This window comes from Apodemus sylvaticus, chromosome 15 (genome assembly GCF_947179515.1).
Source record: "Apodemus sylvaticus chromosome 15, mApoSyl1.1, whole genome shotgun sequence".
NCBI classification, from domain to species: Eukaryota; Metazoa; Chordata; class Mammalia; order Rodentia; family Muridae; genus Apodemus; species Apodemus sylvaticus.
In genome coordinates this window covers 9,439,668-9,511,756 of record NC_067486.1, presented here as the reverse complement: position 1 = coordinate 9,511,756, position 72,089 = coordinate 9,439,668, and the positions used below count along the sequence as shown (strand labels likewise).

The 72,089-nt window shown below is 38.4% G+C and overlaps 4 protein-coding genes across 6 annotated transcripts; 2 read left to right on the top strand and 2 right to left on the bottom strand.

Moving 5' to 3' along the window:
* Positions 1 to 34,342: 34,342 nt before the first annotated feature.
* On the bottom strand, positions 34,343 to 34,855 carry LOC127666200 (keratin-associated protein 13-2-like). The gene has a single exon (XM_052158967.1). The coding sequence runs from the start codon at positions 34,853 to 34,855 to the stop codon at positions 34,343 to 34,345; it is 513 nt and encodes a 170-aa protein (XP_052014927.1).
* A 6,721-nt stretch (positions 34,856 to 41,576) lies between these two features.
* LOC127666221 (keratin-associated protein 13-1-like) lies at positions 41,577 to 42,101 on the top strand. The gene has a single exon (XM_052159007.1). It carries the CDS (start codon positions 41,577 to 41,579, stop codon positions 42,099 to 42,101), a length of 525 nt encoding a protein of 174 aa, XP_052014967.1.
* A 10,168-nt stretch (positions 42,102 to 52,269) lies between these two features.
* Positions 52,270 to 52,842, bottom strand: LOC127666204 (keratin-associated protein 13-1-like). Of its 2 annotated transcripts, XM_052158985.1 has the most exons (2): positions 52,630 to 52,842; positions 52,270 to 52,581 (listed from the first exon to the last, which is right to left on the bottom strand). In XM_052158985.1, exons 1-2 carry the CDS (start codon positions 52,840 to 52,842, stop codon positions 52,270 to 52,272), a joined length of 525 nt encoding a protein of 174 aa, XP_052014945.1. The 2 variants fall into 2 exon arrangements, with proteins under 2 accessions (XP_052014945.1, XP_052014944.1); XM_052158984.1 differs by having other exon boundaries at positions 52,270 to 52,842.
* A 3,158-nt stretch (positions 52,843 to 56,000) lies between these two features.
* LOC127666191 (keratin-associated protein 13-1-like) lies at positions 56,001 to 56,645 on the top strand. Of its 2 annotated transcripts, XM_052158951.1 has the most exons (2): positions 56,001 to 56,213; positions 56,322 to 56,645. In XM_052158951.1, the coding sequence occupies exons 1-2, from the start codon at positions 56,001 to 56,003 to the stop codon at positions 56,643 to 56,645; spliced, it is 537 nt and encodes a 178-aa protein (XP_052014911.1). The 2 variants fall into 2 exon arrangements, with proteins under 2 accessions (XP_052014911.1, XP_052014910.1); XM_052158950.1 differs by having other exon boundaries at positions 56,001 to 56,645.
* Positions 56,646 to 72,089: the final 15,444 nt, after the last annotated feature.

The following is a 72,089-nucleotide window of genomic DNA, read 5'->3' as shown; positions in this document are numbered from 1 at the left end:
GCCACTCCTCCATTCTTTTTGAACATCATTTAATATGTGGATTATGTCTTGGGTATTCAAAGTTTCTAGGCTAATATCCACTTATCAGTGAGTGCATACCATGACTGATCTTTGGAGACTGGGTTACCTCACTTAGTATGATGCTCTCCAGCTCCATCCATTTGTCTAAGAATTTCATGACTTCATTGTTTCTAATGGCTGAATAGTACTCCATTGTGTAAATATACAACATTTTTTGTATCCATTCCTCCGTTGAAGGACACCTGGGTTCTTTCCAGCTTCTGGCTACTACAAATAGGGCTGCTATGAACATAGTGGAGCATGTGTCCTTATTGCATGCTGCAGAATCCTCTGGATATATGCCCAGGAGTGATATAACAGGGTCCTCAGGAAGTGTCATGCCAAGTTTTCTGAGGAACCGCCAGACTGATTTCCAAAGTGGTTGCACCATCTTGCAATCCCACCAGCAGTGGAGGAGTGTTCCTCTTTCTCCACATCTTAGCCAACACCTGCTGTCTCCTGAGTTTTTGACCTTAGCCATTCTGACTGGTGTGAGGTGAAATCTCAGGGTTGTTTTGATTTGCATTTCCCTAATGAATAATGATGTTGAACATTTCTTAAGGTGTTTCTCAGCTCTCCAAAGTTCTTCAGGTGAAAATTCTTTGTTTAGCTCCGTACCCCATTTTTAATGGGGTTATTTGGTTCTCTGGGTTCTACCTTCTTAAGTTCTTTGTATATGTTAGATATTAGCCCTCTGTCAGATTTAGGGTTGGTGAAGATCCTTTCCCAATCTGTTGGTTGCCGTTTTGTCCTTTTGACAGTGTCCTTTGCCTTACAAAAACTTTGTAGTTTTATGAGGTCCCATTTGTCAATTCTTGATCTTAGCGCATAAGCTATTGGTGTTCTATTCAGGAACTTTTCCCCTGTACCCATGTCCTCAAGGGTCTGCCTCAGTTTCTTTTCTGTTAGTTTCAGTGTGTCAGGTTTTATGTGGAGGTCCTTAATCCATTTGGAGTTGAGCTTAGTACAAGGAGATAAGAATGGATTGATTTGCATTCTTCTGCATGCTGACCTCCAATTGAACCAGCACCATTTATTGAAAATACTATCTTTTTTCCACTGGATGCTTTCAGCTCCTTTGTCAAAGATCAAGTGACCATAGGTGTGTGGGTTCATTTCTGGGTCTTCAATCCAATTCCATTGATCCGCTTGCCTGACATTGTACCAATACCATGCAGTTTTTATCACTATTGATCTGTCGTAAAGTTTAAAGTCTGGGATACTGAATCCCCCCTGAAGTTATTTTCCTGTTGAGAATAGTTTTAGCTATCCTGGTTTTTTTGTTATTCCAGATGAATATGAGAATTGCTCTTTCTAGTTCTATGAAGAACTGGGTTGGGATTTTTATGGGGATAGCATTGAATCTGTAGATTGCCGTTGGCAAGATGGCCATTTTAACTATATTAATCCTGCCAATCCATGATCATGGAAGATTTTTCAATTTTCTGGGATCTACTTCGATTTCCTTCTTCAGAGATCTGAAGTTCTTGTCATATAGATCTTTCACTTGTTTGGTTAGAGTCACCCCAAGATACTTTATGCTGTTTGTAGCTATTGTGAAGGGAGTCATTTCCTTAATTTCCTTCTGAGTCTGCTTATCCTTTGAATACATAAAGGCTACTGATTTGCTTGAGTTGATTTTGTAGCCGGACACTTTGCTGAATTTGTTTATCAGATGTAGGAGTTCTCTAGTAGAGTTTTTAGGGTCACTTAAGTATACGATCATATCATCTGCAAATAGTGATAGTTTGAATTCTTCCTTTCCAATTTGTATCCCTTTGACCTCCTTAAGTTGTCTAATTGCTCTAGCTAGGTCTTCAAGAACTATACTCAAAAGATATGGAGAGAGGGGTCAGCCTTGTCTAGTCCTTGATATTAATGGGATCACTTCAAGTTTCTCTCCATTTAGTTTGGTGTTGGCTACTGGTTTGCTGTATATTGCTTTTACTATGTTTAGATATGGACCTTGAATTCCTGTCTTTTCCAAGACTTTTAGCATGAAAAGATGCTGAATTTTGTCAAATGCTTTTTCAGCATCTAATGAAATAATCATACGTTTTTTTTCTTTGAGTTTGTTTATGTAGTGGATAGCATTTATGGATTTCCTTATATTGAACCATCCCTGCATCCCTGGGATGAAGCCTACTTGATCATGGTGGATGATCGTTTTGATGTGTTCTTGGATACAGTGGGCAAGAATTTTATTTAGTATTTTCGCATCGATATTCATAAGGGAAATTGGCCTGAAATCCTCTTTCTTAATTGGATCTTTGTGTGGTTTTGGTATCAGCGTAATAGTGGCTTCGAAGAAGGAGTTGGGTAGTGTTCCTTCTGTTTCTATTTGGTGGAAAAGTTTGAAGAGTATTGGTGTTAAGTCTTCTTTGAAGGTCTGATAGAATTCTGCACTGAAGTCATCTGGTCCTGTGCTTTTTTTGGTCGGAAGCCTATCTATGACCCCTTCTATTTCTTTAAGGGTTATGGGTCTGTTTAGATGGTCTATTTGATCCTGGTTTAATTTTGGTAATTGGTATCTGTCTAAGAAAATGTCCATTTCCTCCAGATTCTCCAGTTGTGTTGAGTACAGGTTTTTGTAGTTGGATCTGATGATTTTTTTTAATTTCCTTGGTTTCTGCTGTAATATCTCCGTTTTCATTTCTAATTTTGTTAATTTGGATACTTTCTCTGTGCCCTTTGGTTAATCTGGCTAAGGATTTTTCTATCTTGTTGATTTTTTCAAAGAACCAACTTTTGGTTTTGTTGATTCTTTGAATGGTTCTCTTTGTTTCTACTTGATTGATTTCAGCCCTGAGTTTGATGATTTCCTGTCTTCTTCTCCTCCTGGGTGAATTAGCTTCTTCTTGTTCCAGGGCTTTCAGTTTTTTCATTAATCTTCTAGTGTATGCTCTCTCGAATTTCCTTTTGGAGGCACTCAAAGCTATGAGTTTTCCTCTTAGCACTGCTTTCATTGTGTCCCATAGATTTGTATATGTTGTGCCTTCATTTTCATTAAATTCTAAGAAATCTTTGATTTCTTTATTTCTTCCTTGACCAAGGTATCATTGAATAGAGTATTGTTCAGTTTCCATGTATATATGGTCTTTCTGTTGTTTTTACTGTTACTAAAGACCACTTTTACTCCATAGTGATCTGATAGGAGGCATGGGATTATTTCAATCTTCTTATATTTGTTGAGGTCTGTCTTGTGACCAACTATATGATCTATTTTGGAGAAGTTACCATGAGGTGCTGAGAAAAAGGTATATTCTTTTGCTTTGGGATGAAAAGTTCTATATATATCTGTTAACTCCAATTGGTCCAAAGATTCAATTAGTTTCACTGTCTCCCTTTTTAGTTTCTGTTTTCCTGATCGGTCCATTGGTGAGAGTGGAGTGTTGAAGTCACCCATAATTATTGTGTTAGGTGCAATGTGTGCTTTGAGCTTTAGTAAAGTTTCTTTTATGAATGAGGGCGCCCTTGTATTTGGGGCATAGATGTTCAGGACTGAGAGTTCTTCTTGTTGGATTTTTGGTTGACCAGCAAGAAGTGACCTTCCATGTCTCTTTTGATGACATTAGGTTGAAAGTCAGTTTTATCTGATATTAGAATGGCAACTCCGGCTTGTTTCCTGGGACCATTTGCTTGTAGAATTGTCTTCCAGCCTTTTACTCTAAGGTAGTTTTTGTCTTTGACACTGAGGTGTGTTTCCTGTATGCAGCAAAATGTAGGGTTTTGTTTATGTAACCAGTCTGTTAGTCTATGTCTTTTTATTGGGGTATTGAGTCCATTGATGTTAAGAGATATTAAGGAGTAGTGGTTATTGCTTCCTATCATTTTTGATTTTAATTTTATACATGTGTGGTTATCTTCTTTGGGTTTGATGAAAGAAGCTTAATATCCTGCTTTTTCCAGGGTATAGTTTCCCTCGTTGTAATGGTGTTTTCCCAGTATTATCCTTTGTAGGGCAGGGTTTGTGGAAAGATATTGTGTAAATTTGGTTTTGTCACGGAATATCTTGGTTTCTCCATCTATAGTAATTGAGAGTTTCGCTGGGTTTAGTAGTCTTGGCTGGCATTTGTGTTCTCTTAGAGTCTGTATGAGCTCTGCTCAGGATCTTCTAGCTTTCATGGTCTCTAGTGAGAAATCTGGTGTAATTCTGATAGGTCTTCCTTTATAAGTTACTTGCCCTTTTTCTCTTACTGCCCTAAGTATTCTTTCTTTGTTTAGTACATTTGGAGTTTTGATTATTATGTGACAGGAGGTATTTCTGTTCTGGTCCAGTCTGTTTGGAGTTCTGTAGGCTTCTTGTATATTCATGGGCATCTCTCTCTTTAGGTTAGGGAAGTTTTCTTCCATAATTTTGTTGAAGATATTTGCTGGCCCTTTAAGTTGTAAATCTTTACTCTCATCAATGCCTATAATCCTTAGATTTGGCTTTCTCATTGTGTCCTGGATTTCCTGGATGTTTTGGGTTACAAGTTTTTTGCATTTTGCATTTTCTTTAACTGTTGAGTCCATGGTTTCTATGGTATCTTCGGCATCTGAGATTCTTTCTCCTATCTCTTGCATTCTGTTGTTGATATTTGCGTCTATGGTCCCTGATTTCTTCCCAAGGTTTTCTATCTCCAAAGTTGTTTCCCTTTGTGCTTTCTTAGTTGTTTCGACTTCTGTTTTTAGATCCTGGAAGTTTTTGCTCAGTTCTGTCATTTGCTTGTTTGTTTTCTTCTAATTCTTTAAGAGATTTTTGTGTTTCCTCTTTCATGACTTCTGCCTGTTGATCAAATTTCTCCTGTATTTCTTTAAGTGATTTTTGCGTTTCCTCCTTATTGGCTTTTGTATTCTCCTGAATTTCTTTCAATGATTTTTGTGTTTCCCTTGTAAGGGCTTCTAATTTTTGATCCATTTTTTTCCTGAATTTCTTTAAGTATGTCCTTCATGTGTTCCTGTACCAGCATCATTACCAGTGATTTTAAATCCAAATCCTGTTTTTCTGGTGTGTTGGGGTATCCAGGACTTGCTATTGTTGGAGAATTGGGTTCAAATTCTGCCATAATGCCTTGGTTTCTGTTAGTAACATTCCTACGTTTGCCTTTAGCCATCTAGTTCTCCCAGGTATTAGATGGTCTTATTGCCACTGGCTGGTGCTTCAACCTTCTGTGGATTTTTAAGGTTATTTCTGCAACACTGGATGACTGAGTTTCCTCTGGCACAGATTACTGATATGCTGCCTTCCTCTTTTGTGCCTTTGCAGCCATTCTCAGTCTTGCCTCAAGCAATGTTATACTTAGGTTGTCAAGGTCAATCAGGTGTTCTCTGTCTGCTCTATTATGGAGTGAAGATGGTGTGGTGAGGGTCACTCCCTCTGTTGATACTCACATAGGACACAGGTCCCCGAGACGGACTGTCTTGCAGATGAACTGCCTATGTGCTCAGTTCCTGAGTGCAGGCAGACCCTTTGAGATTTGCACCCCTGGAGATCTAAAGATCCGTGTGATCCAGAACCTAGTGACCCTTTTCTGTCCAGGCAGGGAGCAAATATAGCCACAGGAAATCTCTTCCTCTGCTGCTCTCTGGGCAGGACACAGGTCCCACTCCTGGTGGGCTGGCAGACAAACCGCCTATGTGCTCAGTTCCTTGGTACATGCAGACCCCTGGCAGTTTGCACCACCAGAAATCTAAAGCTCAGGGTGATATAGTACCTAGTGACCCTTTTCTGTCCTGGCAGGCAGCGAGTATGGCCGCGGGGCTTCTCTCCTTCTGCAGCTCTCTGGACACAGGCCCCACACCCAGCAGGGTGGCAGACAAACCGCCTATCATATTCAGGGTCTTAACAAGACCCATCAAGATACAAAGAACACATTCCTCAGTTGTATTCATCTTGAGCCTACTTTCTTGTCCTAACCCAATGTCAAATTCCTGCCAAATTCCTAGTGTTGTCCACAAAAGATCTCCACATCCAATACAGTATTGGGTTGTAGAGGCAGGGGGATATTGACTTAGAATAAATTTTGTTAACTAAATATTGAATTGTTTTCAAGAAAGAAAAAAGAAAAAAGAAAAGTCCAAAAATCTCAAAGGCCACACCTATGGCTAGTACCATAGATGAGTCCTGGTCCAGAAGATGCCATTAAACTCAGAATCTTAGTTATATCCAGTTCTGCTTACACCTGCTCTCAACATTACATATAACTGCTAATGTGGAGACTTTATCCCCTCCTTTAGATACTGCCTGACCTCTTCAGGCTCATCCATAGCATTTTCTATCCCAGCAGCCTGGTCTGCAACACTACCAGCTGCTCACAAATAACCAAGACAATGCCATTTTGTTCTGATTCTATTTTGTGTTTGTTTACACTGTTCTCAGCCTTTTATCTCCCTTCTCTTAACAGTCACATGAAGTGCAAACTTCTAATTTCTTTGGAAATTTAGTTATGCCCAAAAATGCTTTGCTGGAGCACACAGGTGAAAGGATGTCTTGCTAAAGCACAAGTGAAAGAATGTTTTCCTGAAGCAGACACAGGAAAAGATGTTTTGATACAGCAGACACGTGAAGAGATGCTTGATGAAGGAGTATATATAATAGGATCCCACAGACAGTGGGAGAAGAACACTGAGCATTGGTTTGATTCACTCCACCTAGCTCTTCTTCCCTAATGACATATATGTATTGATTCACCGTACACAGCATTGTTGAGTTTAACTTGTGATAACACCACCATTGAGAGAAACTCGCCAAAGAACTGCCTGTGAGGTTCCTATGGCAGCTTGCCACTTCCGTGGCCTCAGGACTGTTGGCAAGCCTTGTGGTTCTTTCAGGATTGAACTACAGCTGCTAGTCTGGGCCTGGTGGCTGCCTGCCTAGAGGACTGTTCTACAGCTGCTGCGTCGTATTTGGTGTTTGCTACAGGACTAAACGACTGCCAAAGAAGTTCAAGGTCATCCTCAAAGAGCTATTGCTGAGCAGGCCCACTTGCCTCATATCCTAATTACTTTTCTCTTCCACTACCTCTGCTGGGTGCTGGGCTAGAGAAGTGGAATTTTTATTAAAACCAAGTTGCAAAAAAAAAAAAAAAAGTATGTCTATAGTTACATCTGCCTTGGCAACATATGAGATTTGCATGGCCTAGACCATAGTCCAGATGTACTAACAAAAATAATTGGCAAGTTATATTTAAACTAACTACTAAGCTTTGGCAGGAGCAAACATTTCAAGGTTACTCTGGCCCTCATCTATCTTTGATGTACTTTTGTGGTTTCACCCCTGAAAACTCTGGATTCCTGAACATGGCTCCAGGAGACTTTTCAGAGAGTCAAGCCTGCTCTTGGTCTGGATATCAACAAGAAGGACTCAAACCTCTTAATTTGCTTAATAAGCATAGTTGTCCTTTGCCTTACAGAAAATTGGTAATTTTATGAGGTCCCATTAGTCAATTCTTGATTTTAGAGCATATGCTATTGGTGATCTGTTCGGAAACTTTCCCCCTCTACTGATGTCCTCAAGGGTCTTACCCAGTTTCTTTTCTATTAGCTCCAGAGTGTCTGGCTTTATGTGGAGGTCCTTGATCCATTTGGAGTTGAGCTTAGTACAAGGAGACAAGGATGGATCAATTCGCATTCTTCTGCATGCTGACCTCCAGTTGAACCAGTACCATTTGTTGAAAAGGCTGTCTTTTTTCCATTGGATGTTTTCAGCCCTTTTGTCGAGGATCAAGTGGCCATAGGTGTGTGGGATGATTTCTGGATCTTCAATCCTGTTCCATTGATCCACCTGCCTGTCACTGTACCAATACCATGCAGTTTTTAACACTATTGCTATGTAGTATTGCTTGAGGTCAAGGATACTGATACCCCCAGAATTTCTTTTATTGTTGAGAATAGTTTTAGCTCTCCTGGTTTTTCTGTTATTTCAGATGAATTGGAGGATTGCTCTTTCTAACTCTGTGAAGAATTGAGTGGGGATTTTGATGGGTATTGCATTGAATATGTATATTGCTTTTGGCAAAATGGCCATGTTAACTATATTAATCCTGCCGATCCATGAGCATTGGAGGTTTTTCCATTTTTTGAGGTCTTCTTCGATTTCCTTCTTCATAGTCTTGAAGTTCTTGTCAAAGGATTTTTCACATGTTTGATAAGAGTCACCCCAAAGTACTTTATACTGTTTGTGGCTATTGTGAAGGGGGTCATTTCCCTAATTTCTTTCTCAGCCTGCTTATCCTTTCAGTATAGGAAGGCTACTGATTTGCTTGAGTTGATTTTATAACCTGCCACTTTGCTGAAGTTGTTTATCAGCTTTAGGCGTTCTCTACTGGAGTTTTTTTTGGGTCACTTAGGTAGACTATCATATCATCTGCAAATAATGATAGTTTGACTTCTTCCTTTCCAATTTGTATCCCTTTGACCACCTTATGTTGTCGAATTGCCCGAGCTAGTACCTCAAGTACAATATTGAAAAGATAAGGAGAGAGGGGGCAGCCCTGTCTAGTCCCTGATTTTAGTGGGATTGCTTCAAGTTTCTCTCCATTTAGTTTGATGCTGGCTACCGGTTTGCTGTATATTCCTTTTACTATGTTTAGGTATGGGCCTTGAATTTCTGTTCTTTCCAAGACTTTAAGCATGAAAGGATGCTGAATTTTGTCAAATGCTTTTTCAGCATCCAATGAAATGACCATGTGGTTTTTTTCTTTGAGTTTGTTTATGTAGTGGATTGCATTGATGGATTTCCATCAATGGTATATTGAACCAACCCTGCATTCCCGGGATAAAGCCTACTTGATCATGGTGGATGATCGTTTTGATGTGTTCTTGGATTCGGTTGGCAAGAATTTTATTGAGTATTTTTGCATCGATGGAGGTGCTGGTGAGGATGTGGAGAAAAAGGAACACTCCTCCACTGCTGGTGGGGTTGAAAATTGGTACAACCACTCTGGAAATCAGTCTGGTGGTTCCTCCGAAAACTGGGCACCTCACTTCCAGAAGATCCTGCTATACCATTCCTGGGCATATACCCAGAAGATTCCCCAGCATGTAATAAGGATACATGCTCTACTATGTTCATAGCAGCCCTATTTATAATTGCCAGATGCTGGAAAGAACCCAGGTATCCCTCAACAGAAGAATGGATGCAAAAAATATCGTATATCTACAGAATGGAGTACTATTCAGCCATTAGAAACAATGAATTCATTAAATTCTTAGGCAAATTGATGGAGCTGGAAAATATCATACTAAGTGAGGTAACCCAGACTCAAAAGGTGACTCATGGCATTCACTCACTAATAAGTGGATATTAACCTAGAAAACTGGAATACCCCAAACATAATCCATACATCAAATGAGGTACAAGAAGAAAGGAAGAGTGGCCCCTTGTTCTGGAAAGACTCAGTGAATAAGTATAGGGAAAAACCAGAACGGGGAAGTGGGAAGGGGTGGGTGGGAGGACGGGGGAGAGAAGGGGGCTTATAGGACTTTCGGGGAGTGGGGGACTAGAAAAGGGGAAATCATTTGAAATGTAAATAAAAAATATATCGAATAAAAAAAATTAAAAAAAAAAAAAAAGAGTCTTCATGAGATCTGCCCAGGATCCTCTAGCTTTCATGGTCTCTGGTGAGAAGTCTGGTGTGATTCTGATAGATCTTCCTTTTTATGTTACTTGGCCTTTTTCTCTTACTGCCTTTAAGATTCTTTCTTTGTTTAGTGCATTTGTGGTTTTGATTTTTATGTGGCGAGAGGTATTTCTGCTCAGGCCCAGCCTTTTTGGAATTCTGTAGGCTTCTTGTATATTCATAGGCATCTCTCTCTTTAAGTTGGGAAAGTTTTCTTCCATAATTTTGTTGAAGATATTTGCTTGCCCTTTCAGTTGTAAATCTTCACTCTCATCTATAACTATATTCCTTAGGTTTGATCTTCTCATTGTATCCTGGATTTCCTGGATGTTCTGGGATACAAGATTTTTGCATTTTTCATTTTCTTTGACTTTTGAGTCAATGTTTTCTATGGTATCTTCGGCATCTGAAATTCTTTCTTCCATCTCTTGTATTCTGTTGTTTATATTTGCATCTATGGCCCCTGATTTCTTCTCAAGGTTTTCTATCTCCAAAGTTGTCTCCCTTTGTGATGTCTTAGTTGTTTCTACTTCTGTTTTTAGATCCAGGATGGTTTTGCTCAGTTCTATCATTTGTTTGTTTGTGTGTTCCTATAATTCTTTAAGAGATTTTTGTTTTTCCTCTTTCATGACTTCTGCCTGTAAGGCAAAGGACACTATCAAAAGGACAAATCGGCAACCAACAAATTGGGAAAAGATCTTCACCAACCCTACATCAGATAAAGGGCTAATATCCAATATATATAAAGAGCTCAAGAAGTTAGACTCCAGAAAACCAAATAACCCTATTAAAAAAATGGAGTACAGAGTTAAACAAAGAATTTTCACCTGAAGAACTTTGGATGGCAGAAAAGCATCTTAAAAAATGCTCAACTTCATTAGTCATTAGGGAAATGCAAATCAAAACAACTCTGAGATTTCACCTTACACCAGTCAGAATGGCTTAGATTAAAAATTCAGGAGACAGCAGGTGTTGGCGAGGATGTGAAGAAAGAGGAACACTCCTCCACTGCTGGTGGGGTTGCAAATTGGTACAACCACTCTGGAAATCAGTCTGGTGGTTCCTTCGAAAACTGGGCACCTCACTTCCAGAAGATCTTGCTATACCACTCCTGGGCATATACCCAGAAGATTCCCCAGCATGTAATAAGGATACATGTTCTACTATGTTCATAGCAGCCCTATTTATAATTGCCAGAAGCTGGAAAGAACCCAGGTATCCCTCAACAGAAGAGTGGATGCAAAAAAATGTGATATATCTACACAATGGAGTACTATTCAGCCATTAGAAACAATGAATTCATGAAATTCTTAGACAAATGGATGGAGCTGTAGAACATCATACTAAGTGAGGTAATCCAGACTCAAAAGATGAATCATGGTATGCACTCACTAATAAGTGGATATTAACCTATAAAACTGGAATACCAAAAACATAATCCACACATCAAATGAGGTACAATAAGAATGGAGGAGTGGCCCCTTGTTCTGGAAAGACTCAGTGAAGCAGTATAGGGCAAAACCAGAACAGGGAAGTGGGAAGGGTTGGGTGGGAAAACAGGGGGAGGGAAGGGGGCTGATGGGACTTTCAGGGAGTGGGGGCCTAGAAAAGGGGAAATCATTTGAAATGTAAATAAAAATATATCTAATAAAAAAGAATTAAAAAAATAAGCATAGTTGTCAATGATTATTGGATCATTACAACTTTCCCAGCATCTGCCAGCTGGAGTCCTCTCTATGCCATGGCTGTCAGGAGAGCTGAGGTGGCCCCACCAGCTTCCACAGGCCCTGTGTGGTGTCCAGCCCTTGCCAGACATTTTACTCTTACCCAAAAACCCTTATGCTCAGGCAATTGATTCATACCATATCTCAAGAGCATTGGATTTAGCAGCTGTAACTCCCTGGACAATACATCTGGAAGCAAGTACTCACCGGCCTGAGGTTTGGGTAGCTTCAGATTCATAAGTCATAGAGGACATATGTTCTTCTCTGGGATCCATACTCTACCCTCTTCTGTGCAGTGCTATATTCCTCTAGGAACAGTCAAGTTTTAAGAGAGCAATCCGTGGCTTCAGGCTCTATTAATTAACCTGTGAACAGGCAAGATCTTCTGTGTAACCTTTAAGGTCTAGAGGTCTAACTTCTAACCAACTGTTTATCCTCACTGTTTTGAGAAAAATACTCTTCTCTGGGCTTTCCCAATCAGTTTTTTTTAAATTTAGTCACAAACTAATGGCAAAATGAATAAACAAACAAGCAAACAAATAAAATGGAAAATGCATAGAGATTAATGCCGATCTGTTCCGTAAATTAATGGAATTAGTAAAATAAAATTAATTGTTGGATTATTCAGTGAAAATTATACTCTCACATTTAGAAATAACTTTAGAAGATTAATATAATTCATATTTATGCATCTTATTTACAAATAGCCAAAATTACAAATAAATATTAGCTAATAAAATCAAACATTCTGGCTTCAAAATGTGCTGTTAATATCTTAGTTTTATTTGGGAAAGGATTTTTTCCTTTATTTTTTCTTGTTCTGTGGAGCTATGTTTAATCTTGCCATACTTCTTAGAGAAATTCTCTAAAACTGACAGATTGGTATATTTATCTTAGGCTTCCAATGTTTTCCCTCTCTAAAACTTCAACTTTCTGTCTCTTGGTTACATTACAAAACAGACTTTATGTGAATCCTGTCAGGAAAAGTATGTAGTACATTCCTTTCAAATATGGAACATTTATGTTTTTTGAGAAAAACATGAAACCTGGTCAATACAAATGAGAAAAATGAGGTCCTGTGAACAGTTTGGTATAAGTAAAAAGCTTTCTTGGATTTAGAATTGAATGGCCAAAGGGGAGGGGGGGAATACTCATGAATGTAAACATCTTACCTATGATTATCTTTTATAAATGTGTAAGGAGCAAGTAAATTATCCTTTGTAAGAATGAATTAAGATCATTGAACATAATTTTTCACCTTCTTGTATCTAAAACTTACACGAAATATAGGTGGAAGGATAGGTGTTTTGAATCAAACTTTATATATCTGGCTTGCTATTTCAAATTCATTTGTAAATTCCATTTTAGGATTTTATGTTGTGATTCATTTAGTTCATATAGAAATAATGAAGGGTAAAATTGTTAGTGTATTAATTGGGTTTATAGTTAGTTGCAAAAAAAGTACCACCTTTGCACATAGATAAAAATAAAAAACTCAAATAATTTCTCTCTTCACTAATTTGTAGACCTCTACAGGAATTATGACAAAGACATTTTAAGAAGACTGCACTTACTTCACACAAAAGGTAAAGAAAACTCAAGGGCCATCAGTGATTCACAGCAGGTCCCAACCCTGGGCAGAAACTGCAATCAAAGTCTGGAGAGAAGGGGGATTTGCAGGAAACACCAATCTCTGTGGGACAAGAATGAATAAGAAGAGTTTAAAATTTTTGAAATAAAAGTTGACAAACTAGAAATATATAAAAATATTTGTGAGCAACAAATTAACAGAATTAAAGTGAAATGTTCCTAGCATAGACCTAAATATGAAGCGAGCCTGGAGCTGTAACTCGGGTACACAGCAGCTCTCAGAAGTTACCTGCTTGTATTCCTTTGTTTTATTTTTTTCTATTTGCCATTCTTAATTCACTTTTTAATTTTTGTAAATGTTCTCATATATCTTAAAAACTCCAAATGCCATGTAAGTTATATTTGGAATCATAGTTCTTTAATGTAAACATGCATGTTTATGTCAACTGTGTAGTTTGTTATAATGTAAAATATGTATGCACATAGGTAATAAAACTCTTGCAGCACACATGACAGATAAGTGCTAGAAAATATAGAATGTTTCTTTGTCCTTGTCCTCTTATTTTTTTTTTTGAGTCAAATTTTCTGTATGTAGTTCTGCCTGCCCTTGAACTCACTTTTGTAGATCAGGGTGCCCAGACTCAGAAATCTACTTGTCTCTGCCTCCCTAGTGCTAGGATTAAAGCCTTGTATCACCACTGCCCATCTCTTTCAACTAAACATGCTTTTCCCCAATGTATAGTTCTGCTTTGTTGAGATCAAATTTGGACAGATTTTAATATGTAGAATTAGTTACAAATAATCCTTTTTTCCCCAATAGACTAGTGGAACAGACCTTAAGATATTAAATACTTTATGGGTGTCAAATCTTCCACTTGTAATTTATGGCAAATCATATTCCATTAAAATGGAGATACAGAATGAAGTCCTGTGACCTGCAGAGGGAAATTTATATATCCTTGGAAAGGCAATCCCTGAGATACTAATGGGGCCAAATAAATAAATTAAACTTGAATAAGGGACACTATTTAGCTATACATATGTTTACAACTGTTTCTTATGATCAATTCGTTCAATCTAGTTGTCATAAATTCTCATGGTTACACAGTTGTTCATAAGAAAGGACCAAGGCAGAATAAGAAATCAGATTGTAAGAACAGAAGCCTAGACCCCCATGGCATTCCTTGCTTTAGATCATATAATGTAAGCAAACTTAAAAGTCTTGAATAACCAACTGAAAGAGACCATAAAACATCCCAGCTTGGTTTAAACATGATTTGTGCTTAATGTAGCTGTCTTTAAATTGCAAAGAGGAAAATGTGTTTTCTGTCATCAGTGCTTTATACTGAGCACCATGTTATAAACTTGAAATAACCAAAATTGAAATTCCAGTTGATGATACTTCTAGATTCCTGTAAAGTGGAAATTGATGTGATAAGCTCTTTCAGGAAATGGGAGAGAGACTATTAGAACATTTACGTGAGGAAATCAGGGGAAGAGACAGAGAGATAGCTACATTGGAGTGCATACAAAATGAAATCTTCATATTTCATCACAATGCCTACTGGAGTGCCTACTGTGGAAGAGGAAATCAAATATCAAGGATACAGAATGATCCTACAAGGTATTTATGTCAACTTGACACACATTAGAGCTATTGTCAAAGAAGTAACTTCAACTGAGAAAAATGGATCACAAGATTTTCCTGTGGACAAGCCTAGGTAGATCTTTTTTTCTTTTTTGATTGATGGTTGATGGGGGAGGGTACAGCTCACTGTTCATGGTGCCTCTAACTGGGAATGGTGGTTTTGGATGCTGTCAGAGAGCAGGTTAATCAAGCTATAGAGAGAATGCCAGTAAGCAGCATTCCTTCTTGATGTCTGCCTCAGTAACTGTCTTGGGATCCTGTACTGAACTCCCTGGATGATTGACACCTAGCTGTAAGATTATGTAAACCTTTGATTCAAGTTGCTTTTGGTCTTGACCTTTTATCACAGCAATAGGAGCTCTAATCAAGGCTGGTGATAGATTTGATTGTGGAGATACCATATCATTCTTTGTATGATGTTCTTGGGGTACAGAGGGTAGTTCAAGATGTCATACTAAACTAAGATAACTGGGCTCTGGGCTCTTAGGCAGTAACACTGCAGCATCATTGAATAATGGTGATCTATTTATTTATTTACCTATTTTATTAGAGATTTATTTATTATGTATACTGAGTTCTGCCTGTATATATACTTGCACACCAGGAGAGGGCATAGGATCCCCCCCTTTTTAAATAATTTTTTTCTATATTCTTTGTTTACATTACAAATGATTTCCCCTTTCCCGGATCCCCCCTGCCCATAAACCTTCTTCTCTCCATCCCCTTTCCAATCACCTCCATCCTTTTTCTCTATCCTTATATTCCCTTCCAATGCTAGATCGATCCTTTCCAGGATCAGGACCCTCTCCATACTTCTTCATGGGAGTCATTTGTTATGCAATTTGTGCCTTGGGTATTCAGGGCTTCTGGGCTAATTGATATCCATTTATCAGAGATTGCATTCCATGTGTATTCTTTTGTGATTGGGTTACCTCACTTAGGATGATATTTTCCAGATCAAACCATTTGCCTAAAAATATTGTGAATTCATTGTTTCTAATTGCTGAGTAGTATTCCATTGTGTAAATATACCACATTTTCTGAATCCATTCCTCCTTTGAGGGGCATCTGGGTTCTTTCCAGCTTCTGGCTATTATAAATAAGGCTGCTATAAACATAATGGAGCATGTGTCTTTATTGCATGCCGGGGAATCCTTTGGGTATATGCCCAGGAGAGGTATAGCAGGGTCCTCTGGAAGTCTCATGTCCAGTTTTCTGAGGAACCTCCAGACTGATTTCCACAGTGGTTGTACCATCTTACAGCCCCACCAGCAGTGGAGGAGTGTTCCTCTTTCTCCACATCCTTGCCAACTCCTGCTGTCTCCTGAGTTTTTGACCTTAGCCATTCTGACTGGTGTAAGGTAAAATCTCAGGGTTGTTTTGATCTGCATTTTCCTAATGACTAATGATGTTGAGCATTTCTTAAGGTGCCTCTCAGCCATCCGAATTTCTTCAGGTGAAAATTCTTTGTTTAGATCTGTACCCCATTTTTAATAGGGTTATTTGGTTCCCTGGGGTCTAACTTCTTGAGTTCTTTGTATATAAATGGATATTAGCCCTCTATCAGATGTGGGGTTGGTGAATATCCTTTTCCAATTTGATGGTTGCCGTTTTGTCCTTTTAACAATCCACACATCAAATGAGGTACAAGAAGAAAGGAGGAGTGGCTCCTTGTTCTGGAAAGACTCAGTGAAGCAGTATTCGGCAAAACCAGAACGGGGAAGTGGGAAGGGGTGGGTGGGAGGACAGGGGAAGAGAAGGGGGCTTATGGGACTTATGGGGAGTGTGGGGCTAGAAAAGAGGAAATCATTTGAAATGTAAATAAAAAATTATATCGAATAATAATAATAAAAAAAAAAACAGTGTCCTTTGCCTTACAGAAACTTTGTAATTTTATGAGGTCCCATTTGTCAATTTTTGATCTTAGAGCATAAGCTATTGGTGATCTGTTCAGGAACTTTTCCCCTGTGCCCATGTCCTCAAGGATCTTCCTCAGTTTCTTTTCTATTAGTTTCAGTGTGTCTGGTTTTACATGGAGGTCCTTGATCCACTTGGAGTGAAGTTTAGTACATGGAGATAAGAATGGATCAATGCACATTCTTCTGCATGCTGACCTCCAATTGATCCAGCACCATTTGTTGAAAAGGCTATCTTTTTTCCATGGGATGTTTTTGGCTCCTTTGTCGAAGATCAAGTGACCATAGGTGTGTGGATTCATTTCTGGATCTTCAGTTCTATTCCATTGGTCCACTTGTCTGTCACTGTGCCAATACCATGCAGTTTTTAACACTATTGCTCTGTAGTATTGCTTGAAGTCAGGGATACTGATTCCCCCAGAATTTCTTTTGTTGTTGAGAATAGTTTTAGCTATCCTGGGTTTTTTGTTATTCCAGATGAATTTGAGAATTGCTTTTTCTAACTCTGTGAAGAACTGAGTTGGGATTTTGATGGGGATTGCATTGAATCTGTAGATTGCTTTTGGCAAGATGGCCATTTTAACTATATTAATCCTGCCAATCCACGAGCATGGCAGAATTTTCCATTTTCTGAGGTCTTCTTCGATTTCCTTCTTCAGAGACCTGAAGTTCTTGTCATATAGATCTTTCACTTGTTTGGCTAGAGTCACACCAAGAAACTTTATATTGTTTGTGGCTATTTTGAAGGGTGTCATTTCCCTAACTTCTTTCTCAGCCTGCTTATCTTTTGAGTATAGGAAGGCAACTGATTTGCTTGAGTTGATTTTATAACCAGCCACTTTGCTGAAGTTGTTTATCAGCTGTAGGAGTTCTCTGGTGGAGGTTTTCGGGTCACTTAAGTAGACTATCATGTCATCTGCAAATAGTGATAATTTGACTTCTTCCTTTCCAATTTGTATCCCCTTGACCTCCTTATGTTGTCTAATTGTTCCAGCTAGAACTTCAAGTACTATATTGAAAAGATATGGAGAGAGAGGACAGCCTTGTCTAGTCCCTGATTTTAGTGGGATTGCTTCAAGTTTCTCTCCATTAAGTTTGATGTTGGCTACCGGTTTGCTGTATATTGCTTTTACTATGTTTAGATATGGGTCTTGAATTCCTGTTCTTTCCAATACTTTTAGCGTGAAAGGATGCTGGATTTTGTCAAATGCTTTTTCTGCATCTAATGAGATGATCATATGTTTTTTTCTTTGAGTTTGTTTATGTAATGGATAGCATTGATGGATTTCCTTATATTGAACCATCCCTTCATCCCTGGCCTACTTGATCATGGTGGATGATCGTTTTGATGTGTTCTTGGATTCGGTTGGCAAGAATTTTATTAAGTATTTTCTCTTTCTTTGTTGGATCTTTGTGTGGTTTTGGTATCAGCGTAATTGTGGCTTCATAGAACGAGTTGGGTAGAGTTCCTTCTGTTTCTATTTTGTGGAATAGTTTGAAGAGTATTGGTGTTAGGTCTTCTATGAAGGTCTGATAGAACTCTGCACTGAAGCCATCTGGTCCCATGCTTTTTTTGGTTGGGAGACTTTCTATGACCCTTTTTATTTCTTCAGGTGTTATGGGACTGTTTAGTTGATCTATTTGATCCTGATTTAGTTTTGGTGTTGTATATCTGTCTAGGAAACTGTCCATTTCCTCCAGAGTCTCCAGTTGTGTTGAGTATAGGCTTTTGTAGTAGGATCTAATGATTTTTTGAATTTCCTCAGTTTCTGTTGTTATATCTCCCTTTTCATTTCTAAGTTTGCTAATCTGGATACTGTCTCTGTGTCCTTTGGTTAGTCTGGCTAAGGGTTTATCTATCTTGTTGATTTTCTCAAAGAACCAGCTCCTGGTTTTGTTGATTCTTTGTTTGGTTCTCTTTGTTTCTACTTGATTGATTTCAGCCCTGAGTTTGATGATTTCCTGCCTTCTACGCCCCTTGGGTGAAATAGCTTCTTTTTGTTCCAGGGTTTTCAGGTGTGTCATTAAGCTGGTAGTGTATGCTCTCTCCATTTTCTTTTTGGAGGCACTCAGGGCTATGAGTTTTCCTCTTAGCACTGCTTTCATTGTGTCCCATATATTTGGGTATGTTGTGTCTTCATTTTCATTATGTTCTAAAAAGTCTTTAATTTCTTTCTTTATTTTTTCCTTGACCAAGGTATCATTGAGTAGAATATTGTTCAGTTTCCACGTCTATATGGGTTTTCTGTTGTTTTTGTTGCTATTGAAGACCACTTTTACTCCATAGTGATCAGATAGGAGGCATGGGATTAGTTCGATCTTCTTATATTTGTTGAGGTCTGTCTTGTGACCAATTATATGGTTGATTTTGGAGAAGGTACCATGAGGTGCTGAGAAAAAGGTATATTCTTTTGCTTTAGGATAGAATATTCTATATATATATATATATCTGTTAAATCTAATTGGTCCAAAGCTTCAATTAGTTTCATTGTGTCCCTGTTTAGTTTCTGTTTTCCTGATCGGTCCATTGAGGAAAGTGCAGTGTTGAAGTCACCCACAATTATTGTGTTAGGTGCAGTGTGTGCTTTGAGCTTTAATAAAGTTTCTTTTACAAAAGAGGGTGCCCTTGCATTTGGAGCATAGATGTTCAGGATTGAGAGTTCTTCATGGTGTATTTTTCCTTTGACCAGCAAGAAGTGTCCCTCAGAGTCTCTTTTGATGACTTTGGGTTGAAAGTCAATTTTATCTGATATTAAAATGGCTACTCCAGCTTGTTTCCTGAGAACATTTGCTTGTAAAATTGTCTACCAGCCTTTTACTCTAAGGTAGTTTTCTTTGACATTTAGGTGTGTTTCCTGTATGCAGCAAAATGTAGGGTCCTGTTTACGTATCCAGTCAGTTAGTCTATGTCTTTTTATTGGGGCATTAAGTCCATTGATGTTAAGAGATATTAAGGAATACTGATTGTTACTTCCTGTCATTTTTGACGTTATTTTTTAAATTTGATTGGTTAACTTCTTTTGGGTTTGATGAAAGGTTACTATCTTGCTTTTTCCAGGGTGAAGTTTCCCTCCTTGTATTGGTGTTTTCCTCCTATTATCCTTTGTAGGGATGGGTTTGTGGATAGATATTGGGTAAACTTGGTTTTGTCATGGAATATCTTAGTTTCTCCATCTATGGTGATTGAGAGTTTTGCTGGATATAGTAGTTTTGGCTGGCATTTGTGTTCTCTTAGAGTCTACATGAGATCTGCCCAGGATCTTCTAGCCTTCATAGTCTCAGGTGAAAAGTCTGCTGTGATTCTGATAGGTCTTCCTTTATATGTTACGTGGCCTTTTTCTCTTACTGCCTTTAATATTCTTTCTTTGTTTAGTACATTTGGTGTTTTGATTATTATGTAACGGGAAGTATTTCTGTTCTGGTCCAGTCTGTTTGGAGTTCTGTAGGCTTCTTGTATATTCATGGGCATCTCTCTCTTTAGTTTAGGGAAGTTTTCTTCCATAATTTTATTGAAGATATTTGTTGGCCCTTTAAGTTGTAAATCTTCACTCTCATCTATGCCTATAATCCTTAGGTTTGGTCTTCTCATTGTGTGCTGGATTTCCTGGATATTTTGGGTTACAATCTTTTTGCATTTTGCATTTTCTTTAACTGTTGAGTCCATGGTTTCTATAGTATCTTCAGCATCTGAGATTCTTTCTTCTATCTCTTGTATTCTGTTGTTGATATTTGCATCTATGTCCCCTGATTTCTTCCCAAGGCTTTCTATCTCCAAAGTTGTCTCCCTTTGAGTTTTCTTAGTTGTTTCTACTTCTGATTTTAGATCCTGGACGGTTTTGCTTAGCTCCTTCACTTGCTTGTTTGTGCTTTCCTGTAATTCTTTAAGAGATTTTTGTGTTTCCTCTTTCATGACCTCAGCCTGTTGACCAATGTTCTCCTGTATTTCTTTAAGTGTTTTTTTTGCGTTTCCTCCTTATTGCCTTTTGTATTCTCCTGGTTTTCTTTCAATGATTTTTGTGTTTCCCTTGCAAGGGCTTCTAACTTTTGATCCATTTTCTCCTGAATTTCTTTAAGTATGTCCTTCATGTGTTCCTGTACCAGCATCATGACCAGTGATTTTAAATCCAAATCTTGTTTTACTGGTGTGATGGGGTATCCAGGACATGCTGGTAAAGGAGAATTGGATTCAGATGTTGCCATATTGCCTTGATTTCTCTTAGTGATGTTCCTGTGTTTGTTTTTTGCCATCTAGTTCTCACTGGTGTTAGTTGGTCTTGTCAATGCTGGACTCACCAGTGCAAGCTGCCCCTTCCCAGGTGGCCTCTGGTGCACAACTTACCTCCTGCACTGCCTGGAGACAGGGTGCTGTTGCCCAGGCTGTTCTGATCCCGAAGCAGACACCTGAAGGCTCCCGCTGGGGCCTGCTGGATTCACCAGAGCACACTGACTCCTCCCAGCCGGCCTCCCGGAAGCCCCTCTTGCTTCTTGCAGGACCTGGAGATGTGGAGTTGCAGCCCAGGCTGACCTGGATCTGGAAGCGGAGAGATCTGAGGGCTCCCACCAGAGGCCTCAGGACTGGAACCTAAGCTCAGTGCCACCGGAGCAAGCTGTGCGCTCCCAGACTGCCTCTGGGTGCACCAGGATCCCCTTATAGATGGTTTTGAGCTTCTGTATGTTTGCTAGGAATTGAACTCAGGACTTCTGGAAGAGCAGCTATGGCTCTTAACCTCTGAGCCATCTCTCCAGCCCTCTTTATTCATTTTTGAGGATGGCAAATAGATGTGTTGCCTATAATTTTTTACATCTCTTAAGCAGAATTAAATATTTAAAGTATATCACATGTCTTCACAGTGGTCAATTCTAAACTCAATATCTAAAATATCCTGATACAAAAATTCCACTTGATGGGCAAAGCCAAGAGGAAGACAAAACATAATCATAGTTAGTAGAGCTAAAACAAATAAGCCAAGCTGAGAGTGTTGGCGTCTTTTATTGTTAACTGTGTTTTACAAAGATGCTATGAACTGTGAAATAGACAATGCCCTATCATTTTTCCTAAGACAGTATGGTGGTTATGTACCTACGAGGTGGTGGTTAGCATTAGGTGATCAATTCATAGACTTGTTCAACATGTGTTTATTTATGCTAAAATATCACACACAGAGACATACAGACACACAGAGACATCCACACACATCCACACACACACATGCGCATACATACAGAGAGAGTGAGAGACAGAGAGACACAGAGAGAGACCCAACACACACACACACACACACACACACACACACACACACACACTCACACACAGACATTTCTTTCTTTCTTTTTCTTCATAGCAGCCCTATTTGTAGTAGCCAGAAGCTGGAAAGAACCCAGGTGTCCCTCAACGGAGGAATGGATACAAAAAATGTTGTATATTTACACAATTCAGCCATTAGAAACAATGAATTCATGAAATTCTTAGACAAATGTATGGAGCAGGAGAGCATCATACTAAGTGAGGTAACACAGTCTCAAAAGATCAATCATAGTATGCACTTACTGATAAGTGGATATTAGCCTAGAAATTTTAAATACACACATTTCTTTATGATTCACATTAAACTACCAGTCAGCTACACTTCAGCTTATGCCAGAATTAAGTTACCAACAAACATTTTTTTCCTAACCCAGAATTTATTGATTTCTCATTTTAACAGAATTCATTGATTTTTCTCTAGACTTTTCAGATGAAAGGATATATGATGTGGAGACTTGTGGATGGACACTCAGATTTAAAGTGCTGTGGCTAGCATTCTTAAGACTTGGAAGAATAATACTGGAATTCTTTAGGAGATAAAACATATTTTCAAACACTAATTTTTAAAGTAGTTTAAAAATGATAAGCACAAAAACCAAACAAACAAACAAACAGAAAAACACCAGAAATTCTACTAAGAATTAGGTACTGGGGAAGAAAATCTATCCTATAAATTAAGTATAAGAGATGTAAGCGGACTTTCTCCACACTAGTAATGTTGCCACTTCAAATGAGATGGTCAGAAAATTCATGGTTACAGGAGATTATAGAGACAGAAAAGAAAGGTGCCACTATTCTTATCTGTAATTGTCAGTCACTAGATGTCAGGGATAACAGTCTCCCGTTCATGGTGACAATGGCAGTTCATATTTTATTCCTAATAGCATGATGCCACAGACGGAGTAGGAAATAATAAAAGGTTTATTTTAGTTTATCATGGTGGAGCACAGTCGAGGGTATAGACCCACTTCTTGAGATGATTTTCTCACTGGCGATGTCCAGAGCCTGTGTGGTCACCACAAGGTGAAACTCAGAAAACAAACTGTGAATTTTCATGACTTTTCTCTGCATCATGACATACACACTACAGCATAAATCCATTCATCCACCCACCCATATATGAAACATACGTTATATATTCATATGTTGCTATCCAAGGTCACACATTCATAATTTGGTTGTTGTGGCTTTACTTTATCATTTCTTTCTATAAGCATCTACTGGGTTTTATTAGGCTCCTTTTTCAGAATTTTCAGGGTTAGTAATATAATTTCCATTTTTCAAAATTTACAATTTTAATGTCATATAGTCATTGTTTGGCCTGTTCCAGAATATCTTACAATATCTCCTTTAACTTACCATCTCCTCAGTAGAGCAAAGTTATTTGGCCTCTCTCTCTCTCTCTCTCTCTCTCTCTCTCTCTGGTTTTTCGAGACAGGGCTTCTCTGTGTGGCCCTGGCTGCCCTGGAATTCACTCCGTAGACCAGGCTGGCCTCAAACTTAGCCACCATCTGCTGCCTCCCAAGTGCTGGGATTAAAGACTTGAGCTCAGATTGCTCTCTGTGAGGAAGCCCTGACCCATGACCCTCATCTGACATCATGCTTCTACACAGCAGCAGTACAGACACTGCTAAACTTCCTACACGATATAAGGGACCCTATGCATAGATTTTTAATATTTGGAAATGTTTACATGGAATGAGAATGAATGGGTTAATTTTACAAAGCCTTTAAAATTATTTTATTTATTTATTTATTTATTTATTTATTTATTTATTTATTTATTTATTATATGTGAGTGGATTTTTGTGCAGATATGTCTCTGTACTACATCCATGTCTGGTGCCAGAAAAGCATGGCAGATCCCTGAGACAGGAGTTATAGATAGCCTGAGCCACTATGTGGGTGCTGGGAATTGAACTTATGTCCTCTAAAACAGCAGCCACTCCTCTTAACTTCTGAGTCATCTCTTCAACTCCACAAACCCTTTTAAGCAATAAAAAAATTGTTCCTATAACATGAAAAAAGAACTCCATTTCAATATATTCTTAGAAGAAAGGCCTGACCTAGAAAGCAGGGGCCGGATAACCGTGACTGTGATAGCAGCAGAAAGAGGAGGGACATTTCTAGCCAGAGTGACTACTTGATTAATGCAAGTAGACATGATATTTCTCATACAGGATAGTTAATTGGTTTTGCATAATAATGAAAACATTATGCACCCATAAATACTATGTGTAATAAAAAGCTGAGATCACAAAAAAGTATCTGTAGATTTACTATTATGCAAATGTGAAAGTTAAAATAGAGGGATGACTACCTTGTAGATTTCAACACGTGGTCAAGGTTACATACAAACAAAAGTCATGGAGATATAAATGTCATAGTGAAACTCACAATTTTTCTCAGTTTATCTCAGAAATACTCACACCCTCTGTCAAGATGTCCCCAAACAACCGCTCTGAAATTATGTCCTTGCAGTCCTTTGGGGCTATCTGTAACACCTTCAACCTGGGACTCCTTGCCTGGGGGTTTTCCTTCTGCAGAAGCCTGATGTACAGGACTCACAGGGATATCTTGATATCTGCAAGCGGGGCTCCTGTCCCATAATGGCTAGAAGGAGATTTTTTTCATGCATCCACCTGCTACCAGACATCCTTTGTGCTATGTAGCCACGGCCAGGCATCCTTCTTATTACCACTAGGAATCTTGAGGCCTTGTAGTCTCTACTAGATACTTATAGAAGACTTCTGGTCTTTGGTGAATGTTGGTGTCATTGTCTGGCTTTAGACCTAGAAGCTGCTACTCACTGGCCTGGTAGATCCAGAGGCTTTCAAACTCAGACTGCAGAAAGAAGTAATCAAGTTAAACAAAAATTCTGTTTTTATTTCTCAAAGATTGGATAAAAATCCACGCCATGGTAGTGCATTTTTCAGAAAAAAATTATTATTCACCTTAAGCTTTATTTACTTAGTCAATTTTATGCTGGCTGACAAAGATAAATAAGTTCTCAAAGCCCATTAAGCAATTTATCTGTGAATTATTTTTTATAATATATGAGAAGGAAGCCAGTAAATGCTTTATATAAGAATTTTGGTTGAAAGTTAATGATAAGTTAATTCTAATCTCTCCAGTCACCAAAGAACATGCACAAATGCTTATTTCAACAAAAAAGTTGAAAACAAGAGTGAGCAAATGCAGACTGTGTTTCATCAGAATTGAAACAGACTTGAACTGCATCACCCTTGAGCATGTGACTGTGATTAACCTTACCCTGGTTTACTTAATCCCAAGTGTGCTCCTCTGTAGATATATATATATGTCTCATGTTTTCTTCAGTAATTGATCAAGAATCACCCATGCACCAAAAGGCAGGATAAGCCCAAACAACAGCAGTATGATATAAATAAGCCCTGAACATCAATTGGTCATCCTATACCAAACATTAATCCCTGAAAACATACATAGAAATAATTTATACAGACTGAGATTAAATTAAATGTATATATATCTATATGTGTTAAAGCAATTAGTGAAATAAGACATGAATTTGAAAAGGAGCAAGAAGGGGGTATATGGGAAAGTTTAGAGGGAGGAAATGATATGGAGAAGTAATGTAAGTATAATTTCGTAAATAAAAGAAAAAGGTACTAAAGAAAAATGATGTGCATATTTCAAAGGTGCAGGAATGGTTGCATTAGAAATGACAGACATGGGTGACTTACAGGTCACAAAGTTAACCTTGTAGCAGGTATGGGGCCTTCAGACTGAGGAGCTTCCATGTTTAGACACGAAGAAGGCTGCGAGCAGACCTTCTGCTTCCTAAGTTCCATTTTGACCTGGTTTTGGTTATGCCACTAGGCTCATCTCTTTCCCGAGATCTTTTCCTTACTCTCCTCACAATTAGCATCCCTCCATGCCCCCCAAAAAAGCCACAATAACAGTTTCTAGAGGTTTATTGAAAATGTAAAAACATTCTATTCAACTTTCATCAAGAGAAACTGAAGCAACAGCACCAAGTTCCTTCCTGTAACCTGAAATTTATTTTGTTCGTAGTTTGCATGGATTATAAAAAGGTCTAAGTTATCTCTGTGTGTGGATCTATAATCTGCAGTCAAAAATTAATGCAGAGATCCTGAAAACACTACATGAATGTTAAGGAATAGATTTTTATCTAAACTGGAGTCATCACTGCTAGTTAAAGTTACCACAAATATTAGAATGTTTCAAACTTCTGGAAAAATTCTAGCCAGAAAAGCAAAATTCTTTGGGAGAAGTAGATGCTCAAGTAATTATATAGGAACATAATGAATCCATCACACACAACTGGTAATTACAGTGCTGTAGATAATAAATATGTAATATCTCAATTGGCATTGCTGTTAAATAGCATACTATCTCATGCAAGTTGCAATTAAATCATCTTATCATTATATACAACATTCTATTTTCACACAAATAGCTCTTGAGCAACAGCTAACCCTAGCTTGTTCCAATTATTTAATATGTATTATGTTATATTTTTTTATCTCACATTTAGTGGTACTGAGAATGGGATCTGGGATCTTGCATATGACCAGAAACCTCTAGGCCACTGAGATGTATTCTTAGCTTTTAGCCCACAAGCTTTAACAAAATTTTCAGTTCACCAAGAGGAAGACATATTTGTCTTTATAAATCATCAGCCTAGGTGCTCAGATTTGGACAGATCCAATCCTGCTGTGGACGAATAACTATAACCCTGATAGGTCCCATATCTCCCAGACTTCTACTTTCTCAACCATAAACCATACTTAATTATTTCTGTGAATCCTCAAAACCAATGGTTTAGATCTTAATCTGCTACTACTCAGGCAACAGTATTTCTAGGAATGGCTAATCCTTTTGTTCCCTGCCAACCTGCAGTTATTTCTAGGGAACAATGCATGGATTGTGATTTCCTGGAAACTGCTCGAGTCATTTCTATTCAAGAGATTTCACAATTTCTATTTGTGGATTCGTGTCACGTCAGAGATTACAGATAACAGCTTTACTTCCCCTGAACTTCCATATTTTCCATTAGTCATGCTTCAGTAGCACATTGTCAAATTTCTTATCTGTGCCAGTCAGTATTCAAAACAACATTCATCTAATGATTCTGTAGAGAATGCATATGAGCAAATGTTTTATTATTTCCACGAGGATATGTTCTTTCATGTTAGTCTATAATGACAAAAATTAAAACATTTTAAAATGTGCCTGTTTTTTATTTTCTGAATATGCCACTTAGTAGAATTAATAGAAATTAGCTAAATAATTATTAAATTACAAGAATATCAAGCCTGTGGTGAACTATTCTCAGCATACAAAAAATAGTTTCAATTGGCCTTGGTAGTTCATGCCCATCATGGTGACAGAGAGAAGCTGAGTCAGGAAGCTGATGAGTTCCAGGCCATCTTCTACTGAATGAATTTAAAGCCAACATGGGCTGCAGGTGGACATTACCTCAAAATAGACAAAAATTTAACCTCATGAGTTACTGTTTATCTTCAAAGACAGTAAACAATAGATTCAATGAAGGTCAGAAAGTCTATCAAGGATGTGCAATTCTGTGTTTTGTATTTTGCTATGATCAGAATAAAGGGATGGATCTGTGATTCATGGCATACAGTTTCATGACTTCCATACTTTTTGACCCTTTATTCTCAGGTTCTGAATGAGCAACGTTTTATTGTAAACCAACCAAATTATGATTCTCTCTAAGCATAATATACTCTTTCTTCTTCATTCATTTTACTTTGCCCTCTCATATATATCTCTTGTTTAGTCAGATTTTCATGGTCAAACAGTCCCAACTTGAAAATTCAATTACCAAATAGAATTTCTTCCTCCAAGATAATCTGAAAAGTCTAGACTGCAAAACTGGAAGAGTCAGTCCCCATTGTAGGTTTATCAATCTGAAAATCTTCAGTCTATTCAGTGACCATTAAAGATGCTAGAAAAAACATATTATAAGTGTTGAAAGCAAGTAAAGACAATAATAAAATATACACAAATATAAATACTCAATAACATCAAGTAAAAGAAGTTGAAGACAAAAATGGTTTGCTTTTTATGAAGATCTAGAAGAATCAGAATAAACTGTGATAATTAAAATTCTTGTATTTGTAGCTAAAAAATGGCTTCCTGGGTAAGTTGCAAAGTTACTTGTTGCCTCACTGTGAGGACTAAGTTAGGTTCCCAGCACACAAACACATACACACAAACACACACACAAACACACACACACACACACACACACACACACAGAGAGAGAGAGAGAGAGAGAGAGAGAGAGAGAGAGAGAGAGAGAGAGAGAGAGAGAGAGAGAAGTGGAAATTGAGTATGGGTGCAGAGTTCTGGGAAGAGACAGGATTCCTGTGGCTCCCTGGCCAGTCTATCTAGTTGAAATAGTGATTTTCAAGTATAGTAAGTCTTTTTTTTTAAAAAAATAAGATGGAGAGAGATAAATGGAAGACATCCAGTATTGAACTCTCTCCTCCAGATCCACCTGTACATGCCTACAAACACACCACATAGACATCCCTTCAAGATGCCTCCCAGGAACAAAAATCAGTGTATACTAGTTGCCTGTGAGGGAAGATATCTCTGTGATAGGAACACAAAGGAATGAAGTTCTGAGAGGAGGTTCTATATCTTGTTAGACAAATGCATAGAATTTTCAACATTGCCAAACCCTACTCTTTAAAATGGGTTCACTTTTTGATAAACACATAAAAATTGAATGTTCTATTATGTGGAAAGCTATGAGACAAGGCAGTCTCATACTGTCCTAAGTCATTGAATACTTTCTTACTGCTTTAATGAGTAACACTACGATGATCAATTGCATCCCTGCAGACTTACAGAACATGCCACCAAAATACTCTAAAGCTGAAGTTAATCATGATTTTTCTTTACTCTCAATAATTCAGGAAGTGGCTTTAGCTTTGTAAGAGACATCTCAAGATGGGCTCTTCTCCTAGCCCAACTACACACCCTCTACTTATTTTTAAATCTACTCTAAATATTACTTCTATGGGATTATTTTTCTGAACAAGAACTTTTTAGGCAAGAATTTTTATGTGTCTCTTTTAGCACCAATAACTTTATACCTATGGATATTTGTTATAACTATTCATTCATTGTTTGGCTTTTCTAGTTGAGAGTCTGATTATGATATAGGTTACAAATTTTCCTAATACTATTCCTTTCACACAGACATGAATTAATACAGTAAAAATATATTTTAACAATATTTGTATAATGTTGAACCCATGATGATGTGAAAATGGTGGTATTTCTTGATTGTATCCTGTTGAACATTCTTGGAATTAGACACCTTTTAAACTTCAAAACATTCAGAGTTGGGAATATTCACACATGCAAAATAAGAAAACCTTGGAAAATCTCCAGTTTAAACTTGAAATTCAATTATGTTCCTCCTATATACCTTATATACACAGCCTGAAGATAACTTTTATAAAATATTTCTAAGTCATTTGTACATCGACTATGATTTCACATACAAGATGATGACACTGAAAATTTTCAGGAGTGAAATTATCAGATTAATGATGCTAACCTATATTATTATTATTAGTAGTAGTAGTAGTAACAATAACAAGAATAACAGCTTGAAGGCATACCTAAGAACAAGTACAGAGTGCTATAGGGTGAGGGTGGGGAAGGCTCGTCAGCTTCTGCAAACACTGGCGAGCAAAGCCTGGACAAGTAGAAGCAGTTGAAGCAATGCCCGGAAATGGACTCCCGAGAGGATTCCAGGAAACTGGTCACAGCGGTTCTTGGAAACCTGCGCAGAAAACCAGTTGGTTAACAGATGGTTATTAGCCTTGGGGATTGATTATAATTGTGAGCCGCAAATGCCTCATTTGTGAGCCTCTGTGTTCAAAATCTTTGGCTTTGTCTGTGTGTGTCTGAGTGTGCTTTAAGAGTTTGCTGGAAGAGTCGAGGCAACTAGCTGTAATCCTGAAAACTGCTGGCTGGCCTCCTGTTAATTACAGAAGGTGGAATTAACTTACAAATTAGCAGACCACAATTTGCTCTTGTGTATTTAATGGCTGGAATAGAAAGAGAATAGGATCTGTATGCTGAGAAGTTTAGCTCTACAGAATTGAAGGATAATTACATTGCTGGTGACACTTAGTTTGGTCTAATTTGTGGTGATGGTTATAAAACTCTAACAGTGTATTGTGTCCTGACTGGTGCAATTGTCTTATGTACTCAATGTAAACTCAACACAAACAAACAAACAAACAAACAAACTACCATCCCACAGGGCCTGACTACATTCATCATTCCCACCCCACCTAAATTGTGGCCCCCATAATAATGCAGCTAGCTCACTGCTGAAGCTCAGTGCTGCATAGCAGCCTGAAAGGAGTTTTGTACCATATACTACTTTTCCATGAGGAGAGCAAGATTTTCAATTCAATGTGCATGTTTAAGTATCTCATAATAAAATCTCTCATTTTGTACAATGAATATATTCTGATATCATTTTTAAAATTCAAAGTGGAATTTTTACTGAATACATACCCCTTTTATATCTTCCTAATAGAGTAATTATAATTCAAAGACTGTGTAGTATGGACCCCCATGTACTATCCTTTTGAAATGCAGAAAGCCACTCATCGGTCTGAAATCTGGGGACAGTAACAGATTAACCTCTGCCTGGTCAGGAAACTAAAAAGAGTTTTTCCAAACCTAGCTGCTGCCTGTGCTTTGACAGAGGAAACTTGGCAATTTCTCTTGGGTAATGATTATGAACATAAGGAGGACAGAGATCTTGAAAAACTAAAAATGTTGTGCAAAAGACTGAGTTCACAATTTTCCATAGCAACTTTTTTTTTTTTTTTTTTTATTTGATATAATTTATTTACATTTCAAATGATTTCCCCTTTTCTAGCCCCCCCCACTCCCCGAAAGTCCCGTAAGCCCCCTTCTCTTCCCCTGTCCTCCCTCCCACCCCTTCCCAATTCCCCGTTCTGGTTTTGCCAAATACTGTTTCACTGAGTCTTTCCAGAACCAGGGACCACTCCTGCTTTCTTCTTGTATCTCATTTGATGTGTGGATTATGTTTTGGGTATTCCAGTTTTCTAGGTTAATAACCACTTATTAGTGAGTGCATACCATGATTCACCTTTTGAGTCTGGGTTACCTCACTTAGTATGATGTTCTCTAGCTCCATCCATTTGCCTAAGAATTTCATGAATTCATTGTTTCTAATGGCTGAATAGTACTCCATTGTGTAGATATACCACATTTTTTGTATCCACTCTTCTGTTGAGGGATACCTGGGTTCTTTCCAGCATCTGGCAATTATAAATAGGGCTGCTATGAACATAGTAGAGCATGTATCCTTATTACATGGTGGGGAATCCTCTGGGTATATGCCCAGGAGTGGTATAGCAGGATCTTCTGGAAGTGAGGTGCCCAGTTTTCGGAGGAACCGCCAGACTGCTTTCCAGAGTGGTTGTACCAATTTGCAACCCCACCAGCAGTGGAGGAGTGTTCCTCTTTCTCCGCACCCTCTCCAACACCTGCTGTCTCCTGAATTTTTAATCTTAGCCATTCTGACTGGTGTAAGATGAAATCTTAGGGTTGTTTTGATTTGCATTTCCCTAATGACCAATGAAGTGGAGCATTTTTTAAGATGCTTCTCCGCCATCCGAAGTTCTTCAGGTGAGAATTCTTTGTTTAACTCTGTACCCCATTTTTTAATAGGGTTGTTCGGTTTTCTGGAGTCTAACTTCTTGAGTTCTTTATATATATTGGATATTAGCCCTCTATCTGATGTAGGATTGGTGAAGATCTTTTCCCAATTTGTTGGTTGCCGATCTGTCCTCTTGATGGTGTCCTTTGCCTTACAGAAACTCTGTAACCTTATGAGGTCCCATTTGTCAATTCTTGCTCTTAGAGCATACGCTATTGGTGTTCTGTTCAGAAACTTTCTCCCTGTACCGATGTCCTCAAGGGTCTTCCCCAGTTTCTTTTCTATTAGCTTCAGAGTGTCTGGCTTTATGTGGAGGTCCTTGATCCATTTGGATTTGAGCTTAGTACAAGGAGACAAGGATGGATCAATTCGCATTCTTCTGCATGCTGACCTCCAGTTGAACCAGCACCATTTGTTGAAAAGGCTATCTTTTTTCCATTGGATGTTTTCAGCCTCTTTGTCGAGGATCAAGTGGCCATAGGTGTGTGGGTTCATTTCTGGATCTTCAATCCTGTTCCATTGATCCTCCTGCCTGTCACTGTACCAATACCATGCAGTTTTTAACACTATTGCTCTGTAGTATTGCTTGAGGTCAGGGATACTGATTCCCCCAGATTTTCTTTTGTTGCTGAGCAACTTTTATGATATTGCTAGGTGATATTCACTCCAAATCTCACTTCATTATTACCTTTTCCCCCCAATAACTATTTAAGCATCATAATTATTTGCTAAAAATGGTGATGAAAGAAGGAAAAAATGTCAGCCCAGGAGTACTCTCTGGTGTACAGAGAAATACACAGAGTAACAGAGGGTCTGGTTGCAAACATAACACTACAATAACCAAGTTGTAACCTTTGAAAATCCACCCAACTCTTTTGTATCTGTTTCTACTTCCTCATAAGTGCATGGAACACAACGGACTCTGCCTGCCACTGCTTTCCTTAGTTGCTGCCCTTGGGGAGGGGGAAGCAAGTCTGGTGTCAGGAATGCGTATGCACATATGATCAGCATTTTGACAGGCGTCCGATACTCCGCACTCCACTCCTAATTTCAGAGAATCATTCACCATCCCATAAAACAATAGTAGGAAAAACATACTATTCTTATTTGATATGAACACTGGTTCCTTATATTATCGTTACTTATTTTACTCTATATTTGTTGTGATTTTAATAACTATTTCTTCCATTTATTATTTCTTTTAACTCCTTGATGAAGAAAGAAGATGATGTAACACCAGATTATTCATGTTCATTTAAAGAGGTCATTGAGCCACTTTTGATAATAATAAAAACTCTGATGTAATTCATCATATTTAATCCATATATTGGCAAAGAACCCAGGTGCAACTTCACACCTGCTGAATGTAGCTATTCTTAAGTTTGTTGTCTTCCTATTTATACAACACACTCGAAATATTAATTGAGCTACGGGGAATAAATAATTTTTAAAAAGTAACACTCCTGCAGGGTAACGTCATCAACCAAGAACTAACACACACACACACACACACACACACACACACACACACACACACAGAGAGAGAGAGAGAGAGAGAGAGAGAGAGAGAGAGAGAGAGAGAGAGAGAGAGATTACTCTTCTCTGTTAAAATCCCTCGTCTTACATTGACCCTATGATATAAGCTTATTTTTTTCTTATGAACTTCAAGTTTCTGACACATTCTACCCTTTGAAATGCATGATGTAGTCACAATTTTAACAAGAGTTATCTGTTCTCTGTGCCTTTAGTTAGCGGGAAGCTTCATGCACAAACTTGAAGTGTTCAGGAATATCACCAAGAAGAAAAGAATACCTAGAAACCAAGTAAAATTAGGGTGACACTCTTAGCCCTCTGAAGCTAATGCCACATAGTAGATCAATGTTAATTCAGCCATCGTATGCATTTTCTTATGCATAAACCAGATATCTGACAAAAAAGCAACACTATGGAGAGATTTATTTTGCCCCACCATTTGAGGATCAATTTCACCATAGTTCAGGAGGCACTGAGGCAGAAGCAGCTGTGTCACAGCAGCAGCCATGTAAGGATGATGCTCACATTTTTTTTTAAAGATTTCTTCATTTTATGTGTATGGGTACACTGCAGCTCTCTTCAGAAACACCAAAAGAAGCCATCAGATCCATCCCATTACAGATGGTTGTGAGCCACCATGTGGTTGCTGGGAATTAAACTCAGGACCTCTGGCAGAGCATTCAGTGCCCTTAATTGAGCTGTCTCTCCAGCCCTGATGCTCACATCTTGATGGTCCAGGCAAATACACAGAACCAGCAGGATGGGCAATAAACCCCAAAGTCTTGTCCCCCAAAATACTTCTTCCTGTTAGATTCCACCATGTAAAGGTTCCACAAACATCCTGTATTGTCCCCTCAGCTTGAGATCATATAAGGAACAGAGAAGGCCCTAGGGATTCTTCAAACTGCAATCCATGATTTGTAAATAATTACATTAAACACATAGTTTTGCAACAGAAACAAGTTTATTAAGATAAAATTATTTGACTTTGTTAACTTTGGGAGAAGTGAAAAATTATCAGTTTTATCAACAATGTGGTTGAATTTTTCATTAGTTGTGCAGTCTGACAGAATTTCAAATTTGAGGGTTAGAAAGGAAAAAAAATAGCAGATAATCAAGAAAATTTCAAGAGTTCTCAAGGATAACATGAAAAGACAATTTCACTACAGAATCTGTATTCAGTATTGGCATTGGATACTCAACAGATTAGTCAACAGAAGCGAGATGTATAGAATGGCTGGTAACAAGAATAGAAATCCCTAGAAGGGAATGAAAGTGGAGTACAGACAGCAGATCTGTAATATCTTGTGGGAAAGCCGTAGACTCCACAATTCAGAGACCTGAAGCCACTGTTTCCACAGCCCACTGGGTAGCAGCTTCTATAACCATAGCCCAGGGAGCAGGAGCTCCTAGATCCAAAGCCCAGAGAGCCAGCATATGTCCCCTGGCAGGGACTGCAGGGTGTGGAGCTCCTGGGGTAGTAGCAGGGCTTCTGGCAGGGGCTGGGCACCACACAGGAAGTCTGGCAGCTGGTGGGTTCAATGCAGGTCTCCTGGCAGCCACTGCTGAGAGAGGATCCCAGCTGGCAGGTGCTGGGAGAGCAGCTGGTAGTGGTGTAGACCAGGTTGCTGGGGTAGGAAGAGCCACAGGAGGAACCTGAGGAGGGCAGGCAGCGACCAAGGGAGCGGGAGGAGAAGTTTCCAGAGCAGCAGCTGTAGGCCATGTTGAGAGGAGATGAGATGAGAGCTGGATGCTAAGAGGAGATTGTGAGTTTGAATGCCACCCAGTGAAGAGCTGGGTTTATATACTCTCAGAGGCAGGTGTGGTACCCAACAGTCTCATACTTGATGCATTTGTGTGCTTCCTGGTTTACAAATGTGTAACTCAGTAATCTCTGTAATTGTAGCTGTATTTGAATAGTTTTCTACATAGTATATTTATGGGTGTTGTAACAACGTCCAAAGAGCTACTCCTATCTACAAAATGCTATGACTATTTTATATTAACGCCTGCTCCCTGGTAGCTCTGGAAGCCCTTTCCACTCCTCTAGTGTATACTACTTGTCTGTGCTTGATTGTACTCCTGCCTCTGCTGGTGAAGAATTGTATTCTAAAACATAAGAAAGAGATATTGTTAATTATCTGGTTGCTAGATCTGTTTCCATATGGATAGACCTATTCCTAAGAATTGTTCATCTTGTCAACCTCCATTGGCATTCTGCCAAATCCCCTTACTGTGATTTCACATGGTGGTAACAGAACACAGTTAAACCATGGGCTACACTTGCACGTTGAATATCATGTTGATAGAGACAGATTCAAAATTGATAAAAACTAAGAGACTAAGAGAGGCAGCGAAAGGCTGAATCTAGTTGTTGAAAAGGATCTCAACGGAAACAGTTCCATTTGAATGAAGGGAGAAAATAAGTATAAGAAGAGAAGTGAAGGAACAGTGTTTCCTTGTTGTTGGGTTTGTATTTTTTAAAACAAGATCTTGCAGTACTGTCCAGTCTGTGCTGGAATGAGTGATTGCTTTACCTGATCTTCCTCAATGTTCAGACTGAAGGTGTTAGCCTTTCCTACTCTTTTTTGTTTACAATGCTTATTGTCTTATTTCAATTCCTGAATAATCAATTTTAACAATGCTCAAATTTTTCTTATTATCTTTACAGCATCTGCATTTATAGTCTTTGACATTTACTAACAATTAGTGTATGCCTCTACCTTCTCACGCTGTTGGGTATCTAGTAACATTTTGTCAGTCAAATGTCCTGGTACCCAAATACACTTTCCTGCCTAATTATGATTTCTCATCCTTTCCTAGGATCTAATACTTTTTTTTATTATTAGATAGATAAATGTGTAAACCTCCTCCCCCTCCTTCTCCTCCTCCAGTTCCTGTTCCTACTCTTTCTGTTCCTCCTCCTCTCCCTCCTTCTCTCCTTTTCTCTCCCTCCATCCCTTATTTCCTACCTATACTTATCATTTTATTTCTTCTGACTTTAAATTTAACTTTGTCTTTTATTTTCTTCTTTGCTTTTATAATGTTTTTATTTGCTACTTTTTCCTATCAAACTATAGATTTAAAGCTGAAAATATGCTTGGAATACTTATCAGTTTCTTAGTATATAACCATCTTTTTCTATGTTCACTGATAAATTATTCTGTGTTAAAATACATACAAATGATATTCAGATAGAATATAGAACAGGAATTTACTGCTACAGTCTATGAAAAAAATTTTCTCACTTTTCTAATAAAATCTAAGCCATTTTCAATACTGATAACGTTTAAATATATAGTAGTAGGGAAAATACTGTAATTAAAAATATAAAACTCAAAGAGTGATGATGTGAAAATACACAATACTTGCCCCCCCCCCCTTTTTGGTTTTAGTTCTTTAAGAATTAAATTCACATTTTGTTATCTTGTGCCTTATTTTGAGCAGAAAATGTGGGCAATGTTTTTCCCATTTCTTGTCCTGTTATTGTTTCATAAATAGCTCTTTAAGTTATCTTGGAAACAAATAGGTGTTCAAAACAAACAGTAATTCTATTAGGCAAGAATGGATTCAGTAATTTCTTCTTCTAGTACTCTGCATTCTATTCTCAGACCCTTCTGTAATATAGTTCATGTGAATAGTCTATTCCATTTTTGGTCTCTATAGTTCTGTAATCTTGTCCACGTAAGTTGAGATAATTGTTAATTTTTTTCAAAAAGACTTACCTTTGAACTAAATTCATGTGAGAGAGTTCTATTTCATCTGTATAGCTGTGAATGACTATTTTCATCTAATTATCCATCAAGATGAAAAACTGGGATAATTCAAACAAAATGTCAGACTTTGGAGGCTACTCATGCAAAGCTTTTGATATCTGATTGCAGATTCTTATCAATAGGTGATAAAAGGATGTCTGTTGATATTTGAGGCATTTCCGAAAGACCCTCACCCACATAGAAGGTCATGGCTTCTTCTCCTTAGCATCTCAATCGATCTGTCCCTCACAAGGCCAGGATGTTGCTTTTAAAAATGATTTAGAATAGAATTTCCATAAAAAATTAATATCCTCTATGTTGAGATTCTATTGTCATTTTTTCTTTTTCTTTTTTATTAGATATTGTCTTTATATTTCCATTATTATCCTCTTTCCTGGTTTCCCCTTCAAAAACTCCCTACCCCACCCTCTCCCCCTGCTCACTAACCTACCTACTCCCACTTCCCTGTCGTAGCATTCCACTACACTGGGGCATCAAGACTTTACAGAACCAAGGGTCTCTCCTCCCATTGGACAAGGCCATCATCTGCTGTATATGCAGCTGGAGCCATGGGTCCCCCCATGTATACACTTGGGTGGGTGGTTTAGTCCCTGGGAGCTCTAGGGGTACTGGTTGGTTCATATTGTTCTTCTGCCTTTGGGGCTGAAATCCTTTGGTTATTTCTCTAGTTCCTCTATTGATGACCCTGTGCTCAGTCCAATGGTTGGCTACAAGCATCCACCTCTGTATTTGTCAGGCACTTGCAGGGTCTCTCAGGAGCCTGATCAGGCAGGCTCCTGTCATCAAGCACTTCTTGGCATTAGCAATAGTGTCTGGGTATGGTAACTGTATATGAGATGGATCCCCAGGTGGGACAGTCTCTGGATGGCCTTTCCTTCAGTCTTTGCTCCATACTGTGTCTCTGTACCTCCTCCCATGGGTAGTTTGTTCCGCCTTCTAAGAAGGACACCATATTCTGGCCTCCAGGCCTGCCCATAAGCACATGCACATACACTTGCACAAATTTTCACACACACACACACACAAACTCACACACACACTCTCTCTCTCTCTCTCTCTCTCTCTCTTACACACACACACACACACACACACACACACACACACACACATATATATATATACCCTATACTTGCTTTCTTACAATTTTTCCATACAGTTAGTGGAAAACACGGATTCCAGGATTTAGAACACTTGCTCTTCTTCCAACTTTCTCACTTCAGTGCTCAGTTCATGCATGGTTGCTCACAACTGTTTCTAACTCCAGTTCCATAGATTTACAACTTCATCTTCTGGATCTCTGAGGGCATTGGGCACGTAGATAGAGCATGTATATTTAGGTAAAATACCTATACAGTCAAAATAAAATTAATTTAAAAACATGGGTTCTAACACATACTGCTTACTTGAGAGACAATTCTCAAACAGAGAAATAAGCTAGGAAATAGAGGACATTAAGCAACTGTCAGCACCAACGCTCAAATCCAATAAATGCTTTTACAGGGACTCAGCATGCCTTCACAACTGAAAACGTTTTAAAGAAGAATTTTATAGACATTTTTTGTAGTCAGCATTCAGTGTACCCAAGACCTCACATGGGGCATTAGCAAGGTGCTAACATGCTGTGGTAGCGAGAGGGTCACATGTTACTTTGAAATTCACAGCTACAAGAAAAATGGAAAGAAATAAGGAGGGTAAGAAAGATAAAATGGAGTGACAAGATGTCAGACTAATGAGAAAATAATATGAAGTTAGAACTTTCTGTGTCTCTGTAGAAAGTAGAGGTACATGGTGTAGGGATGGCAGTCAGAGTTAGACAGACAGGGCACATACCCATAGCCACAGCATCTAAACCGGTAACAACTTAGCAGTATTACTATTAATGTAATGAACTCTGAGACTGATAAACTCATTAAATCATTACTATGCCATCAGAACATAAATAAAAAATTAGAATTTTGATAAAGGTATCAGTCAAAGACTGCTTAAATATTGATTAATTTTCACAGGAAAATAGAAAAGAAAAACATACAACATACAATGAAGTGTGTGTATATAAGCATACACACATGCACACACATATACACACACACACACACATGAACATGCACACATTTTCAGACACATATTAAAGAACTGGAGAATGATAGAGATCTTATATGAGCCAGAACTGATCAGCTTAATATGGAGCTAACTATGGGGACTTAAATTTATATCCTGATTTAGGCATCTGTGATTAAAGCAATAAAAAAAAAAAGAAAACTTCCAGATTTACAAGAATACAGAATGAATTTAGATTTTCAAGCCCTTCAAGTTTTTCTAGCCCTGGGGAATACCTCAGATTACAGAAAGTCAATTCTGACAAGCAACATTGAATTTCTAATACCCAAATTCTTATACAGGCACTAGCCAAGAACAAAAACCACGTTTAAATCACATCAGTTCTTGATTGGATTGAAAGCATCTATGGTATTGGTGTCCTTACTCTAGCAGCCTGGAAGAACTGAGAGGAATAATTGTGAGTGGAAGGTAAAGTCTTTTTCCAGGTGAGATGTCTGTTATTCCCAAAGCATGGAAGGCATGCATGACACCTTAAACACGAGAGTGGCAGAAGTTAGACTCGTAGTCATTATTCATGTGAGGCAGAACCAGACATTAAAAAACAATCGCGTGTCACACAGCATTGTCTCAGTCAGCAGCACATTGCATTAACAATGGGGGACCCTATAGGATTATGTCACAGAGTGGAAAAACAGCCATATTTGTTTAAATGCATCCTAACATTAAAAATGATGAAACTTGCTAACAGTGCATTTTCCCAAACCCACACCCATCATTCAGCGTGACACCAAACTAAAGCTATGTGAAGAATTTAACTCTATGAAACAGGAACATTTTACGTTTAAGAGATAATTATAGCTGGGAACAAAAGATGCAATTGAGAAATTTGATGGGAAAATTAACAAAATCATAAAGTTATAAAAATAATGGAATTGAATGTAACTAAAAACTTAAAAATAACATAACTAATTTGAATGGTTGTGTTCAAACAGATCCTAATGATGGCTCCACACACACAGTGAGCAGAGTTAGGATAAACAAAGATATTTCCAAACTAAGAGTCATGACAAATGATTGAAAGGAAAGAAACCAGTGTAAGAGGCCCGTGGAACTGAGACTATACATCTTCATTGTATCCGGATTAAGGAAAGCAAGGGATGAATGAGGCAGTGATAACATTTGAGGGGGTTTCAGTTGGGAATGTATGAGTGTTAATCAAAGGTCTCAGCAATGAGACAGGTAAAGGAAGGGATTGTAATAGCTCTAGTCAGTGTAAAGATGGTTAGAGACAAGCTCAGCAGACATGATTTTGATATAGAGACAAAACATCCAGTTTTTCTATTTTTTAATAAATCAGCACAGAATTTAAATTGTTTTCCCAGCCCTACTTGGCATGATCAAGAGGAAGGACCCTCCTGGATTTTGTGCTAACTGCTAATAGTAGATTCTCTTTATAAAACATCTTAAACAGAAAGTTCTGTATACAGAATCCTTGAATTGTTTTTCTTCACCAGATTCTCCCTCAAATTGAGGACTCAAAAGGAAGAGAAAAAGCCCTTCTTGAGCAATGCAGGATACCGGGTCATTGTTGAAGGAACTCAGGGAACCTATGCTAAGGCTGGCCATTGGAGCCTGTTAGAAATTCCTCAGATTTCTCTGGGCTTGAGAACAGACCATGACAACAGGGTCATTCAGAACTGTGGCTAAATTTCAGGACACTATAGGAAGAACCATAGAGAATAAATCCCCTTGTGGCAAGGGGTGAGAATCAAATCTGTCACTCAGTCACACAGATGAGAAGCCAGAATGACCTCAGGTCTCATGTCATGTGCACTGGATGTAAAATGTGTTCCCTCGTCTTCTCCTGGATGTAAAATTAGCTCCCTGTTCTCCTCTCATGAGATTTTTCTGCTCGATAGCTTTGCACAAGGGTTTAGACTTTTGACTCTCACATTTCTGCTCTGTGGGTGATGACATTCATCGCTGACTTGTTCTCTCTTCCTCAGTCCAACCTTACTCAGGACTTTTTAGCTTCTATTGTTAACATGCTGCTGTTTACCAGGGAAACTCATACGTAAAACTATAATCTGCATGGCATAAGCTTGGAAAACAAGAATGATTTTCAGTAGTTAATCTTTAATAGGTTCTACAGGATACTCAAAAAATGCTGTCATATCATTAACAAAAGGACATGCATATCATTATCATTCAATACCATAAGAATAAAAATATATTTTGTGCAAGATCCTCTGGCAAAACACATACAACTGGGTGAAGAATAAAAGGAGATATTTTCATAGAAACAATGGAATAAGTACTAGTGTAAAACAGTCACAACATTTCTGACATGGTAGTCGGTCATTGTTTTAACTATGACAAAATTACAACACCCATAAATATACTGTGCAGAAAACTATTCAGATGCAACTGCAATTACAGAAATAGATGAGTTACACATTTGTAAACCAGGAAGCACACAAATGCATCAAGTATGAGACTGTTGGGTACCACACCTGCCTCTGAGAGTATATAAACCCAGCTCTTCACTGGGTGGCATTCAAACTCACAATCTCCTCTTAGCATCCAGCTCTCATCTCATCTCCTCTCAATATGGCCTACAGCTGCTGCTCTGGAAACTTCTCCTCCCGCTCCCTTGGTCGCTGCCTGCCCTCCTCAGGTTCCTCCTGTGGCTCTTCCTACCCCAGCAACCTGGTCTACACCACTACCAGCTGCTCTCCCAGCACCTGCCAGCTGGGATCCTCTCTCAGCAGTGGCTGCCAGGAGACCTGCATTGAGCCCACCAACTGTCAGACTTCCTGTGTGGTGTCCAGCCCCTGCCAGAAGCCCTGCTACTACACCAGGAGCTCCACACCCTGCAGTCCCTGCCAGGGGACATATGCTGGCTCTCTGGGCTTTGGATCTAGGAGCTCCTGCTCCCTGGGCTATGGCTATAGAAGCTGCTACCCAGTGGGCTGTGGAAACAGTGGCTTCAGACCCCTGAATTGTGGAGTCTATGGCTTCCCTTCCCTGAGTTATGGGTCTAGATATTGCTATCCAAGCTATTTTGCTTCTCGTTTGTGCCAACCTTGCTACAGACCAATCTGTGGATCAGGTCTCTATGGAATCAACTGTTAAGCTTTTAATTCTCCTATATCAGTCTATGCTCTGAAACTATTGTTTTCCTGATTAATCCCTACAGATAGCCTATCATCCTTCCATTAATAGCATTTTTCTTCTCAAATATCGGGCCGATTGTCAGATTAGTGGGTTATCCAGAAATTATGCTTTACTCCCTGTACTGTTGATGAATACACGCTCTATTGGCTCTCTATCCAAGGTCATTTGAAAAATGAAAATTCCATCTAATAAACTTGTGCAATCTGACATCTCCATGTTAGCGTTCACATTATTATTACTTCACTCGTGATTTTTGGCGCCTGTGGTTTGGGAGATGGACATAGTTCAGGGTGATTATCCAGCTGGATTTGGGGACACAGTTTTGCATTAGTTTGATTTTCTTTCTTGGCAGTTGTCCGTTCTAGGGAGATCAACATTTATGAGGAAACAACAGGGCTCAGCTAGAGTGTGAATTGCCTGAGCTTAAATTTCTGATGAATTTCTGGTGAGCCAGAAAACAATGTAATTAGGATGAGAATTGGAAATGCAAACACCAAGAGTAAGATGTTTAATTTGACAGGGTGACATGTGTACCTAGGCAAAAGCTTGTATCTAGTATTTGAAGGTACTTTTTCAGTCAGGAGAGAATAGTTTTGAACACCTCTCAGGACTGGCATCTGCTTGTTGGTGTAAATGTTAGTCTCCTGCCTCCCAGAGTTGGTTATGACACATCTATAAGGAGAAAGGCTAGGATAGTCTTCCAGGAGGAACAGGAAACCTCCTTACAGCATCCAGGCTCAACTTCAAGCAACAGAAGGTTTCTATTAAGAGGTTTCACTCACTAGTTTTCCTCTGCATTCCAAATGGATTGAACTTAAACTTTTGGTTGCCATTTAAATGTGACATAATATCTTAAAGAAAGCTTAAGATTATATGCACTATGTACATTAAGGGAGGAAAAAGGGAAAAAAAATCAATCAAAAGATGCATTATGGTGCTTTTGTAATAAACTATTAGAATCCCATATTCCAGAGACTTCCAAGGCATTTGTAAAGACTCTTGGGATTGTCTATTCCTGTGTCTGTAGAGGGAAAGACATTTTCCCCTCACCTTCTATCTTTGATTGGTTGAAGCTCATAATTTCATGCATTCGCATAAGTGTTAAAGGGAGAAATGACAGCAAATCTTTCCATGTAAAACTGAAGATAAACGACAAAGATGTATTGAGAATATTGCAGGTGACATATTTATCATAGAAGCTGTGTAAATACTCATAACATGGTGTGCCATGCCTGTGTGTGATCACCTGTGACTGCATGCTACATAGATAAAGGCAATACTAAACAAAGAATATTCTCATTTAATTAATAAAGGATTAAGAAAAAGGTTTTCTCCACTTTCTGACAGGAGGGAAATAAAATACAAAATGGGTTTGAAGTTTGCTGAAGTTCTAGATTAAATCTTGGTAAGTTTCAATCCAAAAATACATTAGTTCCTTGTTCTTTCTTGACCTGTAAATTATACACACACACACACACACACACACACACACACACACACACAGAGTTCCCAGTGTGTCAAAAGTCTCTGGTGCTTCTGCTCTTCTGGAAATCACTTCACACAAACTGATTTAATTTATTACATCTATCCCATTAGCTTTATTGGCCTTGTTTTAATTTCTATTTATCATGTTTTGATTTTGAGAGAGATCCTGAGAATGAATGTGAAGTTGGGTTGTGACAAAAGTAACTAAGATCTTGGAGGATTTGGGACAAGGGAAAGAACATAATCAAAATGTCTTGCAGAAAAAATTTTAAAAATCAGATTCAGCGATAAACCTTAAAAGTTGGTAAACAATTTTGCTTCACAAATACTTTTAACCATTATAACATATGATGAATTGATAGAAAATTATTTGATTACAATTTAGAACCTTCATTCATCTGAAAAAGTATAATTTATTTAAATTATTTTTATTAATATTTTATAATTCAGTTTAAAAATCAATCTGATTAATATTAGTTGTTCTTTCCAGTAATACGGAACCAAACTAACAAGAATAATTAATTTGCCAAACTTCTGGGACATATCTTCAATACTGAAGTTAATATCCTAGTTTTAGCGAGTGAGTTATTTAGTTCGTTCTAGTTAGCAGTGCTGAAAGACAGAGGACAAGGAGGTCATTTCAGGGCCTGGAGTGCAGTGATGTCACAAGATTCAGAGAGAAGACAGGCTGTGACACAAAGACAGAATTAGTCATAGAATGTGACCTTCATCAACAAAAGGAAACTTATTGAAAAATGTTTTGCTTTATAAAACAAGTATAATTATAAATTAAATAATAAAAAAGACTAAGATATACTGCTTCCATAGACAGGCAGAAGTCAATAATTTACTACCTTGGGAAAACTTTGAGTGTCAACATCGTTTGGAGTATGTATATATTTTTACATTTCAATTTTCCACTTCTCTGGAATATTTCAATGTGATTGGAAATAACAGCACCCAACTTAGCGTGCCTACCATGACTGTACTCGGACTTGATCGCAGGATTCACACTTCATTTTCTTTACCATGACATCATCAGGATATGTGGCTTTTATTGTCCCTGCGACAACACTAGTAAAGCTTTGGAGAGCTTTATTAGGATTCTTTGGATCAGATTGTGAAATCAAATTGCTAGAATTAAATCTGTATTTGAGACACTGGGCAACCCTGACCTAAAGCTGACTGTATTTTGTCCTCGGTTGTATCTTTCTTTTGCTAACAGCATGGGATTTCATACTTGGTGTGTTTCATTTTTTTTGGAATTTTGTGATTGTTTTTTGTCTCTTTTTTTTCCTCCAAGGATATAAGTAAAAGATATTTTATTTACATGAATGAAAACAATTGAAAAAATAAATAAAATCTTTTTCTGAGTCCTATGTCAACATATCGTTGCTTTTGCTGATGTACACGACCATTTTTTAATTGGTTTATTTATGTACACTTCAAATGTTATCCCCCTTCCCAGTTTCTCTTGCACAAGCTCCCCATCTTCTCCTTCCTCCCCCTACCTCTGTGAGGGTGCTCCCCGACCTGTCCATAACAACTGTTCTATGTTTACTCTTCTGAAGAACACGCAGGAACACATATAGTCTTCAACTATCCCCTCAAATTGAAATGTTTTCTCTGGTTTAAAGGTCCTAGGTTTTTGCACAGATTTCTCTTATGCATTTCAATTTGGTTAAGCATTCTGAAGTCATAGTTACCCATCCCCTGTGCTGCTCTAATTTTGAACTTTCTACCTCTGGTATTCCCTTACTCTACCTATATTATCCATGCCAACTTAAGGTACTCATCCCGAGGGGCCCTGTTCTGATATCTCAGCTTCCATATGTACTCTAGGCTAAATGTAGGGGAAAAAACTGTTTTCAAAGCAAGAATCTGTCAGAGTGACAATGTATGGTGATTGTATTTCTGTGTCAGAGTGGTCTTACTATGATTTCTTCCCAGTTCCTTCTGCTTACCTATATACTTGATAAGTCTATTTATGGTTGAGCAATATCTTGGTGTGTAAGTAAATTATTCTCACCCATCTTTTGTTAAGCATCTTGGATGAGTCTGTTTTCTCCAAATTGTGAATGGAGCCACAAGGAACATGGATGTGGAAGCAACTTCTATTGCAGGATACTCTACCTTGAATTGTACCTCTAATGACTCACAAAGGGTATAGCTAAGTATTGTGGTTCTTCTATTTCTAGTTTTGGAAAATCTCCACACCAATTCCCAGAAGGGTTGCATTAGCAATAGGTGTTAGGGGTATCGGTGTTTAATGGTTTCACTTCAGCACAGCCATGGGGGTGCAGTCATTGACGTTTGTATTTTTTGATCTTACCAGATCTAAATGGGTGATCTTAAAGTTATTTTAAGCTGTATTCCTATGATTAAAATTTAAATTCCCATGGGACTTTATTCTGAATGTCCAGACATGTAAATTAAAACATACTCTTTACTTTATCCTACAGCAGTTTCAGAGTAAAAGGCCTTACATTGAATTTATTGACCCATTCAGAGTTGAACTTTGTACAGGGTGAGATACAGGAGTCTACTGTAATTTCTCTGCATGTTGAAATCTAGGATTCCAAGCAACTCTTCTTGGAGATGCTGACATCTCCCACGTATGATTTTGTTGCTTTTAGTTTTTTTAATTTTTTTTAGAACTTAAACTCTTTCTTTTTTATTTTTATTTTTTTAATTTTCTATATTATTTGTTTACATTCTAAATGTTTTTCCCTTTCCCGGTTCCCCCCTCCCCATTGGTATCTACTGACACCAAACCCAGACACTACTGCTAATGCCAAGAAATGCTTACTGACAGGAGCTCAGAATAGCTGTCCCCTGAGAGGCTCCGCCAGAGCTGGAGCAATATAAATGTGGATGTACACAGCCAAACATTGGACTGAGCATGGGGACCCCAGTGGGGAAGTTGGGGCAAGGACTGTAGGAGCTGAAGGGGTTTGCAACCTCATAGGAAGAATGATATCAACCAACCAGACCCCCCAAAGCTCCCAGAGGCTAAACACCAATCAAAGAGTACACAGGAGTTATCCATGGCTCCAACTGGATATGTAGCAGAGGATGGCCTTATCTGGCATCACTGGGAGGGGAGACCCTTGGTCCTGTGGAGGCTCAATGACCCAGGATAGGGGAATGCTAGGCTGCTGAGGCAGGAGTGGGTATGCAGTTGAGGGGAGGGAGTAGGGGATATGGGGCTTGTGCAGGGGAAACTGGGGAGAGGGATAACATTCGAAATATAAATACATTTAAAAATTAAAAGTTACTTATTTTATTTATTTATATTCCAGACATTGCCCCCCCCCACAGCTCTTCATCCTATTCCCTTTCCCACCCTTCTCCCTATTCCTTTGGCACTGAGAGGATGCTCTCCCACCCTCTGGTATCCCCTTTCCCTGGGGCCTCAAGTCTCTACAGGATTAGGCACATGCTCTCCAACTGAGGCCATACAAGGCAGTCCTCTGCTATATATGTGGTTGGAGTTGTGAGCCAGCCTATGTAAGCTCTTTGGTTGGTGGCTTAGTCTCTGGGAGCTACTAGGGGTCTGGATTAGTTGAAACTGTGGTTCTTCCTATGGGGTTGCCCTCTCATTCAGCTACTTCGATATTTCCCCTAACTCTTCCATTGGGGTCCCTGACCTCAGTCCAAAGGTTGGCTGTAAGTAGCTGCATCTGTCTCAGTTACCTGCTGGCAGAGCATCTCAGAGAACAGCCATGCTAGACTCCTGTCTGCAAGCACAGCATAGCATCACTAATAGTGTCAAGGTTTAGTTCCTGGATATGAGAAAGATCCCAAGTTGGGCTGGTCACTGGATGACCTTTCCTTCAGTCTCTCCTCCATTTTTGTGCCTGCATTTCCTTTAGACAGGAACAATTCTTGGTTAAAAATTTTGAAGATGGTTGGGTGATCCCATCCCTCCACTGGGTGCCCTGTCTATCTGCTGGAGGTGGCCTCTTTAGGTTCTATCTCCCCACTATTGGGCATTTCCCTATTGAAAACCTAGGTAGCTGTATTTGTTTGCATTAATACCTAAACATTGTTTTTTCATTGATCTTTGCAGCTTTCTGACATCAGTGTTGTTTTTAATATGTAATGTTATGGCTTGATGGTATAATTTTGCATAAGGATATGTTGATATATTTTTGTTGTTGTTCAAAAGGGTTTTGGCTTATCTCAGTTGCATCCCTGCATACATTTTTACATTGATTTGTCTATGTAAAATAGTGGGCCTAGAAGTCCTGTTAAGATTTCATTGAATATGTAGATTACCTTTGGTAGGATGGCCATTTTCACAAGCTGATTGGTTTCTTCTGATTCATGAGTATAGAACTTTTTTCCTTTCTTAGATTCCTTTGTAATTTACATTTTTGTTGTACTACAATTTTCATTGTAGACATCTCATTCATTTCCTTGTTTATGCTGTGAATGAGATTGATTAATTGATATTTTTAGTGTATTTTAATCAATAAGGCTATTGATTTTTGTGTGTCAACTTTTATTTAGCCACTTTTCTGAAACTATTTATCAGCTCTAAAGGTACTTTTAATAGACATTTTAGGGCCTCTTATGAGTAGAATCATATAATCTGAATACAGGCAGAGATAAACTTCTTGTTTTGCTATTTGTAGCCTTATATTTATTTTTATTTTCTCTTCACTCTAAGACTTTAAAGACTATATTGAATGGGAATGAAGAGAATGGACACACTGTTCTTTCCTGACCTCAACACACATGCTTTCCATTTCTCTCTATCAACCATGTTGGTTACAAGTTTTTCATATATGTAGGCTTTATTATGTCAAATTATACTGCCCTATCCAAAATGTCTTTACAATGTTTATCATAAAGGAAATTTGAATTATCCCAAAGGCAATTTCTGCATCTATTCATGTGAATATGTTGTTTCTGATTTTGTATCTAATTGTGTGACAGATAATATTTATTAATTTAGGTCTGTTGAACCAGCCCTGTGTTTTTGGAATGAAGCCAACTTGGTCATAATCTTTTGGATTTAATATTGAATTTGCTTTTTCAGTATTTTATTGGGAGTATATTCATCAGGCAAATTGGTCTGTAATTTCATCTACTTATTGTGAGTTTTTCTGATTTTGATGTCAGTGTAAAACTGGGTTCATAAAAATAATTTTGTAATGTTCAATCCCTTTCCATTTCATCAAACACTTGAATAATATTAGTGCTAATATTTCTTTGAATTTCTGATAAAATTCTGCAATGAATTTCTTTAGATTTGTGCCCTTTTTAGTTTGAGAACATTTGAGTAAGGCTTCAGTGACATTACTGGCTACAGATTTTACAAAATTGTATTTCTTCTTGCTTTAATTTGATGTTATATGTACCTATAAATTCTTCAACTTCTTCTAGTTTTTCCAATACAGTGAAGTAAAGCACAATGGTTTGTATTTTTGTCCTCAGTTTATTTCTAGATCTCATTGGTATTTGTTGTAATGTCCTCTTTTTCTTCTTAAATTATAGTTATTTGTGTCTTTCCTTCTTCTTATTTTACTGAGAGAAGCTAATGATTTTTCCATCTTGTCTATTTTACCAGAAAACTATGTTAATGTGCATTGATTTCAGTGCTTCCTGTTGTTATCACTACATATTTTTTCTGATTTTAGTTGTCTTTCAATGTACTGAATTTAGGCTTAGTTTTTGGTAGAGTGCATCCTTAAGTTATTAATTTTAATTTGCTTAAGATTACAATGTAAAAAGTATTGCTATAAAATTTATTCATACTACTGCCTTTGTTATATAACAAAGATGTTGGTATGTTGTATTTTCAGTCTGATGTGACTCTACAGATTTTTTCATATTCATTTCTTCAGTATCACAGTTATCATTTAATAGTGTGTTGTAAACTCTCTATAAGTTGGTATACTTTCTCTGGTGTCTATGATTGTTGATAACTAGCTAATTTACTACACTGTGATTAAATGAAATGTTTGAAAGTTATTTCAATTGTCCTTTATTTACTGAATCAGTGCAGACACTTGGATACTCTTACATGAAGAATAAATTTGTTTTTAAAAAGAAATATATTCAATGAAATGTGCTAGATGTTCAAATCCCAGTGCAGAAGCAAAAGCAACACAATATTACTGCAGGCATAATGAAAAAGGCCCAGAGAATATTCAAGAAGAATTCATAGTAGTGATTTTATGTACATTCAAATAACTGAACAAGGCATAGATATACTCCAAGGGAACAAAATCAAATAACTGAGTGAAATGAGTAATCCAACTCAAAATAATAAACAAACTTCATAAAGAAATGGAATTGTTAAAGAAAACCTAAGCTGAAATGATGCTGGAAATTAAAAAAAAAAAAACTCAATAAGTTCTATTGAAACCTCAGTGGAACGTTTCATTAAAAGAATAGAATACATGGAAAATACAGTATTTGGACTCAGTGAAAAGCAGTAAGAATTGGAATATCCAGTAACCTTCAATGATAAAAATTTTAAAGGGATGTAGATGTAGTATAGAAAAATTTTGAACAAGATGGGGGAAATACTTTCAATTTGTGTTCATAGAAGGAGAATAATATCAGAAACTCCTTAAAACTGTATAGAGATGCCTATGCATCTCTACTGGTGCAAAAGGCCAGTAGAGTATCACATTTGCAGGATGATCAGAGAAGCATCATGATATATAGGCAAGATAATAAAGGCACTGAATACTGAAACTATATTGAAATATGTAAGAGACAAATATAGGCTCATTAGAATAATGCATGATTGCTGGATAGAAGCCTTTAAGGTCAGGAGTTCCAAGAAAGATATAAATCAATTTGTAGCTCTAAAAGAATGGAACTGCTAACCCATACTATTATACCCAGAAAAACTATCTATTAATTTTTTAAAAAAAGTATGAATTGCCTACAATAGAAACAGAATAATGCAATTTATGATCACTAAGTCTGCTGCTCTACAGAGCATAGTGGAAAGACTTATTTGAACTGAGGAGAAATATGAACAAACTCACAGGGACATGAGCAAATAAAAAACAATAACAAATAAGTAAATTATTAGTATAAAAAGACCCCCACAAGTAACAAAATAATAAAGATACAAAACTTTGAAGTATAATTCAATGATCTCAAGTTTTCAAATAGAAACTTACTAGCTAACCAACTGGGTTAAAAATCAAACTCATCATTTATCTGTCTCTAGGGAGTGCATGTTGCCATTGTCAGTAGACACTATCTTAGGATAAAAAGATGGAAACCAGTATTTCAAAGATATGGACCTGGGAACTAAGCAGTTGTAGATAACCTCACATATGACAAAATCAACTTTAACCCAAAACTTTCTAGAAGACTTTTAGGTCACCACAATCTTTAAAGGATCTTCATCAGAAGGATACTATAATTCTAACACAAAAAATCCACACAGATGTACCAAATTTCACTAAATAAATATGACCAAATTCACAAACAAAACTTAATCCCAACTTGGTGATGTGTTAGGTGGGTGAGGTCCACTCATGGCCACTCTTAGTTGCAGACCTGAGTGTCCTGTGTTGAGGCAACATGATCGTATCCTCAGTTTTCACCCCTCCCCACTCCTGCTGTGGAACTCTTCAAGCCTGGTGTACCTTAATACTATCTTCAGTCCATAGCTTCCACTCTGTGTTATAGAGCCTGGTGCCCAGGCTCATCTCTGACCCCTTCCTTTGGAACTTGACTTATGTAGTCCTGAAATTGAAGCCTGCCCAGGTCAGCACTCATCTTTCCCATGAGATCATGACTACTTTCTGCAGCAACTGGATGTTCAAATGGACCATGCACTATTGCTTGGAATCAGCTTTCTTTTCCCTGGTTCTTTTTAAAACCAAACTTCACCTGAATTTTTGACTTTGACAATCAGAGTAAGAAAAGTGACCCCCCCCCAAAAAAAAACCCCAAAAAGACAGGGCAGGAATAGTGTCTCAACTCTGGGTATTAGAAAGGCAGCATTTTTGATCAAACAAATTTATATCTTGAGAATCTTTCAAAGGTGATTGGTTGATTAATTTGACACTAATTTGGTTGAAAATTCATATTCACATATTAGACTTAAATTGTTTTCTCAGAAAATATGCATAACCCTGTAAATTATATACTATAGTAATCTGGATGAAAACAAGTACTGATGTTCAATTGTAGGCAACTCTCACTTTCCTGTTCCTTATTTGCAATTCAAATTATAATTTTCCAATTATTCAATTTAAAATATGAACATGCCAAAACTAAGCTTTTTGCTCTCAAAATCTAGTTGAATAAAGGTATTGATATTTATTTGAGTCCCCAAACCCATAAAGCAAACATAAATAACAATACCATCAACAAGGCATTGAGGTTTCAGATTGCACAAATTTATTTGATTAAAATTTCAGTTTTCAAATAGGTTTGAATGAACACTAAATATCTGAGATATATCTCAATAGCATAATATTTGAGGCATAATAGAGATTACACATTAATCTATGAGTCTAACAGAAGTAGATGGGGAAAATTATTAGTGGGAAGACAAAAGAAAAATAATAGAAGATGAATAGTGAACACGTCTATAGGACATATAGATTTTTTGATCTTGATATTGTAAGAATACAGACACTTAACTGTTTAATTCCTAGAAGCCAGTACCACAGACTGATCTATAACAAGAAGGTTGAAATCTCGTAGAAGCCACATATACTGGGTAGTAGAATCTGGATCCGTAACTCAGGAAAGGGTAGTCATAGACTCCACAATTCAGGGATCTGAAACCACTGTTTCCACAGCCCACTGGGTAGCATCTTCTAGAGCCATAGCCCAGGGAACTGCAGCTCCTAGATCCAAAGTCCAGAGATCCAGCATATGTCCCCTGGCAGGGACTGCAGGGTGTGGAGCTCCTGGGATAGTAGCAGGGCTTCTGGCAGGGGCTGGGCACCACACAAGAACTCTGACAGCTGGTGGGCACAATGCAGGTCTCCTGGCAGGGGCTGGGCACCACACAGGAACTCTGGCAATTGGTGGGCTCAATGCAGGTTTCCCGGCAGCCACTGCTGAAAGAGGATCTGAGCTGGCAGGTGCTGGGAGAGCAGCTGGTAGTGGTGTAGACCAGGTTGCTGGGGTAGGAAGAGCCACAGGAGGAACCTGAAGAGGGCAGGCAGCGACCAAGGGAGCGGGAGGAGAAGTTTCCAGAGCAGCAGCTGTAGGCCATGTTGAGAGGAGATGAGATGAGAGCTGGATGCTAAGAGGAGATTGTGAGTTTGAATGCCACCCAGTGAAGAGCTGGGCTTATATACTCTCAGAGGCAGGTGTGGTACCCAAAACGGTTACCCTTGATGCATTTGTGTGCTTCCTGGTTTACAAATCTGCAGATGTCCATGAATAGTTTCTTGAATAGTGTATTTATGGGTGTTGCAATTTTCTTATAGCTATGACAATGAGTCAGTCATGGATGCTATGACTGTTTTACACTGCTGCTTATTTATGATCTCCAGGAAAAAACAATCTCTTTTTTTTTTCTTATGGGCTGATTTTTATGTGATGTCCAAACGTTCTGAAGAATACACTCCCCCCCCCCCCATAGGAGGAGATGTGACGAAATTGCTCTTCTTTTAGTTAATGAATTTCAAGCATCACTTTGAGTTACCTTTGAAACATCAATTCTTGGCATCATTTCTAACTTATTATTATTATTCTCTCTGGACCCATAGCATTTCCTATGTACTTCCTTTGCACTAGCTAGGGAAGAACAAAATAAATAGAATGAGATTGAACCTAAAAGGCAAGAGAAAACACAGTGATTAAAGTCATGGTGGCTGCAAAGGCTGTATTGAAGCAGAGTTAAAAGCTTAGGACATTTTAGGCCCTTATGAATGCAGTCAAAGAAATGATCGAAGGGGAGCATTTCACATCCGAGGTGTCTGACACGGCCTGAGGTGGTGCTGTTTTGTACCAGCATGCTCATGTCAGTTTTAACTCTTCAGGGAAAAAGAGGCTCAGTTGACTATTGGGTTGTGCAGAAGCTTGGTTTCCAAGAACAGATCCCAGGGAGTGACTAAGTTTATGTAAAGTAAAGAATTTCTACAAGATGCTGATGGCGAACTATATCACAGGGGGCAGATTATGGTCCCTGAGCAAACACACAGAAGCTTTGGGGGTCTAGGGAACTTTTTGTTTTGTTGAGCTCTTGGGAAAGAGTATGGAGAAGAAAAACAATTTCAAATGTCTCCACAAGTCTAATCTTATACAACTTTGAAAGTAAAAATGATTTTTGGTAGATATCAGAATTGTGATACATATTTTGACTTCAACATATGAATGAGGGTTGAGAAAGAAAGTAATTTCAATGTGCCAGCCACATCTAAATAATATCTACTAAATGCATCTTTAATATTCTCACATAACCAAGCATATTTGAAGAATAAAAATAATATAAAATACTGGTTTAAAAATTATTGGTTAATGTTAGCAGAAGAAAAGATGTGTTGATCTATCAATTTGAGGAAAGACTATTATTTATGTGAAATCATGATCATGCATGTCAATGCCATGTTTTCTACACTAACACCTAAAAAATAACCTAAACTACTACAATATAAATATTCAAGTTACATGTTAAAAGCCAATGAAGTCAGAACATATTGATAATGATAGACAAGCAAGTTGTGGAAATGGTGATTGGCAAGATATGAACAAGAACATTTGGGTTACATATGTTTTTCACACTTACTTTTTTCCATGTTAATTGTTGGTATTGTTCCATTTGGCAGAATAATATCAACTAATATATGTATTACAATCACAAATGAACTTCCTTGTACCATTCTCAATCTATTATCAAGATGTCTGGCCTTTATTATCACTGTGACAACAATCATAAAGCTTTGGATAGCTTTATTAAAATTCTTAGGACCACATTATGAAATCAAATTGTCAGAGTTTGAAAAACTTACTATGTCTAAAATGAAATAGATCTTATCATACCCTAGATGATATTTTTTCCTCCAATGAACTGTTGTGTTATTTAGAATGTTGTTTCATTCTGTCTTTAGCTAAAGGTATAAAAAAAAGACCATATTATTAGTATGATTAAAAGTTATTTAAAACAATTGCATTGCTATGCACAAAACTGAAACATCAACACATTCATTTGCTAGGACTAAGTCATAATTGTAAAAGTATCCACATTTCAATTTTATTCTCATAAAGTGTACATGGTTATATGAGGGAGGGTCAAAATTTGTCTTAGCAGACATTATTTGGATATAGGTTAGATAAAAAGTCCTAATGAAACTCTGACTTTGTACTTGTTTAATTGTTATGATTTATTAAATCACATATTTATTATTAAGGTCTTATGTAACATATTTTGATAATTTTTCTTGTTCCCAATTACTTGCAGATCCTTTATATACATTCAATTTCATGCTCTTTCTCTTTGTCTCACTCTGTGTCTCTCTCTTAAAATATAAACAACAATCTAAAGGACATATGCAACTGAAAAAAATTACCAACTCCAGGTGACATAACCAAGAAATAAGTATCCATATGAATTCTCTGGTATCTAACAACAACTTTTTAAACAGTATAAGCATAATTTCATGTTTTTGCGTATTGTTTTCTTATCTAGAAGCTCCCCCATTTGAGAGGACTCGGGTAAGGGAGAGACTGGCAGAGTCAAATGCCTGTGATGCAGCCCCTCAGTTCTGTTACTTGTGATTACAAAAACTTCAGCTGTCTTCTTCTCTACCTGGGTTCAATCTCATTTGACATTTCTTGGCTTATATTGTTTCCCTGGCCTTAGAGTTAAACCACACAGGTAATGTAATACAATCCATACAGAATATTGTAAAATGAGAAGGATGGGACCAAGTAAGAGTCAGAACTTCAGTAGGTTCCATAGAAAACACAAAGTAATAATCCCAATTCATTAACAAGAAGGACAGCAAATTACTGGCATGCCACACATGAAGAAGAGTATTTTCCTCATAACATTCTATGACAAAACACATAAAACTTATGTCATGACGAAAAGAGGAAAAGGATTTCTTTTTTCAGGACATGATAGAATAGACATCGTTGTAAAACAGTCATGGCATCTCTGGCGTAGTAACAGCTCATCATCATTTACTTTAATAAACCGACAACACCCATAAACACGATGTACAGAAAACTATGCAAATGCAATGCAATTACAGAGATTACTGAGTTTCACATTTGTAAACCAGGAAACACACAAATATGCTAGGACGGCCCTGTTGGGTACCACACCTGCTTCTGTGAGTATATAAACCCAGTGCTCCACAAGGTGACATTCAAACTCAGAATCTTCTCAGGTACTACCAGTCCAGCTCACATCTCCTCTTCAACATGGCCTATAGCTGCTGCTCTGGAAACTTCTCCTCTCGCTCCCTTGGTCACTGCCTGCCCTCCTCAGGTTCCTCCTGTGGCTCTTCCTACCCCAGCAACCTGGTGTACACCACTACCAGCTGCTCTCCCAGCACCTGCCAGCTCAGATCCTCTTTCAGCAGTGGCTGCCGGGAAACCTGCATTGAGCCCACCAGCTGCCAGACTTCCTGTGTGGTGTCCAGCCCCTGCCAGAAGCCCTGCATTGAGCCCACCAACTGCCAGAGTTCCTGTGTGGTGCCCAGCCCCTGCCAGAAGCCCTGCATTGAGCCCACCAACTGCCAGACTTCCTGTGTGGTGCCCAGCCCCTGCCAGAAGCCCTGCTACTACCCCAGGAGCTCCACACCCTGCAGTCCCTGCCAGGGAACATATGCTGGCTCTCTGGGCTTTGGGTCCAGCAGCTGCAGTTCCCTGGGCTATGGCTCTAGAAGCTGCTACCCAGTGGACTGTGGAAACAGTGGCTTCAGATCCCTGAAATGTGGAGTCTATGGCTTCCCTTCCCTGAGTTATGGATCCAGATTCTACTACCCAACCTACTTGGCTTCTAGTTCCTGCCAACCATGTTTCAGACCAATCTGTGGATCAGGCATCTTTGGAATCAACTGCTAAGTCTTTAACTCTCCTATGGCAGTCTATGCTCTGAAGCTATTCTTTACTTTTTTAACCCTTACTAATATCTTACCATCCTTCTATTAACAGTTTCTTTCTTCTCCAAATTCTGGCAGGTTGTAAGATTAGTAGGTAACCTGATCTTGTCTAGAAGATGTTACTCGGGGTGGGGTGGGGTCGGGTGGGGCTGCAGATCCAGTGGCTTTAGATATCTGCCTAATTGATCTTAGGGCTTCCTGGTCCTAGGTCAAGGATCTTCTACCCAGTATACTTGGCTTTCGCTCCATTCCAACCTTGCACATCCAGCAGTGCATCTGGCAGTTTTGGATGCACCCATTTCATCTTTGCAGAATCACAATATCAAAGTTAAAATCTCGGTGTCCTTTGACTGTTGTTTTTGTTCTTATACCTTACCATTGTTCTTTCAACTGTCCATCAACTACTTCTTCCATCTTCAACTTCTGGCAGATTCTCGGATTAAACCTAATTCAAAAACATATGCTTTACTGTTTGTATTCTCAAAGATATATTTAGCTTTAATCCAAGAGTTATCTGAAATTGAAAATTTTAATCAAATAAATTTGATTTGTGCAATCTGACACCTCAATTTATTGTTCAAATTCTCACCATTTTGCTTACAGCATTTTCAGTTTGTAAGTCTTTAATAGTAATCATAGTAATCATGAGGATTATTTGCCTGGATAAGTGATCATTGTTTTGCACATGGGGATGTGTTAGTGGGACTAGTCAGTTCTGGGAAGGCATTCACTGACATATGCAAATAGGGTTCAAACTATAATCAGGATGGCTTGAGATAGGAGGACATGAATTCCTCCATACCCAGCAAGTTAACATGAGAACCGGAAATGCAAGCACCAAGAATATATGATATTCTATAATTCATATGGTAAAGTTTGCACACAAGGGAACATCTTTCTCCAGAATTTGAATATAGATTTTCAAACAAGAAACATAGTTTTTTGTTATTTATTTAATTTTATTTATATGAGTACACTTAGCTGTCTTCAGACACACACCAGAAGATGACATTGGATCTCATTACAGATGGTTGTGAGCCACCATGTGGTTGCTGGGAATTGAACTTAGGACCTCTGAAAGAGCAGTCGGTGCTCTTAACCGCTGAGTCATCTCTCCAGTACAACATGAGTTTTAAGCAGTTCTCAGGACCGTTAGCTGTACTGTGTTAATGTTACTATCCCTGCTTCTCCACTTTGGGATATTATTACTGCATCTCTAATCATGTGTGCGGAGAATCGAGTGAGTTGTGCTCAAAAGGAACTAGGGCAACTCGAGGCTTCTCTTAATTCAACAGAAAAGTCATGTAACTAGGAAAATTTGAGTTTATATTTTTTTGTCACTCTAGGTCTCAAAGACAACTTGAGGCTACACACCTGGGTACAATCCGAGAAAGAAGGCAATACAGGCATCTTGAGAATTAACGATTGAAAAGATTTGAAAAAATACTAATATGGTTTTTGTAAAGTATGTATTTTAGTGTTTTCATAAGGAAAACATTGGAAGACAACATTTCAGGGACACCCCCCACCCAAGAGGGCTTTTGAAAAATACATATTCTTCTAGACCATGGAACAAAAGTAGCTAAATTTCAATTTAAAAAATCTACCTTCAAAAATAAGGTATATAATTTAGTGAGTTATATCTATGTATGAATGTTTGCCTGCATGTATGCATATGGTTTACCTGAGTATCAGGTGCCTGAAGAGGCTATTGGATAGACTGGAATTTTAAGTGCCTTGTTAGTCATTACTGTAGTTGATAGCTGTCCAGCTAGCTTTGACTATTGAATTCTCCCTCCCTTAGCAACTTACATAGCATCCCCTGGTAAACTGAAAGCCAGCAATCACAGAGTAGGCTTTCAAATAAAATCCAACTCAAGTTGTCTAAGTTCTGGGTCCAAAGTCTATCCTGTGTTCAGAAATAGAAACTTGGCTTCTGGAAAGGCACCAAGGACAAAGAAAAAAATCAATATTGTTTTAGGAGTTTCCTGAACTCTCCTGAACAACAACTCAAAAAGGGGTTTCTTATTTTTCATGCTTAGTACCGGGGCTTTGTGATATATCTATCTATATCTATATATCTATATTATCTATATCTATATAGTCCATACAAATATATAAAAATATATATGTCACATACATTGATGCATAAATATACACAAACGTGCACGCATTATATAATATAAATAATTTTAGGTAAATTTTATACATATGCTTCTTTTTTGCTTTTTGAAATACCTTAGCATTTCTTTTCCCTCTCCTCTCCCTCTCCTGCTGTGTTGAGTACTCTTACTTCCACAGCTTAGTTTTAATTGGTTGTTATATTGACATTTACTTTTTAAAGTTATTTGTGTTGTCTAAATCTTAATCAAATACCAGATGAATAGCTGGCAATGATTTCATCCCAATTAGTAGACAGCTCCTTCACACAACTGAAGTTGTCCTTTCCAAAAGAAAATGTTTGAATTCCACAATTTCCTATTTGCCTATTGTGAGACTGACTTCTTACACTAGGGAAATCTTATCCAGGAAGTACATGCCTATGCCTGTGCCTATAAATTGAAATACATGCCTTCTTCTATCCTCTAGAAATGTAGGTGTGTCAGGTGCTGTGATGAGGTCCTTTCTCCATGGGGATTGAGTGAAGTGCAGGTGGGAGATGCTTCATTTTTCTTTAGGTTTAGAATCATTTGTTAAAAAAAAAAAAGTCTTTTCTTTAAGGACAAAGTTGTCCCTGTTACCATGGTAAAGGTCAGGTACCTTTACTTGCTTGTGTGGATGGATCTGCCTCCTCTATTCTCTCTCATTGTTCCTGTGTATGTTTTGTGTCAGTAACATACTGTCTTAATCCTATGGTTCCATAGTATATAAGCTGAAATTAGTAAGTATAAAACGTCCTGCCATACGGGTTTTCATTCTAGGTTGTTTTGACTGCCCTCAGTTGTATCACCACCTATGAGGATTTTGATTCTCTTCTATGTATGCTCAGTTTCCAAGATTCAGTACTCCATGTCCAGGCCCTCTCCTTGGCTGACTTTGGGTTGGCCTTCCAGAATTAGATCTGCTACTTTGATTCATTTCTCTTCTGATACACATTCTCCTCAAGTCTGAACAAGATAACTTCTATTACTGACTCCACAGTTTCTGCTCTGTGCTTTAGAATGTGTGGCCTGTGTCATCTCTGATCACGATTCTGAATTCATGACTTCTATTGTCCCAAGATGGCAACCTGTGTGCTCATCCCTCCTGTTAGTTCTGACCTTCTTCCTGGGACCATAACTTCCCGCTGCCCAGTTGATGAACTCCCAGCCAGTGCACCACTCCATGGGGTGCTATCTCCCTTTCCTAGTTCTTATTTCATGGAAACTGCACCCTCACCTCTGACATCAGCTTGGCTTTGTCTATTTGAGACAAAGGAATAAAAGCTACAAGAAAAACTGCATCACTTCTAACGTGATTGAAATGCCAACTCTTGTAGGAGCTTTAGGAAGCCACCACTGCTCTTGAACTAACTCTCTCTCTCCCCTAGATTGGTGTACTTCTCTTTACACATTGTTTCAAAACAAAGCTCAACCATGGTGCCCACACCACAGCAGGTGAGGATGTCAGCAGGATGAAGAAAGTTTCCAAGCATGAGGAATTCAAGTTGGGTGAGGAATTCCTTTCTCACACTAGATTTAAATATTTTTGTCTTTATGTGGAACCCAATAAATTTTATACCTTATTATTGATGGTGAAATTTTTATTTAAAATCTTTATTATTCTATTTTCCTGGATCAGTAAAAGATCATATTTTAAAATCTCAGGCGATCATCATTGTATTTTAACCTAATTTGCAATAGAAATGACAGTCTTCCTATTATTAATGACTCCTTCATAAAGGAACATATCCAACAATAACAAAAAATATGTTATTTTGGTCAAAAAATACAATTAAGGAAATATATTAATCTTTATTGTCTTCTAAATATGCGAATTCAGGAACTAAACCTAGCATACTACTACTACTACTAATAATAATAATAATAGGAACAATATATTGAGGTGTCAACTTGTATCAATTTATTGGATTAAACATTCCATTTTCAAGTGCTCTTGGATGAAAACCAAATAAGCATATATGTATTTAAAGAGTACAGTCAGCAAGCCATACCTGGGAATTAGACATGAATACAACCTGAGTGTGAACAGAGCCATTAATGAGAGGATGGAGATAGGGATACAGCAGGAAATCAAAAGCTACAGAACAAGACTTTGATAATTGGAGAATAACGAAACCTAACAGTCGATTCCACAGGACCCAGTACCAAAGCATGATCTTCAACAAGAACAATGGGAGACACTAGGAGCCTAGTGGGCTGGCTAGGAGAATTCAGAGCCACAATACAGAGAAAGGAGAGACTCCATAATTCAGAGATTTGTAGCTACTTGATATGCCAAGTAGGTATGTCTGGACCCATATCCCAACAAATAGCAGCTGCTCAAATCAAAGTCAGAGATCAGCATGGGTTGGATGACAGAAATTGCTGAGATAGGAGATGCTGGGGAGGTTGCAGAACGTCTGGCAGGGTCCAGATAACACACAGGACCTCTGGCTGCTAGAGGACTCAATGTAGGTCTCCTGACAGTAAGTGCAGAGAGGAGCCCAACTAGCAGGTACTGGGGAAAGCAGCTGGTAGTAGTGTAGACCAGGTTGCTGGGTTAGGAAGAGCCTCAGAATGAATCTGAGGAGGGAAGGTACTACCTAAGGGAAGGAGAAAAGAAGTTTCCAGAGAAACAGTTACAGACCATGTTGAGATTTGAACTCAGTTGCATTTAACTGAAAATATTCAGAATTGTAATGCACCCTATAGATAGGACATTTATATGCTCTCATAAATAGGTGTGCTGACCCACCTTTCATCTTGCCCATATTTGTGTGCTTCCTGGTTTACAAACATAGAACTCAGCAATCTCGCTGTAATTATAGTTTCACTTGAATAATTTTCTGTACAGTATATTTACATGTGTTGTAACTTACACATAGAAAATGCTCTGAGCTACTCCTATGTTTTTACCCTAACATTTATTTCATCAGCAGCAGCAAAGTTCCTCCTTTTCCTCTTGACACTGTTAGTGGTGTTTTGCTATAGGATGTTATAAGAGCAATGCTTTTACTTCTCTAATGAAGTTGAGGTGTGTTTCCTGAGGAATGTAGTAAAGGCTATACTCTTGTTGTGACTTCTCATTTCCCAATATTCTTTTTTTGTGGATCACAGAGAATTCTGCTGCAGCTCTAGTAGCAAAGGCACAAAATAAGCCAAGGAAAATGGAACACTGCTGAGCCTACGTAGACAAAGACAGCTAATGGATAGAGTTGACTATGTTCCCTCATAATTCTCTTCATGGAAAATCTAGAAGAAAACTATAGGATAAATAAAATTTCAAATCTTACTTGTGCTGCTTTGAAAATAAAGCCATTGTTGGTAGAGAAGAAATGGATATCTTCGCTTGAGCACATCATGTGAGTTTGACAATAAAATTAATTCAATTTTGACACTTATTTTTTAAACCTAGGAGTTTAATTTTAAACAGCATGCATAGCATGTATCTGAAGAATGTCCGCTAAGCCCATTCATAGCCCTCCTCACACATAGCAGTCTGTACTTTATCAGAATAACAACTAGTATGAGAAGCCTGCTTTAAAGATGATTACTTAGTGTTATTAAATGGAAAAAAAATGTGTTGATGTATAGATTTGATGGGCAGCCTTTCATTTGTTTTACCCTCATGTTGAAAAATATTTGACAGCCATTTCCAGAGGTAAAAATCCACTAAAAGCACTAGCTTGTAATTATTGTAATTATAGTTTAAATTTAAAGAGATGAGAACTGAAAAATAATGTCCTCAAAAGTGAAGATGGTGATAGACAAGCTAAGAAAAACTGTACTTGCCAAGATGGCTTACATAAGTGTATTTTATATGTATTTATTTTTATTCTAAATGGTAGAATAATGAAAATCGTTTGGGAATAATACTCTTGTATTCATCACAGTCAAAAATTCTTTAAAGATTTCTCGATTTATATATTAAGGTACAAATTCTAGCAGTTAGACAAAAGTCAGTTTTCCTCAGGGAGCTAGTTCCCCTCTACCAAGGGAACTATTTCCTTATTTCTAGCAGAAAGGGGGAAATGGCTATGTGTGGTGCCTATGAGTTTACCAAAGGACATGTGTCTTCCGGGCTCCCTCACCACCATGAGAACCTGTTACACATTTCAGAGTCCATACTGACACCTTCTTGGCTTTTCTCACCAATTCCAACCCTAACCTCTCTAGCACGTGGGCTTCCTTTCCCTCAGCTTCTCATTCTCTTTTAAACCTTCTATATCAGCTAAGCCTCCCTTTGCTCTCCTCTCTCTTGCCTCTCTATCGTAGTAGTTTCTTTCTCTTCCTCTACCACTATCCTTTCCTCTCTTTCCTCTCATGGCCAAGTGCAGTCTGCTGGTCATGGACTCTCCAGACGCCTCTGGCTGTGCTCTACCTCAGATCTACAATAAACACCTTCAACCATATCTGGGAGTGCTCATGGTCCCACCTTGTATGATATTATTTATGACAATATCTTACTTTGCTAAAATTGTGAGATTTATTATCAATTTGACAAAAATGTTAAGGGAGATGAGTTAATCAAATTACCAGAATTAATTATGTGTCTGAAACATTGCAAAGATCTGGCTGACATGGGGTTGGTTACATTCCACTTTATTCTTTCTTCAGCTCCTGGCAAGGAATGGTGCATGCATGTTTTCAATTTTCCTTCAGGCATCAGTGGATGTAATGAGTCAACTCATCCTTTCATCTCCTGAGACTGAGTGATCATCTTCCAAAGAGGGCAATCAAACAATTACTTCCTAAATAACAATTTATATTATTAAGTTATATTATTTTCCTCTGATAAACTGAATAGTTTATAGTACACATAGAATGGGCTGTACTTAGTAAATATTATGTAAATATAGGTACCACCCAGGCTGTATAAGCACAGAGTAAATAAGAATAAATAAGAACTGACCAAGTAACGTGATTCCCTTTATCAATCCTACTTAACATACCCAAGGGGGAAAATATGAATTCTCTGTTATCCAGCAAAACTATATTTTATTTCGAAACAATAAAAGCATGATTTGATGTACTCGGGCTTTGTTCATGTTTATTTTACTTCTCCAAAATCTTTGACAGAAGATGGCTCAGGAGAAAACGAAGATTCCCAATATCTGTACCCCTATACAGATACAAGGTTAGCTTCAAGTTACTCAGCAACCGTCTGTGTTAAGGCTGGCCATGAGACTCTCCTAGGAATCTCTGTTTCTTCTCCAGTTTCAGTTATAGCATAGAGAATCCCAGGGAAAACCAGACTTCTATGAAAAACCATGTCAGAGAAATCCAGAGTCATTGAAAATCTCCTGTTTCTTAAAGTATGAGAATGAACACTGCCATGATTTCATATATTAGAACTGGTATGATCCCAGGTCATATGTCAGACATAGGATGTAAGGTATCATTTTTCTGTTGTCCCTTAAGGGTTTATCACTTTTTCATTCATAAAGCCCTCGATGTCAAGACTTGTGCCTGTATCTCACCTTGAAACCTCATATGTACAAATATTACCTCGCTTTGTGGCTCTATCCAAGCTCAATCTTAATTCAGTTTTTCTTGATGAATGTCTGGTACTGGAGATGAAATACATGCTAATATTGTGTGATCCTCATATAAGTTATAGAAATTAGAAAGGATGCAGCCAAGTATGGTCACTTCATGTACAATTCATACAAAACTCAAAGTAAGGCTTCAAATTCTCAAACAAGAAAAATGATTATTCTCATTTTTCACAAAAGGCAAGCATATTCCTCAAAATCTCTCTCTCTCTCTCTCTCTCTCTCTCTCTCTCTCTCTCTCTCTCTCTCTCATGTAAAGAAGGAATTTTTTGGACTGTGTGGTATGCGATAAACTTTGTTGTACAAGAGTCATGATGTTTCTGAAATTTGGATTTGGGATAGTATTTTTGGGCATTACTGAAATTAAATCCCTAAACAAACTATAGGGGGATGTATTTGAGCGCAATTGCAGGGACAGAGAATCCAACACTCTCTTTTAGTAAAAGAGAGAGCAAAGGAATGAGCAAAGCTGAGCCTGTTTGGTACCAAACCTTTTGTTGAGAGGATTTAAGCCCATCTCTTCACATAGTGAAAAGTTCCATGGAATCTCTTAGTTATACGTTGTTGAGCTCGTATACTCTCAACATGGCTTGTTGCTCTGGAAACTTCTCCTCCTCCCTTAAGTGCTGCCTGACCTGTGCTGGTTCTTGCTGTGGCTCTTCCTACCCCAGCAATCTGGTCTACACCACTACCAGCTGCTCTCCCGGTACCTGCCATCTGGGATCCTCCCTGCACAGTGCTGTCAAGAGACTTGTATTGATTCCACCAGGTGCCAGATTCCTGTGTACTGTCTAGCCCTTGCCAGATGCCCTTTTACTACTAAATGTAGGCATTCTACAGTTTGTAATTCCTTTGAGGGGACATATGCTGGGGCTCTGGGTTTGGTGCCCAACAACTTCCATACCCTGGTTTATATGAATTTCGGAGTCTTTTGGCTTACCTCGCCTGAGTTATAGTTCCAATATCTGCTACCCAACCTACTTGGCTGCTAGTTCCTGTCAACCTCCTTGTTATAGACAGAAATTTGGGATTGTCCTTTATTGATTCAACTGGTAATTATCTTTATCCTTGCATTATCAATGGCAATGTCTCTGTGCATGTAGCATTTTTTCTTGTTTAGGACACTGGTTCATCCTTCTGTTGACAGACACTTCTATTCTCAACTTCTTCCAGATTTTGATATTCTGGTTAACCACAAGTTATTCCTTACTCTTTGGTCTACAGATACATATGCTCTTTGCTTTTCATCTAAGAGCAGTTTAAAATGCAAGCATTATTCTAATAAATGTGTGCATTCTGAAAGCTCTACTGTATTATTTTCACTATATTGTTCACTGTATTATTTTTTATAACATTGCATTTTTAAGAGATGTAATTAAAGATCAAAATGATTATAAAGATGAATCTGAGAGCATATAATTTTTCCTTTGTCATATTAGTTATTGGTGGTATTCAATTCTAGGAAGTTTGCCATACGCATCTGCACACTGGGCTAATCAGTAGTAAGAGGTGCTTGACATCGAAGCATAAAGAATTTCTGCTGAATCAGAGAACCAGAGAAATGAGGATGGTGATGAAATATAAACACTAAGGATCAGATATTATAATTCATAAGGCGAGGCCTCCACATTGACAAAAGTGATCTAAGATCAGTATTTGAGTGGAGATGTTCACCAAAGAAAAATGTGAGCCTTGAACTACTATAAAGCCCAGTGTTTCAGGGCTCAGAGGCATGTGGGCTTCCTTCCCCAGGTTGGGGTCTTGTCTATGTGCTTTGTCTCCAGTGTACTTAAGAATTGGGGACAGCGGCGGCGGCGGCGGCGGCGGCGGCGGCGGCGGCAGTGCAGCAGTGCAGCAGTGGCTGGTCCAGCTGAAGGGCCATCAGCAGTGGAACCAAGGTGACACAGGGTCCAGATAGGCCCTGTGCCCACGACCACTGACCTTCGCTGACCAGCCGGGCAGCAAGCAGCTGCAGTTGTGCGGCACCTTTCCTGCACGGAAGCCACTTCAGAACTCGGCTTCCCACCAGTCAGGAGAGGTGCATCCATCTTGGTTTTGGACTCCAGGGATCGGACAGACTGAGATCAGCCTGGGCGGCAGCACCATATCTCCAAGTTCTGCAAGAGACTAGCTGGGCTTCCGGGCAGCCAGCTGGGAGAAGTCAGTGTGCTCCAGTGAATCCAGCGGGCCCCAGCGGGAGCCTTCGGGTGCCTGCTTTGGGATCTGAACAGCCTGGGCAGCAGCACCCTGTCTACAAGCAGTGCAGGAGGTAAACTGTGCACCAGAGGCCAACTGGGAAGGGGCAGCTTGCACTGGTGAGTCCAGCACTGACAAGACAAACTAACACCAGTGAGAACTAGATGGCAAAAGGCAAACGCAGGAACGTCACTAACAGAAATCAAGGCAATATGGCAACATGTGAACCCAATTCTCCTCTACCAACATCTCCTGGATACCCCATCACACCAGTAAAACAAGATTTGGATTTAAAATCACTGATCATGATGCTGGTACAGGAACACATGAAGGACATACTTAAAGAAATTCAGGAGAAAATGGATCAAAAGTTAGAAGCCTTTGCAAGGGAAACACAAAAATCATTGAAAGAAATCCAGGAGAATACAAAAGCCAACAAGGAGGAAATGCAAAAAACACTTAAAGAAATACAGGAGAACTTTGCTCAACAGGCTGAGGTCATGAAAGACGAAACACAAAAATCTCTTAAAGAAATACAGGAGAACTTTGGTCAAGGCTGAGCTCATGAAAGAGGAAACACAAAAATCTCTTAAAGAATTACAGGAAAGCACAAACAAGCAAGTGAAGGAGCTAAGCAAAACCATCCAGGATCTAAAATCAGAAGTAGAAACAACTAAGAAAACTCAAAGGGAGACAACTTTGGAGATAGAAAGCCTTGGGAAGAAATCAGGGGACAGAGATGCAAATATCAACAACAGAATACAAGAGATAGAAGAAAGAATCTCAGATGCTGAAGATTCCATAGAAACCATGGACTCAACAGTTAAAGAAAATGCAAAATGCAAAAAGCTTGTAACCCAAAATATCCAGGAAATCCAGGACACAATGAGAAGACCAAACCTAAGGATTATAGGCATAGATGAGAGTGAAGATTTACAACTTAAAGGGCCAGCAAATATCTTCAATAAAATTATGGAAGAAAACTTCCCTAACCTAAAGAGAGAGATGCCCATGAATATACAAGAAGCCTACAGAACTCCAAACAGACTGGACCAGAACAGAAATACTTCCCGTCACATAATAATCAAAACACCAAATGTTCTAAACAAAGAAAGAATACTAAAGGCAGTAAGAGAAAAAGGCCAAGTAACATATAAAGGAAGACCTTTATATCACAGCCGACTTTTCACCTGAGACTATGAAGGCTAGAAGGTCCTGGGCAGATCTCATGCAGACTCTAAGAGAACACAAATGCCAACCAAAACTACTATATCCAGCAAAACTCTCAATCACCATAGATGGAGAAACTAAGATATTTCATGACAAAACCAAGTTTACCCAATATCTATCCACAAACCCAGCCCAAAAAAGGATAATAGGAGGACAACACCAATACAATGAGGGAAACTTCACCCTGGAAAAAGCAAGAAAGTAACTTTTCATCAAACTCAAAAGAAGGTAAGCATTCAAATTTAAAAAATAACGTCAAAAATGATAGGAAGTAACAATCACTATTCCTTAATATCTGTTAACATCAATGGACTTAATGCCCCAATCAAAAGACACAGACTAACTGAATGGATACGTAAACAGGACCCTACATTTTGCTGCTTACAGGAAACACACCTCAGGGTCAAAGACAAACACTACCTTAGAGTAAAAGGCTGGAAGACAATTTTACAAGCAAATGGTCTCAGGAAACAAGCTGGAGTAGCCATTTTAATATCAGATAAAATTGACTTTCAACTCAAAGTCATCAAAAGAGACCCTGAGGGACACTTCTTGTTGGTCAAAGGAAAAATACAAAAAGAAGAACTGTCAATCCTGAACATCTATGCCCCAAATGCAAGGGCACCCTCTTTCGTAAAAGAAACTTTATTAAAACTCAAAGCACACATTGCACCTAACACAATAATTGTGGGTGACTTCAACACTGTACTTTCCTCAATGGACCGATCAGGAAAACAGAAACTAAACAGGGACACAATGAAACTAATTGAAGCTTTGGACCAATTAGATTTAACAGATATATATAGAACATTCTATCCTAAAACAAAAGAATATACCTTTTTCTCAGCACCTCATGGTACCTTCTCCAAAATCGACCATATAATTGGTCACAAGACAGACCTCAACAAATATAAGAAGATAGAACTAATCCCATGCCTCCTATCTGATCACTATGGAGTAAAAGTGGTCTTCAATAGCAACAGAAACAACAGAAAACCCACATACACGTGGAAACTGAACAAGTCTCTACTCAATGATACCTTGGTCAAGGAAGAAATAAAGAAAGAAATTAAAGACTTTTTAGAACACAATGAAAATGAAAACACCACATACCCAAATCTATGGGACACAATGAAAGCAGTGCTAAGAGGAAAACTCATAGCCCTGAGTGCCTCCAAAAAGAAAATGGAGAGAGCATACATTACCAGCTTAATGACACACCTGAAAGCCCTAGAACAAAAAGAAGCTATTTTGCCCAGGAGGAGTAGAAGGCAGGAAATCATCAAACTCAGGGCCGAAATCAATCAAGTAGAAACAAAGAGAACCATACAAAAAATCAACAAAACCAGGAGCTGGTTCTTTGAGAAAATCAACAAGATAGATAAACCCTTAGCCAGACTGACCAAAGGGCACAGAGAAAGTATCCAAATTAACAAACTTAGAAATGAAAAGGGAGATATAACAACAGAAACTGAGGAAATCCAAAAAATCATCAGATCCTACTACAAGAGCCTGTACTCAACACAACTGGAGAATCTGGAGGAAATGGACAATTTCCTTGACAGATACCAAATACCAAAATTAAATCAGGACCAACTAGACCATCCAAACAGTCCCAAAAGGCCTAAAGAAATAGAAGGAGTCATAGAAAGTCTTCCAACCAAAAAAAGCACAGGACCAGATGGCTTCAGTGCAGAATTCTACCAGACCTTCAAAGAAGAGTTAACACCAATACTCTTCAAACTATTCCACAAAATAGAAACAGAAGGAACACTACCCAATTCCTTCTACGAAGCCACAATTACGCTGATACCAAAGCCACAAAAAGATCCAACAAAGAAAGAGAACTTCAGACCAATTTCCCTTATGAACATCGATGCAAAAATACTCAATAAAATTCTTGCCAACCGAATCCAAGAACACATCAAAACGATCATCCACCATGATCAAGTAGGCTTTATCCCGGGAATGCAGGGTTGGTTCAATATACGGAAATCCATCAATACAATCCACTACATAAACAAACTCAAAGAACAAAACCACATGGTCATTTCATTGGATGCTGAAAAAGCATTTGACAAAATTCAGCATCCTTTCATGCTTAAAGTCTTGGAGAGAACAGGAATTCAAGGCCCATACCTAAACAGAGTAAAAACAATATACAGCAAACCGGTAGCCAGCATCAAACTAAATGGAGAGAAACTTGAAGCAATCCCACTGAAATCAGGGACCAGACAAGGCTGCCCCCTTTCTCCTTATCTTTTCAATATTGTACTTGAGGTACTAGCTCGGGCAATTCGACAACATAAGGAGGTCAAAGGGATACAAATTGGAAAGGAAGAAGTCAGACTATCATTATTTGCAGACGACATGATCGTCTACCTATGTGACCCAAAGAACTCCACTAAAGAGCTCCTACAGCTGATAAACAACTTCAGCAAAGTGGCAGGTTATAAAATCAACTCAAGCAAATCAGTGGCCTTCCTATACTCAAAGGATAAGCAGGCAGAGAAGGAAATTAGGGAAATGACCCCCTTCACAATAGCCAGAAACAGTATAAAGTATCTTGGGGTGACTCTTACCAAACATGTGAAAGATCTGTATGACAAGAACTTCAAGACTCTGAAGAAGGAAATGGAAGAAGACCTCAAAAAATGGGAAAACCTCCCATGCTCATGGATCGGCAGAATCAATATAGTTAAAATGGCCATTTTGCCTAAAGCACTATACAGATTCAATGCAATACCCATCAAAATCCCAACTCAATTCTTCACAGAGTTAGAAAGAGCAATTTTCAAATTCATCTGGAACAACAAAAAACCCAGGATAGCTAAAAGTATTCTCAGCAACAAAAGAAAATCTGGGGGAATCAGTATTCCTGAACTCAAGCAATACTACAGAGCAATAGTGTTAAAAACTGCATGGTATTGGTACAGTGACAGGCAGGAGGATCAATGGAACAGGATTGAAGATCCAGAAATGAACCCACACACCTATGGCCACTTGATCCTCGACAAAGAGGCTAAAAACATCCAATGGAAAAAAGATAGCCTTTTCAACAAATGGTGCTGGTTCAACTGGAGGTCAGCATGCAGAAGAATGCAAATTGATCCATCCTTGTCTCCTTGTACTAAGCTCAAATCCAAATGGATCAAGGACCTCCACATAAAGCCAGACACTCTGAAGCTAATAGAAAAGAAACTGGGGAAGACCCTTGAGGACATCGGTACAGGGACAAAGTTTCTGAACAGAACACCAATAGCGTATGCTCTAAGAGCAAGAATTGACAAATGGGACCTCATAAAATTACAAAGTTTCTGTAAGGCAAAGGAGCTTCACCAATCCTACATCAGATAGAGGACTAATATCCAATATATATAAAGAACTCAAGAAGTTAGACTCCAGAAAACCAAACAACCCTATTAAAAATGGGGTACAGTGTTAAACAAAGAATTCTCGCCTGAAGAACTACGGATGGCGGAGAAGCATCTTAAAAAATGCTCAACTTCATTAGTCATTAGGGAAATGCAAATCAAAACAACCCTAAGATTTCATCTTACACCAGTCAGAATGGGTAAGATTAAAAATTTAGGAGACAGCAGGTGTTGGAGAGGGTGTGGAGAAAGAGGAACAGTCCTCCACTGCTGGTGGGGTTGCAAATTGGTACAACCACTCTGGAAAGCAGTCTGGCGGTTCCTCTGAAAACTGGGCACCTTACTTCCAGAAGATCCTGCTATACCACTCCTGGGCATATACCCAGAAGACTCCCCACCATGTAATAAGGATACATGTTCTACTATGTTCATAGCAGCCCTATTTATAATTGCCAGATGCTGGAAAGAACCCAGGTATCCCTCAACAGAAGAGTGGATGCAAAAAATGTGGTATATCTACACAATGGAGTACTATTCAGCCATTTGAAACAATGAATTCATGAAATTCTTAGGCCAATGAATGGAGCTAGAGAATATCATACTAAGTGAGGTAACCCAGACTCAAAAGGTGAATCATGGTATGCACTCACTAATAAGTGGATATTAACCAGAAAACTGGAATACCCAAAACATAATCCACACATCAAATGAGGTACAAGAAGAAAGGAGGAGTGGCCCCTGGTTCTGGAAAGACTCAGTGAAGCAGTATTCGGCAAAACCAGAACGGGGAAGTGGGAAGGGGTGGGTGGGAGGACAGGGGAAGAGAAGGGGGCTTACGGGACTTTCGGGGAGTGGGGGGGCTAGAAAAGGGAAATCATTTGAAATGTAAATAAATTATATCGAATAAAAA

What these genes read in the sequence shown, in the direction of transcription:
- LOC127666204 (XM_052158984.1), bottom strand. Translation starts at nt 52,842, where the DNA reads ATGGCCTACAGCTGCTGCTCTGGAAACTTCTCCTCCCGCTCCCTTGGT.
- LOC127666221 (XM_052159007.1), top strand. Translation starts at nt 41,577, where the DNA reads ATGGCCTACAGCTGCTGCTCTGGAAACTTCTCCTCCCGCTCCCTTGGT.
- LOC127666191 (XM_052158950.1), top strand. Translation starts at nt 56,001, where the DNA reads ATGGCCTATAGCTGCTGCTCTGGAAACTTCTCCTCTCGCTCCCTTGGT.
- LOC127666200 (XM_052158967.1), bottom strand. Translation starts at nt 34,855, where the DNA reads ATGGCCTACAGCTGCTGCTCTGGAAACTTCTCCTCCCGCTCCCTTGGT.